Genomic DNA, 72089 nt, shown 5'->3' with positions numbered 1-72089 from the left:
ATAATTAACAAAATGTCAACTAAATACTACTATAATTTGATCGGAGTGTATCATTAACTTTACCCTTATACACGCAATGCATGCATAAGCCAACATTAGACATATGAGATCAAATCACATCGGAAAATATATGTGTCATATATTTTTTGATATAATTTGATCTAATATCTCTAACAACATTCAATATGTTAAGCGAAAATCCTTACTTATATTTTTTAATTATTCAATGTAAAAGCATGAATCCTAATTATACAATCTGATATTGCTTTTTCTTTTTTGTTTTTCCAGGAGAGAATGCAAGGGACGAAATATTTAAATACAAATCAAACACAGATTTGCTTAGTTACTAGTTTAGGACCCGTGCCATGCACGATAAGTCCAAAACAAATTATACATTAATTATATATATAGCTATATAGCAAACCAAATAAGTCCCAAAAAAAATCAGAGATATGCAATGAATGTCGGAGACCTAGATAGCTAGCTAATTAAATTATGAATAATACAAAACGTAAACATAAACCGATTAAATAAAGTAGAATAGTGAACTAAAAGTAAGATCACCAATCGCTTTAATTACAAATGTTTCAATTTATCTAATTTTTTTATAGAGCATTTAAGCAAGATACATTTAGAGTCCACATCTTGTGATTATGTTAGAAATGTCTAGTCCAATTTCATCATTAACTCCCGCAGATATCTCGTCAAAAAATCCATTGTCTGATTCACATTCTTCATCAATCGTCAATCTCTGAATTGAAGCAAATGAACAAATTTAATTGTCAGCTTAAGAATAAATTTAATCGCTATATAGTTTAGTGATAAAGGCATGGTATTACGTTTTTCTTAAAAATAAAAAATAAAAAAATAAAAAAAATTATGCATGATACTACTAATTAAGACTCTTATTTCAAGTAAACTATAAAACAATAAAACAAAACTTGATTTTTTTATTTTTACTTGTAACTTTAGGCTCCTAAAGTACTTCGTATAATCTAGCCAAGTAGTTATGAAAATGCAAAAAGACGAAAACATCGACAATCAAATTGAATACCAAATGTATATCTCTGACAATGCAATAGAAGTTGTAATAAGGTTGAAAATAAGCATTCATTCCTGCAAAGGAGAATGAATACACAAATTACATACAACATATACAAAGTATGAAAAATTGGTTAGCTATGGCTGTATTTTACCACCCTGTTAAACAAATGTATAAAAAACACCATTAGATTCATACAACAATATCTTGTAGTTGTTATTTTCAAGGTAGAAAAAAACATAAAATTATATAAAAATCACCTTTGCGTCTAATAACACCATTTCCAAAGAAGTTGTTTCATTAGGATAAACTTTTGAAGGTACAATCCATAACCTAATTACTCTAGTCTGTATAACTACATGCTCATTGATAAGACTAATATCGTTAATTGAACCCTGATTCTTTGCCATGATAAAGAAGATGTTTGTGGCTCCTAAACAAATTTATTAATAGACTTATTTATATAGTGTATTCAAACTTAACAAAATATAAATAAATAAATAAATAAATAAATTGGGTTAACCAAGTGTAGTAGTATGAAAAATTATTAGAAGAATTTACTTATGAAGCTTATATTATAAGATTGTTATTACTTTGTGAAAATATTGTGCGTGCATGTATAGTAAAGAGATTGTGGTATTAAGATAATGTATGTGTCCCATCTAACAGTAATAATTCACCAAAAAAAAAAAAATAATAATAGTAATGATATTGTGCGTGCATGTAATGGTAAATTCCTATTAATGTGATAATTGTGATACTTGCATCAAATCAAATCAATAATTAATTTGATTTTTTACCTTTAAAGAATAGTGCTATTGTGATAATTATTAATGTGTATATTAACAATTAATTTATTATAATAAATTGATCATAAGGAATCAATTTACTATAATTTAGAATCAAATATATTTATTTTTATAGAATGTTTTCTATTGTGATATTTATATATGTAAAATATTTTAATCAAAATATATTCAAATTTATACTTGATATATATAATTAAAAAAAATTATAGTGAAATATTTTATATAGGAATGAGATAGTTTAATTAAAAAAAGAAGAAAAGAAAAAAAAATAAGGGTTTTGGAGGGAAAATGACAGCACCAAGAAGTGACACGTGTCATTCCTGGTGTCTATTTCAGTTTTATGTTATTGATGTAAGCTTAACTTTAAACCAAAAGAGAAAGCAATGTCTTGTGAGTGTTCTTATAAGTTTAATGAAGTTCCACCCCTAACCCCTACTTTTTTTTCCGCTTACAATTAAACTCTATCTATGATTGTAGAATAATTAAATTAGTTATACTTTTACACTCAGTATATATAGTCTAAATATTTGTGTATCATGCTTGTTGGTGTAGTTAGTTAGGGATTCAGCATGTTTGTGAACTTGAGGTCACAACGTTAAATCCTTTTAGCTGTAATACCTTGGGATAATGATCTCTTACCCTCGCATCTCACTTTCAAGTACATGGCTCCTAAATATTGGACCAAAAATAATCCGTGATGGATGCAATCTAGTTATGGTCATTCTTCTAAATTTTTTATAAAAAGTTTGAATAATATTTGTGTGTTCTTCTTAATTACCTTGTATGTGATTAAGTTTCTTAAATTGTTTGATGAGCAGAAAAAACAATCAAAATCACGATTTATTGATTAATGTTTCCATTTTTCTATGGCAGTTTGAGCATATTTGCCTTTTTTTGAAATTATTTATTTGATTAATTAATATCACAATGTACCCTTATGTGATGATGGTGTTGACCTATTGATGTACTTTTTTAATTTTGAAATAATAATTGCATTTTGAGAATTTTGAACATCACTTCCTGCTCTTTTCACTTATACATTAGAGATTACCGCCACATTCGTTCTCAAGGTGTATTCAACTAATCAAAAGTTTATTAATACTAGAGTGTACCCGTGGAAAATGTATAGGATATATGTTAGTGTTATAAGGGTTATTTTATCATTGTTATAAGGGTCATTTTGTTCTAAAGTCAGTAGCGCAAAAAGTGTGTTGTATATAATTTTTTATGATTATTGAATTTTTAATAAGGTAGTTATTGAATGATTTTACAAAATGTATAATAATAATAATAATAATAATAATAATAATAATAATAATAATAATAATAATAATAATAATGAAAGTTTTTTTTAAAAAGGAAAATACTGGAACTTAGAGTGGCCATACAATTTTTTTTTTATATATATATAATAAAAAATGAAAAAGTGAAGTGTATATAATTTAAAGAATTGGAGTTTTCAAGTGTTGAGCTGAAAAGTTAGGAAAAATTGTGTAATTATTGTTTGGGTCCAATTTATTCCAATTGGGTCAGTCTACAAATGATCTAATTACAAGCTTAAAAGAGGTTCAACTCTCCCAAGCATGCCAAGTCAGTCATAGCAGGCCCGGTCAACGTGGCAAGCCCACTTGGCTTCAAGCCCCATTTAATCTATTTGAGGAAGGTATAAAAGCCTTCACTTCTCTCTCTCTCTCTCTCCATTCATTCACATTAAGCCTCAAGCAATTAATTCTCTAATATAGCTTTCTCTCTCTACAAAACACTGTAGTGACTTCAGCATCGGAGGGGCCTTCCTCGGCAAAACCTCCGAGGCAAGTTTGTTGTGCAGGAAACCCTCGTCCCTGTCATCACTTGGGCCGAGTCCAATCTTCAGCCCATAGGAAAGGTCCAAACGAAGGACCCATTATTTTCACTCGAAATAATTTGGCGTTGTATGTGGGGAAGACATTCAAAAACAGCCAAAAATCAATCTTAGCAACATGAATAAGAGCGCTAAGAAGAACAATCCTTCTTCCTCGAAGAAAGGTCCACCTTCTTCATCTTCATCTTCAGAAGCTGCCTCATCTGAGAAAGCCACGCCGGAGAGATCACCTCACACTTCTTGGCTCCGAGCCAGCCAAATGCTAAGATTCCAATCCTAGCCATCATTCCCAATCTCGCCAAGGGGGACGCCCCAAACAAGTCCTACTACGGAAGAGATGGCAAGAGCCCTTGTAGTCTTCATGGACTTCATGAAGGCTCAAACGGCCCAACAACTCCCACCTCCTGCTCCCTCAGTGCACGCTGACATCATTGAGTAGCTGAGAATCCTGAGAAGGAGGACCGGTCAAGGTGAGAGAGAACAAGTTCCATCCCATAGGGAACTCGAAGAAAATTGGGAGGAAGGTACATGGAGAACTGAACGGGAAAGAAAAAGAAACCCCCAGTTCTTCGAGGAGCCCGAACCCCGAAGTTTCAAAATCAGCAACACCGCTTCCACGCGGCAAGAAACTACTCACCAAAACGTTCACGAACGTATCGGCCCAAGGGAGGTGAGCATCCACAGCCGCCTCGCCTACCCTGACGGAACTCATTTCTACCCCGCACGGTCCCAGCCGAGGACAAAAACCACTTCCACCTCTTACAGGGGTGGAAGCGAGGTCCAAACGGCTGAGACCAAGGGAAAGGAAGTGATGATTCCCTCCAGTTCCCTATTTCAAAAATGGATTCTAGAAGAAAGATTACCGACGGTGAAATTCCTGGCACACATTACATATGATGGTACTTTTGACCCGAAGGACCATATTGCCTCTTACGAAGGGCATATGTACTTGAACCCCAGGTCCGAAGTGACCTGGTGCAAATATTTTCCGACCACTCTAAAAGGTGTTTCACAATCATGGATCACCAAAGGAGTGAAGGAAGGCTCTATAACCGATTGGGATGACCGCTCCAACAAGTTCAAGAGCAAATTCTCCACGGCAAACCGCCGAGAGAAAACGACTGCAGAGCTTATGAGCCTGTAGAAAGGGGAGGATGAAAGCCTCCGAGATTACCTGACTTGTGGCAACGAGTCCTCCGGAATATCTGGATCAAGGGCTGGCCATTTTTGCGCTGCGAAACGGGCTGCAAGCCAAGAAATTCCTGGACTTCATAGTCATGCACACCTCGCAAACCCTGGAGGAAGGCCTCAATGCCTCGGATAAATACATCTGAGCCGAGGAATAGAACAAGACCAAGTCCCAATCTCAAATAAGGACTGGTAAGGCAAAAGGACATCAGTCCGAAGGCCAAGGCCAAAGGAAAGGGAAGGCGAAAAACTCAAAACCATCCTCGGCTACTAAGCCGAAGAAAGAAAAGACCCCATTCGTAGGGAAATACGAATCCTACACTCCTTTCTCCCTTCCACGTGCTAAACTCTACAACATAACGAAGAACGAGGAGAAGTGGAAGAAGCCGAGGCCACTACCATCGTGGCGTCAAAACAAAAATAAAGACATATGGTGTAAGTTCCATAAATCTCCTAGGCATCACACCGAGGATTGTATTCAGCTGAGAGATTAGATCTAGGATATGGTCCGAAATGGGTATTTGAAAAAATATCTCGCAGACCGCCGCGAAGAGAAAAAGTCGAGCAAGACTCTCGGCATCAACTAGACTTCAGCCGGAAGAGGGACAAGTTGCAGGATAAGGAGAAACCTAGCATCCTTGTCATCACCGAGGGGACGAGCTCCCGCAATGCTCGAAAGCGCCACTTGAGGGGTCTGACCCATCAAGTCAATCACGCCTCCATCCGAGGTCCAAAGTCTCTGGTGCCGAACATCACATTCACACCCGAAGACTGCCGAGGGGTGGCATACCCCCATGATGATCAGCTAGTAATCATCACGGGGATCGCAAACCACAACGTCTAACGAACCCTTGTTGACAGTGGTAGCGGAGCAAACATCCTCTTTCAGGATACTTTCGACCAGCTCAAGCTGCAGTCTAAGGACTTAAGTCCGGTACCTTACCCGGTATCCGGATTCAATGGCTCTGCAACATATCCAGATGGGAAGATCACCCTTCCCGTCACCATCGGCAGAGACAGAGTAGCTCGAAACGTGATGGCCAAATTTTTGGTCATGGACGTTCCATCTGTAATCAATGTGATCATGGGGAGACCTATGATTCACCAGATTCAAGGGGTGGTCTCCACATATCATTAGATGATGACATATGTGTCGGAAAAAGGCCACTTCGAAAGAATTCAAGGGAGCCAAGAGGCTGCCTGAAAGTGTAACTACCTCAAGCCATCCAAAGAACGTCGTGAAGACAAGGATGATGAGGAGAAAGAAAGAGAAAAAGGACCGAAGCACCAAGAAGCAAAAAGGCTTAAGTGCTTTGGCCCAAGGGGCCCCCTCCCAAGAAAAATCAAAGGGCTCCTCATTCGAAACAAAAGATTCGGAAGGCCAGCTGAAAACTGGGAAGCCTGCTGAGATTGACAACAGGCCAGATTGTGAAGAGTCCGGTTCCAATGCAATGGAGGTGGACCAGCAGACTGAATTTATTGAGTTGACCAAAGGAGACTCAGAAAAATGTGTCAGCATCGGGCTTGGACTTGACCCGAACATCCGAGTTGAACTTATCCAAGGACAACCGAGATGTGTTCGCGATCTCAGCCGCAGACATGCCTGGGATTGACCCGAACCTCATCCCTCACAAGCTGAATGTCGACCCTACCTATCAACCAGTTAAGAAAAAGAAGCGGAATTATTTCACCAATAAGAACCAAGACATCGCAGGCGAAGTCAAGAAACTTTTGGATGCAGGCTTCATCAAACCCTGCATGTATCTGGAATGGCTGGTTAACGTGGTAACGGTTCAGAAGGCAAATGGCACTTGGAGAATGTGCGTTGACTTCACGGACCTAAATAGGGTTTGTCTGAAGGACTTTTGTCGCTTGTCAAGGATCGATCAGTTAGTCGACTCAACAAGTGGCCATGCTCTGCTTAGTTTCATGGACACATTCTCGGGGTACCATCAGATCTTCATGCACCTCGACGACCGAGCAAAAACGACATTCGTTACGAACATCGGGGTGTACTGAAAAAATTTCATGTACAAGCCCTTTGGGGAAGAACAATCTATGTAAGTGCATCTTCTGAAATTAATGAAAGGCCTCTGAGCCACCATTCTTATCAATTTTGCAAGTTTCTATTTTCTGTCTTTTATGTTTTTTTAAAAGGGTTTCTCTTCGGCACTGTCCAAAGTATAGCCCAACAGTGGCATTGTACTTCGGATTGCCGCTAAACCTACCCAACAGGGAAAAATGATTTCACACCCAAAGTATAGCCATATGAAGGCACGGTACTTTGGATAAATCAGTTCCTTGGGGCAAAGGGACTGTGGACGAATTTAAAGCATAGCTAAACGCTGGAACTATGCTTTAAAGGAGTTATGTCTGAGGCATTGCTAACCTCTGGCACTGCGCTTCAGTTAGCCGTTCCCCCGAAAAATTTTCAAGGATCGAGAGAATACTGCTCTCGGAGTCCTAGACTTCTGAGCAGGCGAACTCATAGATTCTTCAAAAAAAAAAAGGAAGAAAAAGAAAGGAAACTTCGAAAATTATGCTAAGTGGTACGAGGAAAGGCGAAGCAAGACTTCGTCTGTGCAAGTAAAACCAAGCAAGAACCTTAGAAATCTGAAGATTGAAACTTCAAATTTCGTGGGGGCAAGAAGCACTCAACTCAGTGTTACTCTTCCAGCAAGATGGGACCAAACAACTCCAGGCCGAAGCCCAAAAAGCAAGCAGTGAAACTAAGTTAAAGGAGCAAGGCAATTGAAAAGAAAACAATGCATTAGAAGCAACGAATTATGCTCGGATCACCGAGCTACAACAAACCAAGTTTAGAAAGTTTAAGGAAACCAAATACTAATCGGCAGTCGTCCACAAGACGGATAAAAGCAGCTGCCGAACTAAGTACAACTACTCAAAAGTCAAAAATAAAGAGTTTGTACATAAAGGCAATCTGAAGCAAAAAGGTTCAAAAGGCAAAAACAGATGCAGCATATTCTAAAATTAAGAACAAGTTGATCCGCAAGACTCTATAAGCAACTGCTTGAGTTCCCATGCTTCAGCATTCGCAGGATCAGGCTAAGGAGCAGCAGCATCTTGACCACCAAAAGCTTCAGCTCCAGTAGAGGATGAGGCAGGCTGAGCAAGGGCTTTCTTAGATTCCTTCTCTTGAGCTGCTTCTCTCTCTCTCTCTTTCTCTCTCTCTCTTCTTGCAGCCTCCTCCCTCTCTTTGGCCTCAGCCTCATCTTAGGGAGCCAAGAATTCAATCTCGGCCTAGTTGGGGTTCACTATGTGAACATCTGTTGCATCCGAGGCCCAAATCTCTGCTTGGTCCCAATCGATGCTCGGTTCAGCATGAAAGGTGAGTCTCTGAGCTACATTAAAGTCATTCTCATAACCCTCAGCGTACTCAGCCTCAGTGTAGATCCGCACCTTCAACAGTTCTTCATCCTTCTTGAGCACGAACCGGGTTTTGGAGGACTCTTCTTGCTACCCCTTCAGCTCGTTCTGGAGCCGCTAAATTTTAATCTGCAGTTCAACTTGTTTATTTAGCGACTCCTCCCCAGCAATGAAGAGCCTTTGCCAAAAGTCATTGGCCATCATTTGCTGAGTCTCCTTCTTCTGCTGCTGAGTCTCTTAGATCCGAGACTCCAATCTGGGAATCACCTCATCCTCATACCTCCTCAGCTCCTCGGCTCCTTGGTTCATGAGAGGAAGTAACTCATGCTCCAGTTGATCTCTGGCCTCACCCGCAACAACCTTGAGCTCTTTGACCTCCTCTTCCCAAGCTTTGGCCTTGGCTTCGGCAAGATTGGCCCTAGCTCAACATCCTCCTACTTAAATCGCAACTCCTTGTTCATCTCCACCGCCAAAGTGTGGTTCGGAACGGCCTACAGAGGTTAGAAATAGAGCAGCTGAAGCAAACGCGTTAGAGGAAGGACACAAAAAAAAAAACTTAAGTAAAGATTCTTAAGTATCAAAACCTCACCAGTATCAGCAACCTCTAAGTCTCAACAAAGGGATCAGGAACCCTTACAGAAGGCTCGGCTATCCCAGCTGTAGCCCGAAGAGACCAGGTCCAAACCTTCTCAAGCTTGGACTTGTTTGATAGGTCGTCGAAGAAGTCCACAGCCGAAGCTCGGTGCGACAAAAGGATCTCCCTCGTGCTGTCAGGGACATGAAGTAGAGGACCCGACTCAAAACCCATGTCCGCATATTGAAAAGTTTTGAAGGATTGGTTCAGAGAGGTAGAAGGCACTTCCTCAGTTCCCTTCTCAGCCTCAGCACTTTTCTTGGGATCTCCCTCTTCGAGGCCCTTCAGCTGGTCATTTAGAACCTCTGCATTATCCTCGGGCTGATGCAGTAGAAGGGCGTCAACCTCTCGCTGAATGTCCTTGGAAAAGGGCCCTTCTTGAGATGGGGAGGAGTGCAAAACCATCTCTTCAGACGTAACCTCCTAAACGATGACCTGCGGCTCAGGAGGAGGAGTGTTCTGCTGGACCTCCTACTCGACTAGAGTCTCAGGAGCAGAGGAGTTTTCTCTCTAGTCTCTTCCTCGATCCAAGGCTTTTTTGCAAGAACGGGAGCCGCCTGGAACTACCCTGGCCTAATAATGGCCCTCCTCTTTGGTCCAGTCCTCTCTTCGTCCGAAGAAGTGTCCTGAACAGTTTCAGCAGGTTCTCTTTCGTTCCTTTCTTCTTTGTCAGACTCTAGAAGAAGGAACAGGGGGCCAAAGAACCGTATAAGAAAAAAAAAAACAAATAACAAACAAGTCAAGTGTAAAAGCTTACCGAAGTCTTGAGAAGACGCTCGTCTTCGTCTTCACCTTTTTCAACTCCTGGAGCAACTGTTTCAGTTTGCTCGCCAACAAGAGAAAAAGGCCCAGTAGCAGCAGAACTTCTAGCAACAGAAGAAGCACGGGCTGCAGCAGCTTATTCTTCAGCAATCAAAAGAAAGAACGGGTCACGCTTCTCCCACCAATGCTTCTGCTGCTGGTACTCAATTGCACTGACAACTTGGAGCCTCTTTTCGTGCAAGCTGAGAGGCCGATCCTTCGAATCAGTGATTTTAAGTTTATTTGTGATCGGATCTCTCTCCTGGGTGATCCCGAGCACCTTGTAATCGATGCCCGAGTTCTCTTTATACAACACTTAAAAGGGAAAGACGATAGTTAGCCTCGCAAAAGAAAGCAAACATTGAAAAACAAAAATGAAAATGAATAAATGAAGCCCTCGGCCCCAGCCGAGCTCCTTACTGCCTTGATACTTTCGGCTGAGGCCGACGACAGCCAACATCTTCCGTTGAAGATGTAGTGGCAGTAGGGCAACCGGGTGATAGGAACAGTCTTCATTCAGCCAGTGGCCCCGCGCACTGTGGACCGGCCGAAGTGTTCCATTTGCTTCAAGTCCAAGGGCGTAAACTCATCAAGACCGATGCTAGACATGTTAACGTCAGGCTTCGTCAGATATCTCGGCGCACCAAAGTAATTTGGGTGTTCTTGATCTTGGGGCGCCCTTACCCAGATCCATTGACCCCTCCAATCTTTGTGCAAGGTATCATTCGGCCAGACTAAAAGATGGCCCTTCTCATCCTCAATTTGCCACCGGCCAGGCCCATTATGCTTGTTTGCCTAGACATTCGACACCAGCTTGTAGACGCAACGGAAATAATGGACGTTGGGCGTGAATCCGAAGAACAGGTACACCCAAAGGTATGACATCAGCCTTCGAATGCTCACCGGTGTCAGCTGAGACAAGGATATGTTGTAACCGTTCAGTACCTGGGTTACAAAAGAGTGAAGTGGGAACCAAAGCCCGTACTGCAGCTAACGGACATAAACTCCGATATAACCTTGCGAAGGGCGGTGAATTTGTTCATCCGAAGTGGGCATTTGACACCAATACCCATCCTCCTCCATAATCCCATACCAAACTTCAATTTGCTCGGAAAACATGAATTCACCATCATTTCTAACCAACCAATCATACGGGGGGAAACTCATAATGCCCGCGTTCGCAGCCTCTTCCAGTCACTCCCTTTCTTTAGGACCCAAAGCCCTAGATGCCGAAGGTTCGCTTTGGCCAGAAGTAATGGCCGATCCCGAAGCCCTAGGGGGCAAAACGTTATTTGGGATGGCGCTGATGGCAGAGTCGGTAGGAGCGGCGGTAGTTGCAGCCCTAACCTTAGGATTCTGGTAGCTAAGAGGTGGTATCATCGCCAAAGGTCGGTACCGTCGCGGAATCAACTGCAGAATCTCCTCCTCCTCCTCTACATTCGGCTCAGCCTCTACTTTACTTTTTCCACAGTCGCCGGCCATTTCCAATGATGGTTGTGCAAATAAAAGAAAAAAGGGGGTATTCGAAAAAAGCAAGAAAAAAACGAAGAAACTCCGAAGAAAATTAACTTGTTCAGATGCGTAATCTGCCGATCTATAAGTTCGGAGCAACAAATCCTGGTTTCAAGCCTTGGATTGTTGAATACAAGTAAAAAAAGGGAAAAGAGTGTAAAGGCGGTGATTAGCGAGAAACGTTTGGAAATTAGCGAAATTGAAATAAGGAGAGGAGTGGGATAAGTGGTGTATATACCTGCCGACTCAGGAAGTTTGGGAGTTTGCGCCACTAAAGCCCCCACTAACTACACTTCAATGCTCCACCTCTCCGTCTTCTTCTCACCTTAACTCCCACTAAACTATCCACAATCCCCATTAACTCCTTACAACCGTTATTATTTTAAACTCCCAAAATAAATTCAAATGGTAATTAAATCATTTGCTTCCCTAAAATTTGCAAGTTAAAACCCTATTCGTCAAATTTTCAAATCGGGTCTAGGGGGCAAGTTGTTTGGGTCCAGTTTATTCCAATTCGACCAGTCTACAAATGATCCAATTACAAGCCCAAAGGAGGTTCAACTCTCCTAAGCATGCCAACTCAGTCATAGCAGGCCCAGTTAACGTGGAAAGCCTACTTGGCTTTAAGGCCCATTTAATCTATTTGAGTAAGGTATAAAAGTCTTCACTTCTCTCTCTCTCTCTCTCTCTCTCTCTCCATTCATTCACATTAAGGCTCGAGCAATTTATTCTCTTGCATAGCTTTCTCTCTCTAGAAAACACTATACTGACTTCGACATCAGAGGGGCCTTCCTCGGCACAACCCCCGAGGCCAGTTTACGTTTGTTTGTTGTGCAGGAAACCCTCGTCCCAATCATCACTTGGGCCGAGTCCAATCTTCAGCCCACAGGAAAGGTCCTGAAGAAGGATCCATTGTTTTCACCCGAAACAATTATAATATAGATTCCTTGCAATATTGGAGTTTCTAAAAAGAAATTTATTGGATAATTTAATAAAATAGGTAGTTTTGTGTGTGTTGTGTGTGTGTGTGTTTTTTTTTTGGAAATGTTAAGTTAAATGGATATTATGCGTGTTAGGAAAGATAATAAAAATAGGAGTAATGATATATGTAGCCTTAGGGCTATATATAAGCAGTAAATATATTTCCTAAAATGGAATTAACTTGGGAATTTATGACAAAATCACGCGCAGATCGGTGTAATTAATGTTACTTTATCCTTTTTTAGGGCTATGTTTATCATTTTTCTAAAAATAGTAGAAGTGAAAGTTATTTGGAGGTTCATTGAAAAAGAAACTTTAAAATTAGAGAAGTGGAAGTTGCTTAGAGGATAGTCCCAAATAAATGCATATAATTGAAAGATTAGGGTTTTGGGGTGCTATGGTGAATGTTAAAAAAGGAACTGTATACCCGTGTCAGGATATATTATACGCGAAAGAAAACAGCACAAAGTGAAATGTTAGTAGTGTTTCTAAAATAAATATAAAATAAAAAAGGTGAAATGTTAGTAGTTATTGGAGTCCTTGAAAAAATACAAAAAAAAATAATGAGATGAGTAGTTATTGATGCTTTTTTTAAAATTTAAAAAAAAAATTAGTGGGATGGGTACGTAGTTATTAGTGTTAAAAAAAAAAGAATTAAAAAAATGAAATGCATAGAATTTGAGTATTGGGAATTTGAAAAATTGTGGTGAAGGGTTGCAAAATTGACTCGACAATTATATACTCCCTCCGTCCTTTTATTAAAAGCCTATTTGGGGTTTTTTCACAAGAATTAAGAAATTTATACATTCCTTAAAACTAATGATTGGAAGTACAAATATGCATGTGGGGTTAGAGAGAGATAGATAGAAAGAAAAGGTGGTTGGAAATTATTGATGAGAGGGAAGAGAAAGTATTGGGAATTAACGTCAAAAGTACAAAAAAAAAAGGATGAAAAATCAATTATAAAAAATAAATAAAAAAATAAATAAATAAACAAGAGTAAAGTTGTCAAAAAGTACAACCTTCAAATGGAAATAGGCTTTTAATTTTGATTACCCCAAAATGGAATACAGGCTCTTAATAAAAGGATATACCTAAATTTATTTGTTTGTATATTTTCCTAATTAATATTTAAGGCCAAATCAAAAAGCTATTCGGATATGGCTAGCTATGGCACGTGCATCGAGCGCGTTAGCTACCCTATAATACTCCCTCCATTTTTTAAATGCATCACTTGTGATGCGTGGAGTTTTAGGAGAGTAATATAATATTGTGAGTAGACACATAATATATCAATGTAAAAGTAAGATGGAGACCGTGACGAGAAGTTATGTGAGAAAGAGTATATATTTTATTATTTAAGTGGGGACCATAAGAGATAAAGAAATATGATAAAATAATTTAAGTGGGGTTTAAAGTAAGGCCCCGTTCTTTTGGACTGAAATTCGCTACGCTGAATAGAGCTGAAATTTGCTTAATTGAATTGAAATTAACTCACCTGAACTGAAATTTGCGGAAATGAACTGAAACTTGCTGAATTGAACTGAAATATTAACTTCGCTAAACTGAAATAAAATATTAAATTTCATAATAATAATAATAATAATAATAATAATAATAATAATAACGATAATAATAATAATAATAATAATAATAATAATAATAATAATAATAATAGTAATAGTAATAGTAATAGTAATAATAATAATAATAATAATAATAATAATAATAATAATAATATAATAATAATAATAATAATAATAATAATAATAATAAAAGATGTAATAACAATTATTATTATTTATTATTATTAATATTATATTTTTAATTATGATGGTAATAATCTTAACAATAGTGATAATTAATATTTATAATAATAATAATAATAATAATAATAATGAAACAAAAAAAAACACGTAAAAGAAGTTTTTTTTTTTTTTTGGTTGAAAAAGGATGGCTAGCAAGTTTGATATAAGATGATACAACACAAAACAAGTTGGATAGCGAATCGTTCAGAAAGTGCTAATAAAGATAATGATGGCATGGAATTCGATGGTTAGCGAAACAAGCAAGATGTTGAACTCATATTAAATTATCTTCTACTTTAGATATCTACTTCTAGTAGATTTTGATGTAGTAGTACTCATCAATTTGTAACCTACTCCTTAATATAGTATATTTTTTAAATTATATTCCATATTATACGATGCTAATGATTCAATTTGAACAATAAAAACGACTGATAATTAAAATTATTAATGTAAGAATAATATATTACTAATTATTATTATTATTATAATAAAATATATATCTAATACTTAATATAATAATAATTTCAACATAATTAGTTAATTTAATAATGTTAATAATAATAATAATAACAACAACAACTACTATTACTACTACTGCTACTACTACTACTACTACTACTAAATTGAATTGAAACAAACTGAACTGAAATTTATTGATTTGAACAGAAATTTGCATAACTAAATTGAAATTTGCTGAACAAAACTAAAATTTGCTTAACTGAACAAATAAGATCTCCAGAGAAGTCCAAAAGAATAGGGCCTAAGAGAGAGAAATGGCAAAATATAGTATAAAGTTACCAAATATAAAAATAATGCATTTAAAAAAAACACCCATAAAAGAGAAGTGGTGTATTAAAAAAAGTGGAGGTAGTATAAATTAAAACAAGTTAATAAAGAATAAAAATTACAAAGTAGATGAAACTGAATACATAAATTTGTGTAAATAAATCAAATTGGGTGATGGTAGGCAATTGAGTTCGCCTTCTCAACTGCTAGTATTAGTGAGTGAGGGTGATGTAATTATTATTTTGCAACACTGAAATGGACCCTGACCTTCTTTTTTTTCTTTTATACAAAATGACCCTAATGAAAAGTGTATATAAAATTAACTATGGTTAGATATTAAAATAAAAAATTAAAAAAAAAAAAAAAAAAAAAAAAAAAAAAAAAAAAAAAACTAACCTACTTAACCACCACCCCACCACCTCTACCTCCACCGAAACCCTAACCCCACCACCCCACCTTCGTCGCCAAAACCCTAACCCCACAACAAAGGTCTAGGACGTTAGTGGGGGGGGGGAGAAGGAGGGAGGTGTTCGACAGTTTGGGTTTGGGTCTTAGTAGAGGAGAGAAAGAGGGTCGTGGCCTAGGTTGTGGTAGGATTGGAGAAGGAGCGATGGTCGGGTTTGGATTTGGATTTGGGTCCAGGTGGAGTAGAGAGAGGGAGGTCGTGGGTTGTGGTGGGAGGAGCGCAACGGTGGTTAGGGTCAAGTTTGGGTCTGAGCGAAGGAGAGAGAACGGGATGGTCGTGGGTTATGGTGGGAAAAGGAGCGGTTGTCGAGGTTGGGTCAAGGTCTTGGTCTGGTGGACGGTGTCGAGTTGCGGTGAGGTGGTGGTGGCGGCTAAGTGAGGGTGAAGCTGAAGGTGGTGGCGGTGGTTGGGTGAGGTTGAGGTTGAGGTTAAGGTTGGGTGGTATTTTTTTTAATTTGAATTTTCATTTATTTTTAATTTGTTTTCTTTTTTAACCAAAAAACAGTGGTTAATGTCATGGGATATATTTCATAATTAGAGTCATTTTGTTTTATTAGAAAAAAAAAAAAAAAAAAAAGAGGGTTACCATTTCAATGTTGCACTAATAGGGGTCATCATTGAGAATTTCCCTTATTATTATTTAAATTGAACCAAATTAGATCATTACAAAAAATATGAGTAATTTTAGAATCTTGGTAACAACAAAGGAAGTATGGAGCATCATGATCATAACCCTTATACTTCACATATATATAAAGATGAGTTTTTCCCGAGATTTTAGAGCACCACATAGAAAACTATTGATTTTTTTTTCAATGAAAAAAAGGATTTGCAATTTCTTTTAAAAATAAAAAAATTCAATCGCTACATTAGCCAAATATTCGACAAACGAGATTCATAAGAAATGTACAAAATCCTATACTCCTCCGTTTTTTGTTTTAAGTGCCCCACTCCCAAAAGGGACCCTTTTTTATTTAAGTTCCCCATTTTCAAATTTTAAAACCCTATTCACATTATATTTGTATTTTTTCTCTCTATTTCTTTTGACCTCATTATCATTTTATAATATTTCTCCCTCTCACATTATACCTAGACCTGACAAACGGATTGTTCAAGTCGGGTTTGGTTGGGTCGCTTTCGAGTCAGCAAATATTCGGGTTAGGTTCGGGTCGTTTCGGGTCAACGATTTGGGTTGAGTCAAGTTTGAGTTGCGTCAGTTGGGGTCGTGTCAGTTCGGGTTGGGTCAATTCGGGTTGAGTCAATTTTCAAGACTAGTTTTCGGGTCAAGTTTGGATCGGATTATTTCGGGTCGGGTCTGTTCAAGTAAGGTCAAGTTCGGGTCGGATCGCCAAAAATATATTCACTGGGAAAATTCTCTCTTATTTCAATAATAGTAGTAACTTTTATATAATGATTAAAAACTAAAGTAATTTTTTGTAAAAAGAAACACCCAAAAAAAACAACACGTGAGTACCTATCAGGTCACTTTGGGTCGGGTTATTTCGAGTTGGATCACTTTGGTCGGGTTATTTCGGGTCGTGTTGTTTCGGGTCACTTCGAGTCGGGTTAACTTCGAGTTTCGGGTCAATTTCGGGTTGAGTCATTCGGGTCGGATCATTTTGGGAATCGGGTCACGTTCGGGTCAACTCCACTTCGGGTCGTGTTAGTTCGGGGTCGGGTCATACGAGTAGGGTCAGGATTGTCAGGTCTAAATATACCTAGTGGTCCTCCATTCCTATTTCTCTCTCTTACTTTTCCAAATTTTTTATTCATAACCATACCCACTTATAACTTCCTCCGTTTCGTAATAATCGCAATATTAAGGTGTGTACAAAGTTTTTGGAAAAATATAGGGTGGGAATCAAAAGATAATTTTTTTTTAGTTCCTCCGTTTTTATTTACTTGACCTATAGCCCTTTGACACGCAATTTGAGGAAGAGATTAAAGAAGATAAACATAAGCTACATAAATAAATTAATACATAAAACCCCAATTTATTCCTATTATTGGTGATTTTAATTTTTTGTATTAAAAATATCTTTTGTCTTCTTTAATTAACTCCTTAAATTGCGTGTCATGGAACTATAGGTCAAGTAAATTGAAATGGAGGAAGTATAGTATAAAGTATAGTTAACGAGAGAGAGAGAGAAACAATAATAATAATAATAATAATAATAAAAAAAAAAAAAAAAATTAATTGAAGTGGGATTGGTAGGAGAGATACTTGTGAAAGTAGTGTTAGTGAAGAAAGAAAGTAAAATAATAGTGGAACCACACCAAATAAGGAAATGTTGCAATTATTATAAAACAAACATAAAAGCAAAGTGTTATGATTATTACGAAACAGAGGGAGTACGACTCTATTCTTATGCCTAAAACTCCGCGCATAATTCAATGGGGCACTTAAAAAAACGGAGGGGGTATTAAATAAATGGATTACAATTTAATTTAGAATTAAAATATTTAATTGCCTGTTTAAAAAAAGAAATATTCAAATTTCGAATGAAAGTTTAAATTTGTCAAATTATAAAAATAATTGTTTATCAATAAATCTAAGTAAAAAAATAATTTACAACTTTGAATTTATTATACAATGAAATGAGATTGTAAATTAAAATTAATCAAATTATTAAAAAAAAGAAGAAAAAAAAGCTAGCTATAGCTTTAAGAATTCATGAAAATTGATTTTGTAGGTAATTAACTAATGTGATTAAAAAAAAAATCACGATGATCCGTAAATCATAATAATTAAAATTGTGCATCACACGTGTTTAAATATAGAATGAGTAATTTTAGAATATTAGTGAATAAAAATCAAAGGGAGTATGGAGCATTTTGATCACAACTAGGGCTGGCAAAAACTGACCCGACCCGAAAACCCGACCCGAACCCGATCCGAAAAAAGCGGGTTAGGGTTGAGGTTTCCGACCCGAAAACTTAAATGGGTCGACACGAACCCGAACCTGAAATTAAATGGGTTAGCTTAAGGTTGAAAATCTCAACCCGAAAACGACCCACTTAACCCGAAATAAATTTCAGGTCAAAATCAGGTCGGGTCAACCCGAACCCGACCTGATAACCCGAACTAATTTAAGTAAGAAAAAGAAAAAAAACGTAAAAAGCTTATTAAGCCCAGCCCAAATTCACAAAGAGGCTTCCATATATAAATTCAATACCCTAAATGAACTCATTTCCCCTCATTGATCTTCAGCCGTTTTTCCCCTCAATTCTCTCTCTTTAATTTTCTCTCTCCTCAAAAACTCATTGTTGAATTCGACAGAGGTAGTTCCGTTAAGCCCAACTTTACCATTGTCATTTCCTTGACGGCTTGAATCCTTCACTCCTCCACGAATTCCTCTCCTTCATCAAAGGTGATTCGGGGATTTTGCTCCCACCAATCGGAATACGCCACGTGGGCCAATCAGGTCTTGCCAAGTGTCCTCCAGTTGGAACTGTCAGGGTTTGCCACGTGGCACACGCCTATTTGTCCACCCTGGACCTATTATGTAATGACACGTGGAATCCTCCATGCCTAATGGAAAAACCGGCCACCTAGGCCCAACTTCCAAGGGAAGCCCAATCAGCCCTAGGTTAACCTAAACCTAGGATTGGCACATTTCCCAAGGTTATAAATACCTCCATTAATCCTCATCAAAGGGGATTACGCACATTTAACACTCTCACCTAGAGAGACCCAATCACTTTTATTTTCCGCATTAATTACTCCTTAATCAAGTACTAACTTGACCGTCGGAGGCGGATCTCCAATCGTCCGGAGCATCCGTTTGTTTTGCAGGTACAGGCGTCCGGTTCCAGTCTCGGAATTGTAACTCTCCCGCAGGACATCAGAAAACCCCGAAAAATTTTGGCGCCGTCTGTGGGGAGAGTACTTTTGAGATGGCATCCACGTCTGTACCGACTCCTGAAGAGAGGCGTCCCCTAGACGACCCTCAAGTTCAGTCGGACCATGATACTGAGGAAGAATTTGAAGTTGAAGCTCACACAGCTTCAGACGGGACCCTAAGGGCCCGACGCACCCGTCATACCGAAAGGAGGGAACGGGAACATCTTCAAACTGGACTCAGTGATCCAGCCGGCGCACCGCCTGTTCAGCAGCAGCCGGCGATGGGTCTGCTCCCATTACAAGAAACGAACTCATGACCTTCATGAGGGGCTTTAAGGGAGAGATTCAAGAGTTGCTCAACAAGAAGCCACCTGCTCTGGCCAAGGAGCAATCGGCTAAGAAACCTTCCTCTTCAGGGAGGAGGAAGCCTGTTCAAGGGCGAGAGGCGACCCCTCATCCTAATTCTAGGAAGTGGGAGCCGCCTGTCCTTGATTTCACAAAGTACCGTTTTCCTACTCCAGGAAAGAGGAAACCTGTTCGTCATATTCAGGCGGACGGGTCGAATAAAACATACACAGATGCTCGGCTATTGCTAGAGCAGAAAAAGAATGACCGATTGTCAGAGTCGGCCTCTACTTCAGACTTCCAAGACAGTCTACGCAATACCTCGATGAGGCATACTCAGTCGCATCATGAGAGTCAGTCAGGCGGTACTTCCCGTCAGTCCGGCTTTCATAGTGACCAGGCGGTACCAAACTTACCATTTGTACCACAACAACAATATTTTTTGCAGCCACCTCTGTTTGGTGGGCATGCAGCAAAAAAGTCCAACCTATGGACTGGCACCTACGGTTGCTTAGACTTGGGGAACAGCCGTCGGCCTTCTCCAAGGAAATTGTTGAAGCCGCTCAGCCGACCAAAGTGAAAAATGTATTAGTAGGCGCTTATGACGGCACTACTAACCCAGAAGACCATTTGATGGCATTCACCAACCTGATGTACCTTCAAGGGTTGGATGATCCCACTTGGTGCAAGTGTTTTCCAGCGACTCTCAAAGGAATCGCACAACAATGGTTCGGCAACCTGCCGACTGGTTGTGTGAATAACTTCAGGACGCTTGCTTACTTATTCACCTCCAACTTTGCCATGAACATACCTGTGAAGAAGACGACCCTTGATTTAGGAACGATTCATCAGGGCGAGAAGGAGGGGCTTCGTTCTTACATCAGGCGGTTTAACCTGATGAGAATACAGATTCAAGGGTTACCGGATGAGGTAGCCTATACTGACTTTTTCAGAGGCCTCAAAGACGGATCGACATTCAAATTTGATTTGGTCCGAAAGAGGGTGGCGACTCTTCAAGAGGCCTTGGTTGAAGCGGAAGCCTATATACAGGCGACTGATCTTTGTAGTACAGGAAAACAGTCGGACGGGAAAAGGTTCGACAAAAAAGAAGGACGACAGAAACAGTCGTCGAATAAAGATGAGAAGAAGAGAAAAGAGGTCTAGGCGACTGATTCCTCTAAACAGCCGGCCCAAAAGAAGAGGAAAGAATTCAAACCATACTCCCCAAAGTATGCGTTTAACAAGGATAGCCAAGCTATCCTAAAGGAAATCAAGGGACGGATCTCAATTGAGAAGCCGGCCCCCATGAAGGGTTCTGCAAGCAACCGGAACCAAGAAAAATTCTGTGATTATCATGAAGATGTTGGTCATCACACCAACGAATGCATCAGTCTCATGCGGTATCTGGACCGCCTGGCTGAGCAAGGCGATCTTGACTCTTATGTCAAGAAATCTGCGGGGAACACTTCCTCGAAAAAGCAGTCGGCCAAAAAGAGTCAACAGGCCGACAGCTATGATACAGATGATGCATTCGTCTACACCATTACAGGCGGCTTCTCAGGAGGCGGCCCCACTATTAGGGGCAACAAAGACAATATCAGGCGGCTAGACGTAAATTCCGTTCACCAAGAACGGCCCTCCAAATATTCATTTCCTGAGGTTGTCATCACTAAAGAAGATCTAGGAGGGGTAAGGGGGCCGCATGACGACCCTATCGTTATTGAATGTAAAGTGGCCAACCAGAGAGTTGGTCGAATCCTTATAGATACCGGAAGCTCCTCAGATCTTATCAGTAGCAAATGTCTATCAAAACTAAAATATCAGACTGATTGCATACATCCGGCATCCCACCCTTTAGTAGGGTTTGGAGGAGGAGTCGTCCACCCAGTGGGACTAGTGGATTTACCCATCCGCCTGGGTGAAAAAGGGGAAGGACGACACATGGTAGTCCGGTTCATGGTAGTAGAAGAACTCTCGGCCTACAACATGATTCTGGGACGACCAACCCTGAATAATTCCAAGGCTGTTATAATCCCATCTCTTATGTTGCTCAAGTTTGAGAGGGATAATGGAACAGTCGGGTCCCTAAGGGGAGATCAGAGGATGGCCCGAGAGTGCTATCTCTCGGATATCAAGCCCACTGTTATGGCAGCTGGGTCAAGTGGGGGAAAAACAGACCTTGACAATGTCAAGGAGAGTGCGCCTGTTCAAGAAGCAGGCGGAAAGAAGAGAAAGGCAGCCCAGGCGGGGGCCGCAAGAAAAGACAGAAAATAGCAATCATTGGCAGAGGTGCGGTCGGATGAATTCCGCCCTCAGCCGGCTGGTGAGCATACGGACCTGATCTTAGACGACTCACGCCCTGAGCGAATAGTCAAAGTTGGGACGACTGCTCTGGAGTCCTGGGTGACGACTTTCACAAACTATTGAAAGAATACAAGGACATCTTTGCATTCGAAGTCCACGAAATGCCAGGCATTAGTCCTGGCCTGGCGGTACATAAACTGGCTGTGGATCCGAAAAAGAAGCCGGTAAGGCAGAAAAAGCGGAACCATGGCGAAGAAAGAAGTCAGGCGGCAGCCGCCGAAGTTAAAAAATTACTTGATGCAGGGTTCATTCGGCAATGTTACTTCCCAGACTGGGTTGCAAATGTGGTGCTTATTAAAAAGCCGAATGGCACCTGGCGAATGTGTGTAGAATACAAAGACCTAAACAAGGTGTGCCCCAAAGACAGTTATCCTCTGCCTAAAATTGATAACCTGGTCGACTCAACAGCCGGCCATGCTTTGATGAGTTTTATGGACGCCTACTCTGGTTTCCATCAAATTCCTTTTTGGAAGAAAGATCAGGAGAAGACGGCCTTCGTCACTGATCAAGGGTTATACTGTTACACGGTCATGCCGTTTGGTCTTAAGAATGCCCCGGCCACCTTCCAGCGAATGATAAACACTGTGTTCTTTGATCAGATTGGGAGAAACGTCGAGGCATACATTGATGATATGATTGTCAAGTCTAAGTTTCAGATAGATCATCTGTCGGACCTCCGAGAAACTTTCGCCACACTCAGGCGGCACCATGTCATGCTCAATCCCAAGAAATGTGTATTTGGAGTTGAGTCTGGGAAATTTCTCGGATTCCTTATCAATCAGAGAGGAATAGAGGCGAACCCTGAGAAGGTGCAGGCGGTCATCGACATGCAGTCGCCTCGTACCGTCCGAGAGGTTCAGAAGTTAACAGGTTGTCTGGCGGCCTTGGGAAGATTTCTAAGCCGATCAGGCGACAAATGCTTATACTTCTTCCAGGCCATTAAGAAGAAGGCAAGGTTTGAATGGGGGCCGGATGCTGAGGCGGCCTTCCAGAAATTGAAAGTTCACTTGCATTCCTTGCCGAGGCTGGTCAGCCCTTTGCCCAAAGAAGTACTCTACATGTATCTGGCCGTCTCTGATCATGCGTTAAGCGCTGTACTTCTTGCTGAAAGAGACGGCTGTCAGCTACCGGTCTACTTTGTCAGTCATGTACTGAAAAATGCCGAGTTGAGGTATCCCTTAGCGGAAAAATTTGGTCTTGCACTCTTCATGGCTGTTAAAAAATTGAAGCCCTACTTTTTGGCACATGCAGTCGTCGTGTATACAGATCAACCTATCAAGCGGCCACTGACCACCATGGAGTCGTCAGGCCGGATGATCAAATGGGCCATAGAAATACAGAGCCTTGAAGTTACTTTCGAGCCTAGAAAAGCAGTGAAGGGGCAAGCCTTTGCTGACTTTATTGTTGAGATGAATCGTCCGCCTGATTCTCGAGATCCAGACCAAGTCTGGAAGGTATATGTGGACGGAAGCTCTACTTCAAATGGTTGTGGAGCAGGCGTCATATGTCAGTCGCCAGAGGGCGACAGGTACGAGTATGCTCTACGCTTCAGTTTTCAGGCCTCAAACAATGAGGCAGAATATGAAACTTTACTAGCCGGAATCCGCATGTGCAAGGCGGCAGGGGCGCGAAAGATAGACGCCTGTTCCGATTCACAATTGATAGTGAGTCAGTATAATGGCGAATACGAAGCAACCCATCCGGCCATGATCAAGTATTTACAGGCGGTACGACAAGCAGTTGGATCCCTTGAAGATTTTCATCTAACTCAAGTGCCGAGATCAGAAAACAACCAGCGGATGCACTTTCAAAATTAGCATCATCCGCCTCTTGTGATACTCCTCGAACTGTTTTTTGGGAAGTAATGGAGAAGAGAAGCATCGAGGAAGATCCTATTGGAATCCTAGACAGAAGCTCAACCTGGATGGATCCAATCAGGGCATATCTGACAGACGGTACCCTGCCGGATGATCATCACCAGGCGGCTGCGCTGAAAAAACGGGCAGCCAGTTTTGAAATGATAAGGGGAGAACTTCACAAAAGAGGGTACCTTCAACCCTACTTAAAGTGTGTTACTCCAGAAAAAGGACGAGAGATACTAGACGATCTTCACTCTGGTTACTGCGCTTCCCATATAGGCGGTAGGTCGCTTGCTCAACGGACAAGGCGGCAGGGCTACTTTTGGCCTACTTTAGAAGCAGATGCAATGGAGATGGTGAAAAAATGTGACAAGTGCCAAAGGTTTGGCAAACTAATTCACCGTCCGGCTACTGACCTCACTACCATTCATAGCCCACTACCGTTTGCTAAGTGGGGCATGGATATTTTGGGTCCCTATACGCCTGCTACAGGCGGAAGGAGGTACATACTTGTTGCAGTCGACTACTTCACTAAATGGGTGGAGGCGGAGGCTGTAAAGGGAATCAAGACGAAGGATGTAATTTCATTCATCTGGAAAAACGTCATCACTTGGTTCGGGGTTCCCATGTATATGGTTTTTGATAATGGTCCCCAATTTGAGACGCCTGTTCTCAAAAGCTGGTTGGGTGACCAAGGAATTGCACACCACTTTGCATCAGTCGGCCATTCACAAGCAAACGGCCAGGTAGAAGCCTTTAATAAAATCATCTCAGACGGTCTCAAGAAAAAGATTGAACGAGCAGGCGGCCTATGGGCGGATGAATTACCACATGTTCTCTGGGCCATTAGGACGACTAAAAAAGGGGCGACTGGAGAAAATCCATTCCTCCTAACTTATGGTGCGGAAGCTGTTCTTCCAATTGAACACTACGAGCCGACTCTTCGAGTAATGCTATATGACGAAGAGGCAAACTGGGAAGCCATGCGCCTGGCATTAGACTCACTCCCAGAAAGGAGGGGCAATGCTGTCTTGCGCCATGAAATTTACCACCTGAGAATGACTAGATCATACAACAAAAAAGTACACAGGCGTCCACTCAAAGTGGGGGACTTTGTACATAGAAAAATGGAAGTAGTTGGTAGGGCTAATGAGTCTGGCAAATTAACCCCCAACTGGGAAGGACCCTACCGAATCTATGAAGAGGTCAGGGACGGTACCTACCGTCTGGAAACACCAGACGGCCAACCGTTGCCTCGAACCTGGAATGTAGATAATCTTAAGAAATATTTCTTTTGAATGATGTAAATAGTCGAGGGCTACTTAATAAAAGTTTGATGTTTCATTCAATTTTGTACTAAGAGGTACATGCCTACTGACAAACAGTTGGCTACTCTCCATGTTTAATTTTCATTTTTACCTAAGAGGGGCATGCCTACTGACAAACAGTCGGCTACTCTCCATGTTTAATTTTTATTCTTACTTAAGAGGGGCACGCCGCTTGTTCCACACAACCGGCTACTCTCCCATAACACAGTTCACCAAGAACTATCAACGGATCATGGCTAAAATGATCAGACCAGGCGCCAAGCCAACTGATCCAAATATAAGTTCAATTCGACCTGTCCCAACATTATAGCAGGCGTCCGACGGCATCCATCCGGATGAAATTCGTCGTAGAGAGCAGCTCCCTTTTGGGTGGAACATTATTCTATAAAATCATTAAACGGCACCTATACGACTGTCTAACCAAGACAACCACGTAGCCGTTTCCCGGACAAGGATACCTCTCACTTAACTGACTAATCAGGTCAAACAAGTGTTCGCAGTAACCATCCGTGTCAACCAACTGACTGAACTACTTGGGATAAGAACAGTCGGTATCTTATGAGTTAATAGCCAACAAACATTGGCAAATAAAGGGGAACAACCGGTACCCACCGCTTGAAACCTCTACTACTCAGTCACTCGGCGACTAGGTAACAATCATGTTTACTTGGTCACTCCTTAAAAATTTAGTATGAGACTAAAAAGGTGTTCATACAGCGCCTGTTCACACTAGATTAAATGTGGCGGGGAACAGTCGACCTGGACCGACTAGAGTCTCTAGCCTTAAAAAAAAAGGCAGGTAGGAAATCACCTTCCTACTTGGTTGAAGGGGATCCAGTCTTTAAAGTGGCCGACTGATCGCTTAGCCTGGAAACAGACAACCAGTCATCCAGGGGCATAGGTGGCGTGACTAACTACCTCGTACATGTCCGCAACTATCGGCCATGCAAAAAAGTCGGTATAAGTATGCAATTGGATATCAGAGTTTCGATACTTAACAAATTCAAAACGAAACAAATTCGAAGGACTGGCATAAACATTCATACCCCCGGCCCCTTGGTCGGGTAAAAGATACAAAAAGAAGCCGGTCATTAAGACCGGCAAAATATTCAGAACCCCGGCCCCCTGGCCGGGTAAATAGAAACAAACGGCACGCAAGCCGTAAAAAGAAGACATAAAGCTTAAGAAGGGGGCAGATCTTCAATAATAGCAGCTGCCGCCTGGTCAGCACTCTTTTTGCTGGACTCGGCTTCAGCTGCATCCTTCTTCGATGCATCCACCCCAAGCGGCACAAGCGCCACTACCGGCTCCTCCTGCTCCAACGCCTTGTCCTCAGCAGCCGCCAGGATCTCTTGATTATATCTATCAGAACACTGGCGGTACGTTTTTTCCCATGAGGAAAAGTCGGCATTGGGGAAGAGGCGGCCCCAGGTTAGGCGTTGGATCTGAGTAGAGTCTTCCATCATCTCTCGGACCAGCTCCTTCTTTTCTTGCTCGGCCTTTGCCGAGAGCTCCTGAGTAAGACTCTTCTCCTGGGTCACCAGGCGTTCCGTAACGTGTGCCAAGGATTTCTCCAAGGTGTCGTATGAGGACATTTTTTGGCGAAGAGGTCTCAGCTCGGCCTTGAGATTGTTGACGGTCGCCTCCAGCTCATTATTTTTCTTCTAGGCCGCCTCTAACTGAGCCCGGATAGCAGAAGTAGCCTGCGCATGATAATAAAGAATATCAATTGTCAGAACCTCATTTTGGGCAATTTGAAACATTGCCTTATCACAGTCAGAGGCGGCCATAGCTTTTGCAGCCTTTACCTCTTTGTTCTTCCTGTCAAGCGGCTTGCGAAGGCCGTTCACTCGGAGTAGGGCCTAAGTAAAAGGGAACAGGCGTTAGTTTTCAAACAAAAAACAGGCGTCCTGGAATTTAAATAACCAAAAATATGCTAAGTATACCTCAGCAAGGACCCCTGCAATCCCGTCTAGGTCAAGGGTGCCGACACCCCTCACCGCCTCCCTCTCAGCCGGCTTTGATCATAGACTTAGCCACCTCGACCAAGTCTGGCTCCTGAGGGCCAGCTGCATCAAGCATAAACAAACAAGTTAGACCTAGTAAAGAAGGGAGCAAGTCTAAATTCATAAGGACAGCTTCATACTTCTAGGCGGCCCGATTGGAGTTTTAGAAGGAGTGGAAGGCTGTTTCTCAGCCGCCGCATGTTTCCTGGCAGTACCAGGAGAGCTCGCAACAGTCGTCCTCCGGGTCTTGGAGTCCGGCTGTTGGGAAGAAGAGGCTCTTGGAGTGCCCGTCTAAAAAAAAAAAAAAAAAAAAAAAAAAAAAAAAAAAAAAAAAAACACTCGGTCAGTATATGCGTGAATCCAACTCCAAAAAGAGAGTGAAAGGTTCATAGCTCACCAAGGGCGCCCCCTTGTTCGGGGAGTCGGTTGAGGATTGTTGCATGATGGAGGCTCGCAACATGGCCGCCGCAGTCTTGGAGGCGGTAATTTTGCTCATGGCGTCCGCTGCAAGAACAAATAGCAAAGTTAATGAAAAGTCATAACAGTAATTCATGGAAAAACAGAGTATTCGACAGGCCGGCTACCTCTTGAGCACCGACTGCTGAGGCCACAGGCGGCCAAAAAGTACTCGTCATAGATCCATTTGAAGCTCGGGACGCAGTGTAGGGGTACTTGCTCTCGTACCCCTGTAGTAGAGTCGACCCTCGACTCTACTTTAAAGAGTCCTTTGTCCAGGATCTCTTTCTTGGCTTTGGGGGGAACAGGCGGCATGCTGCGGCTGCCTGCAAGAAGAGGCGGATTCCTGTTCCACCTGTTGAAGCGCTTGTTCAGCTCTGTGTCTGAACTTTCAATGATAAGGAAGGTGCTTCGCCAATCCTTCCACTTGTTTGCTTTACCTCTTGTCATGAGGTAGCCTCTGTCGCTCGTAAATTGATACCAGCCGGTACCGCCTGCCTTAGGGGTCCGGCTGAGGTAGTTCATGTGGGCGAAAGCCTTGAAGTTTGGCTCCACCCCGTGCAGTTCGCACCCGGCCACATAGCCGAGTACGTTGACCCAGGAGTTTGGGGCTAACTGCCATAACCCCAACTCATACCCATCCAAGATCTGCTGAACAGCCGGATGTAGTGGGAAGCGCAGCCCAGCCCTGATGGCCGCCTCGTAGCAGCCAAAGCAGGCGCCATCATAACTAGTACCAGCCGGTCAGACGACTGTGTCTTCTGGATCCGGCACGAAAACTAAAAAGTCGGGGCCCATTGTGTGGTTCGCGATAAAGCTCCCCACTCTCTCTTCCATGGTCGTGATCCGGCCCCGTGGGACAGTGCAGTAGTAGGGGGTATTTTGCTCTCGGTAAGAGGCGGATGGCTCCGCCCAATTGTCCCCCTTCTCAACTGCGTGAGAAAGCCTCGCCTCTTGTAGGCGACTGTTTTTCTCTTCTGTGTCCAGAGAAGCATGACCAGAAGAGCTAGACTCGGATTCGTCCTCTGACGAGTCCGAAGAGGACGACTCCTCCCCTCTCCCAGAGGGGCCCGCCTTCTCTCCTTCAAAAGGAGCAGGAGAGAATGTAGACTTGTCAACTGTAAAATTGGAAGGGGTCACTTTGACTCCTCCCTCAGAACTGTCGACTTTCAAGCCGCTTGGTTCACTTCCACATCTGGCGCCTGGTCAGATGTTTCACTAATCGGCACCCTGTGGGAGGAGCCGTCTGAGTTCGAGATCCTAGCAGTCCTTTTTGTTTTGGCCATCATGTTCTGCATAGACACAGGGATAGTCGGACTTTGTATAAAGGGCAAAGATGGGTCCGGAAAAGGGCAGGCGGCACTCCTAGTCCTAGATTCAGCCGTCCCCGATGACCGGCTGATCACTAACCTAGGTCGTGTCGTGTGCTTCCGTGGTGCCATTCCAAAAAAGAATAAAATAAAGAAAAAATTAAGAGTAAGAGAACCGACGGTTACCTGAACGAGTGAAGTTGACGGAGTTTTGGAAATCCTGTGTAGTCGGCTTGTCAAAGCAGGCGGTAGGCAGAAAGAGTCCGAAATGTCAGAGCAAGTTCAGGGGTCCGAATGTTCTCTCTAAAAAGTTCTCAAGTGTGAAAATGACTGAAGTCAACACACCCTTATATAGGCAAAGTGAGAAGGCGAAGAGTCACTTCCAAAATTCAAAATTTGGGCGGGAGAATATCTCGGCCTTTCGCCGAGTGACACCTGTAGCAGGCCGTCGCCTGTCACGGTGCGACACCTCTCACAGGTAACACGTGACCAGTCACGTGCCACCTGTGAGGGGAAAATGATTAGGGGATTTTGCTCCCACCAATCGGAATGCGCCACGTGGGCCAATCAGGTCCTGCCAAGTGTCCTCTAGTTGGAACTGTCAGGGTTTGCCACGTGACACACGCCTATTTGTCCACCCTGGACCTATTATGTCATGACACGTGGCATCCTCCATGCCTAATGGAAAAACCGGCCACCTAGGCCCAACTTTCAAGGGAAGCCCAATCAGCCCTAGGCTAACCTAAACCTAGGATTGGCACGTTTCCTAAGGTTATAAATACCTCCATTAATCCTCATTAAAGGGGATTACGCACATTTAACACTCTCACCTAGAGAGACCCAATCACTTTTATTTTCCGCATTAATTACTCCTTAATCAAGTACTAACTTGATCGTCGGAGGCGGATCTCCAATCGTCCGGAGCATTCGTTTGTTTTGCAGGTACAGGCGTCCGGTTCCAGTCTCGGAATTGTAACTCTCCCGCAGGACATCAGAAAACCCCGAAACAAAAGGTATCTTGCTTCTTAATTTATTTTCTGTTTTTTTTTTCGTGTTTTTTATATGCTAGTTTTGTTTATTTTCTAATTCTTCTGTTGTTAATTTTATATTTACTTGCTTCCGTTTATTTTAGTTTTTTACATGCTAATTTTCGAGTGTTATTACTAAATTCTGATGTTAAATGTTGTTGATTATGTTATTATACGGTTGTTTTTGCTAATTTTTTATTGTTAATGCTAATTTTTATTGTTAAATGTTGTCTATGTTATGGTGATTCTTGCTAATATTTGTTGTTTACTTTTGTTTATCATGAGCATGCATGTTTTAATTTAGATCTTACTAGTTAGATCTAGATAATATAGTCTGATTTAGAATTGCATGTTTTAATTATGTTAGTGTTGTTTTTCTTTATAGGTTTGGCAGCAAGAAGTAGCCCACCCATGTTCAATTCGAAATGTTGTGGATCAATTTTGAAGCTTGAGGTGGTGAACAAGGATGACAGCCATGACAAATTGACAGTCCCAACATCGCCCGATCTTAATACAAATGAAAATCTTATTGCATCTTCTATTATTTTTTGAAAACTGTAATTTGTGTTATTAAAACTTTATCTTTGGTTTGTAATTAGTGAATTACAATTTTTATTGGTTTATTATCGTTAAGTAGGATTGTTACTTTGTTAGACTAAGCTATTTAATTTTGGTTTGAATAAAAATGCTTAACCTGAACAACTTGTATTTGAAATGAAAAAAAAGTTATTCAGGTCAATTTTGGGTTAACCCAAACCTGAATATATCAGGTTTGGGTCGGGTTAATTTCAGGTCAAAGAAACCTGATTTTAACCCAAATAAAAAATCAGGTCAAATAAGGTCAATTTCGGGTTGACCCGAACCTGAAAATATCAGGTTCAGGTTAGGGTTTTCAACCCGAAAAATTAAATGGATCAGGTTTGGGTTGGGGGTAGCTGACCCGAAATTTAGGTGACCCGAACACGAACCCGACCCGGCCTGATCCATTTTCCAGCCCTAATCACAACCCATATACTTCATATGATGTTAAGACAAATACAATATTAAATAAACTAAGTATTTTTTTAAGGTAAGATATACGACCCTACTGAACCGGCACCTCCTATATGTTAAGTCACTCCAGCTCCACAGGTCACGCTTGAGAGTGGAGGGGAGGTAAGGGGATCCCCCTACTCCCAAGCAAATGTAGTTGGTGGGGCTAGAACTCGTAACCTCAAAAGTTACAAGGTGAGTTCTTCATCAACTCCACTAAGCTTTTCTTGGTAGTATTAACCTAACTACTCTCTCCGTAATTTATTATTTGTTCCATTTCTTTTGGACACGTGTGTCGATGCAAATTTTTGATCAATAATGTCTTTAATTATCAATAACTATAAATCCTAATAATTGAAAATTAATAATCTATTTATTGATGCAAATTTTTGATCAATAATGTCTTTAATTATCAATAAGTATAATACCTAATAATTGAAAATTAATAATCTATTTATTGAGACGGTTTTAACAAGTACGTACAAGACTATATTTTTTTTTCTTATGTATAAACGAAAAATATTAGTCAAAGTAAGCGAAATGATTAAATGTGTAGACCTGGCAAACAGGTTGTTCGAGTCATGTCATTTCAGGTCGGGTCGGGTCGCTTTCGGGTCAGCAAATATTCAGGTTGGGTTTGTGTCATGTCAGGTCAATTCAGGTAATAATTCGGGTTGAGTTCGAGTCAAGTCAAGTTTGAGTCGCGTTAGTTCGGGTCGTGTCAGTTCGGGTTGGGTCAATTTAAGTCGAGTCAATTTTCAAGACTAGATTTCGGGTCGGGTTATTTCGGATCGGCTCAGTTCGAGTAAAGTCAAGTTCGGGTCGGATTGCCAAAAATAAATTCACTTATAAAAATTGTGGGAAAATTCTCTCTTATTTCAATAATAGTAGTAACTTTTATATAATAATTAGAAACTAAAGTAAACCTATACTATTATTTTAAAACAAGGAAATTTAGAGTGTCCACGTGTCCTTTTTTAATTTTTCATATATATTTTTTTATTTTCTTAAAAATAATAATTAAAGCTTAAGTAAAAAATCTTTGATAAAGACCAAAAAAAAAAAAAAAAAATCAATCTTTTATAAACACCAAAAAAAATTAAAAAAAAAACTTTGATGTTTATCTTTCTATTTGTTCGGTTTTTCCCCAAACAATGTTTTATTCACTTCTCAGTTTTCAGTTAATTTATACATGAAGTGTTACATTAGTTTTTTATTTAATTTTTTTCATGAAGGGTTGCATTAGGTTTTTTTTTTTTTAATCAAATTTTCATTTTTGTTAACTGTTCAAATCAAAATGCATTTTACTTTCTTTTCTAATTAAATTTCAGTTCTCTCAAAAAAAAAAATTAAATTTTAATTATGAATGTAATCACGCTTCCCTTCTTTCTACCTCATTAATTTTATTCATCCCCAATTTTTAATAACTAAAGCACTAATTCATTACTCTAATATTAATTACTTTCTTTTTTACAAACTAAATTAGCAAAAAAAAAGTACAATGCATTTCATGATTTTGTATATAGTTTTTAACTTATTTTCAATTTGCTTATTCATTCTAGGTTTATGTCAACTTGTGAAGTTTTTGGTTTCAATTGATATTATTTGTTGAATTATTTTCGCAATCATCAAGGTATGTTTCTTTTTTTTCTTTTTTTTTTTTTTTTGAATAATTTAAGTCATAATTATGTGTCAAAAGCAATATTAAATTGTATGTGTGATCATTTTGCTGTTTTTTTTCTACAATTTTAAGTTTGCATCTTTCCGTTCCACTCAATCTAAGTATATATACTGTTAATCGATTTTTAATGCACTTATTTTTTGGGCATTCTACCAGCAGTAAATTTCATTAAACAAAGTAGATCTTTGTTTTTTCCTCATTTCGTCTCAGTCAAATAGTTTAGTCGCTAATTAAATTCTAATCCAAGATCTTCCAAAATTTTAATTTCCTGTTTTGCTTCATGTAATTGGCATATAATTTTTTTGAATTGACAGATATTTTGAAAAATACGAATGGCAGTAGGCATGACTAGCTTTCAATGTTGTTCAAGAGTTGCAATCTAAATTTTTTGCTAAGAAAGTTCGAATTTAAGGGATTATTTTTCATATATATGTTCGTTATTAAAAAATTTCCCCCTATTTTCACTTTTAAAGGCATACATAACTTGATCAATTCTCTCATTAAAAAAATCACAAATTTAAATACTAGTTTCTTTGAAAAAAACACCAAAAATACAACACGTGAGTACCTATCGGGTCACTTCGGGTCGGGTTATTTTGAGTTGAGTCAAATTGGGTCGGGTTATTTCGGATCGTGTCGTTTCGGGTCACTTCGAGTTCGATCAACTTTGGGTTTCGAGTCAATTTTGGGTTGGGTCATTTTGGAAATCGGGTCAACTTCACTTCGGGTCTTGTTCATGTCGGGTCGGCTTAGTTCAGGTTCGGGTCATTTTCGAGTCAATGATTCGGGTTGCGAGTCAGATCATTCAAGTTGGGTCAGGATTACCAGGTCTACAAATAAATAGTGCAAAATGTAGAAATTGAGCAAGTAATAAAACACGGATGGAGTATTACAGAATTTTCCATCCGTGTTTTTTAAAAGCTAGAGTTAGGATTTTCCACTCTTCATATGTCATCATTGACTTAATTTTTTTATCAATATATAATACATAAATATGATCATATAATATGTTATTGGATTTGTCATAATGTCTACTTTTGTAAATTAATTTTTTCATAATTTTTACTAACCTTTAATTAAAGATATTAATGCTTAAAATTGTATCTCGACAAATAAGCAAATCCAAAAAAAAAAAAGGAGTAATTTTTTATTGTTACTTTTGTTAATGGTTGAAGAGTGAATTTGCTATCTGCGTCAGATAAAACGAAATCACGTGAATATTGTGGCGGGAGACTCTAGCGTCATGTCCAACCACTCCAACTAACTACTCTTTTTTAATTGCGGACCGTTACTTAAGAAGTTTAAATGCATTGTCTTTTATTTATTTATTTATTTATTTATTTATACAGAAGTTTAATTGCATTGTCAGCCAGCCATGTTAGTTAGAGTGAATATAGGCGTATAGGGCCTATGTATTTTGTATGCATGTAGGAGGACAATCGGAGATTCGGTGGTACATTTTCTTTCTATTAATAGTACAGTGGTACATTTTTGGGTATTATTATAGTATTATGTATTATTATGCATGTAGTGGTACATTTTATCGTCATATTTTCTACCACCGATTTTTCTCAGATTCCCATTATTTACAAAAATGTCATCCTATTTGCAAGTGAAATATATAGGGCCTATGCGCCAATACTTATTCTGTTAGTTAGGAGTGGGACTTTTGAGCGCTACTAGGCGCATAGCTGCTATTTGTTTATGATGTATATAGGAGAGCTAGCTGGTAAATTCATTTGATTTTTGTGATTTTTTATTGGTACAGTGGTATTTTTAACGTACTATTATATTTACAATGGTATTTTTAATGTACTAATAATGTACATGTATTTTATACTATTAGAGTATAAGTTATTTTAGTAGTACTATTTATAGTCATTATAGGTCAAAGTGGTACTATATTTGTACCACTAGGAAAAAAAAAAAAAAAAGCCATCACTATTTTGTATTATAGCTGCTATTTACTTGCCATGTAAATAGCAGCTATGCGCCAATATTTAACCGGACTTAGGAGGGATTCTGGCCTTTTGGGTACATACCGTGCTATATGAGCATCAAATAGCATGGGGGTATTTTTGTCATTTTAAAAAAAATTAAATTTCAATGGTATAGTTTGTGTAGAATTAAAAACATATACTAGGTATATTATGATTAAAGTCATAATGATATCATCAGATAACACATCATTGAAGTTAACCTCCTCACTATTTTATATTTGTTCCACTTTTCTTTTACGGTCGTATTTTATTACTTGCTCATTTTTATTTATTTTTTGAAAACATTTAACAATAGTTTACTTTTATCCTACCCACTAATAGTCCCCGCATATTATATTTTAATATTTTTCATATTCTCTCTCCTATCCACTTTTGCTATTTCAGATTTTTCTTATTCTTTAACCAACCCAATTAATATTTTCTATAATTACTCCTACAACTCTATGTTAAGAGAAATAAAGCAAGTAATAAAATAAGGAGGGAGTATCATGTTAAAAAAAAAAAAAATAAATAAAATAAAATAAAATAAAATAAAATAAACTCTATTTATACTACTAGAAAAATGTAAATTTCATTGGTACTAATTTGATATGTGAATGTACCATTAAGATTTCAATGTTACTATGGATGGTTCTAGTAAACAAAATATATTGTTGAATTTTTAAAGTTTCATACAAAATGACTAATATACCCATCATACATACTGGGTATGTACTAAGATTTCCTTGTTAGTTACTCCCTCCATCCATTTATTTTTGCCACATAGCTATTATTTGGGTCAAATTTTGAACACCTTGAATATAAGTTACCATTAATCTATAAGATATAATATAATCATCATGTGAGATTTTGTTAGATTTGTCTCATTTTATATTTTTATTAATATCATGTTTTTATAATTTTTACGTGTATGAAAATGAAGATATATACGTTTGAAAACGCGTCTTGGAAACCATGAAAAGTCAAGTGGAGCAAAAAAAAAAAAAAAAGAGCAGTATGAGATTGCAGGTAGTCGTGTAGAATCAAATTTAAATACTTATATACTAGCTGATTCTTTAAGGAGTTGTTTAGTTGGATCTTTTAAAATAGGTTGGAATAGAGTTAAAATCCATTGCATCTATTTTATTATTTAGTTAGGTTTTTAATCGTATGGGAAATCTTTATTATATTTTCTCCATTCTTTTTATAATGCAACACTTTGACTTTTACACTATTTATATACACCACTTTGACTAGCTTTTCTAATTCATAGTTAAGGAAAAATATCGTCATGTGAAAGCTTGTTAGATTCAACTCGTCGATTGGTTTATAGTTTATTAATATAATTTTTTTTTTAATTTTTCCACATTGGTAATAAAAGATATTAATGATTGAAATAACGCATTGACAATCGTGTAATAAGAAGTAGTGCATTTAAAAGATAACAAAGGATGTATAAGCCAGGGGGGAAGCTTATATTACAATATTAAAAATATTTTAGCCCATTATCTTCTATTACAATTAAGAAAATTTTGATATCAAATACTCCTTGATTTTATAAATTTTCAATCAGTGATTTTAAAATCAATCCCCCAATCAATTAAATAAAAAATTTCCTTAATAACAACAAGATTATATTTTTCACTTATCAATTTTCTCATCTACAAATCACTAATTACCTAATTAATTCCTAAAAATTAAATATTCCTAAAAATTTAATTGTTTCGCTCATTTGATGTATAAAAATACCCATCTTCTATTCTTTTACTTGCAATATATCGTGTATTCTTTTATACTCTCTTTTGTATAACCATATGCTACATTTATTAAATAATGAATTGATTGAACATTATTATTGGTTATACTGATTGAATAGCTATTAACTATATATCTACTCCGTTATAATTAAATCTTACTCTACTTGATAATAATTGTCATAAAATTGATTGGTTTACTTTTATCCATTGTTTTCGTTCGAACATTACAGCATATTGGACCATCTTTGTTCTTAACTCGTTAGATTTTGATATCTAAATTATGTCTATGATGTAAATTTTTTTAAGAAATGGGTAACGCACACATCACTGCATCTAAAGCTAGTAGAGTTCTAGTCTTCTAGATCAACCCCATCATGTCCTCATCTTCTAAATCTCATACCCATCTGACCCCTTAAGATTCACATTCTATTTCATTAAGAAAATGTAAAAACCATTCTAGCATATAAACCAAACAACTTCTAACTATTATGGGATTTAGAATCCATAAATACCTCCTTAGCTAATCCCTAATAGGCTAATATGAGATTTCAAATCAATCCATTCTAGTTTAAGAACCAAACAAACCCTAGTATTTGGAGTTACGTATCAATTGACACTGAAACACTTAAACAAAAGGTATAAACTAACATAAATTAGGAATACTCTGAAATTGGAGATCAATGTAAAATTCTTCTCTTCTCTCCCAAATTATTATAAGTTGTAGTGCCAAGTGTAAAATTCAATCAACTCGAGTTCAGGTTCATCTCGAGATCTTAACAAGCCAAGCCTTAACCTATCCTTAACTATACTCGGCTCGTTTCTCATGAACATGCTCAAATTTCTTTTATATTAATAAATGTTCTTTTTATAATACAACATAAAATTATTTATTAAAAATTGGGTCTTGGGGGTTATTGTCATACATGGGGGCTTTATTTGAGGGAATTCCATTTATCAATTAAAAAGACTTGATAAAAATAAGTTAATTTATAGCATATCAAGAGTTTATTAATCGAGCTTCCGAGCGATTTCTATATAAAGCTTTTGAGTTTAAACCAAGCTCAATTGCTTAGGTTCGGTGAGCTTCGAGTTCAAGTTGAGCGAGCATCAAGTTCGACCTAAGCTTAATTTTCTAAAGCTGGAGGAGCTTCGAGCTATCGATTTTTTAAGTCGAACTCAAAATATGTAAAATCTACCTTTTAAAGAATAAATTGATCCCCGAAAATATTAATTAATGAATTTTCCAACATACAAATCGAGACACGTAAGCGAAGACGTATCTCGGGCACGGAAACCCAATAAATCTTGCCATCATGATTTACTTGTTTTTGTCAATTTTAACCTCAGATTAAATGACCTCCCAAAACCTTAATTGAAAATTTATCCTCGACACCTAAATCAATAAGATTTCGGATATGTAAACCGAGACATTAATTATAACAGTAGGATTATTAGGTTAGTTGATCCTAATGATTAACTGAGCTAATTAGTTAGTCATTAAGTATATATAATGTTTTTTTAGTAAAATTTAGGGTGCTTGATAAATTTTGAAATTAACAAGGGCATTTGGTAAATAATTTAAAACTTGGGGTATTTTTTGAAAATATTGTTTTTAAATAAATATATATTAGAAAGATAAGAAATAATTTTTTGGTCAAATTTAATCCACAATTAGTTCAAAAAAAGTTATTTTAATTTTAAATGTAGTGATAAATTGATAAAACAAAATTGAGAATTACTTTGAGTGTCACGGGAGCTAGCCTAATTATATATGAATATAGTAAATCACTCAACCTAATCCTATATTTGTAATATTTATTTGTTTACAATGGCAGTGGTGCGTAATACAAATTTACAAATTAATTTTATTAATAGTGATTATGATATTAGACATAAATAATATAATCTTCAAAAAAACACATTTAATCTTAATCCTAAATAATTAACACAAGATCGGCAAGATGTAGCTATTAGCTGTGGTAGTACCTGATAGCTATATGTGTAGCTGTTAGTTGTCAACAAGCTATTAGTGGTAAAAATAAATTATTAAGTATGTGTGCTTGGTAAGATAGCTGTTGACTAGTTGTTAGCTGTAAAATTCTGAAAAACATAGAAGAAAAAATTTAACAGCTACCTTCAATCTTCAAAAGCTAATAATGTTAACTTTTCATAAAAGGTTCTTTAACAACTAAAATCTACTCCCACCACTATATTGTCAAACACTCATGTTTTTAACTTCTATTAAGTAAATTGAATAAGTCAAATAATTAAAAGGTACCTAAAAGCTACTTAAAAGCTAGTGCCGAACATGCCCTACATCATATTAGATTTGTAAAAATAGTTCTGATTAAAGCAAATCAAAGGAAATAAGTTCGTTTAAATCATATCAGTTCAAATTAGATGGGATTAGATCAAATTAACAAATCCTGAAAATGTGAACCCAAATTAAACAAATTAAAAATAAAATAATAATTAACTACGCTCTCCACGTTATGACATTAATGCATTAATTAATATAGTTATTATAGTAAAGGAAAAGAGGATAACCAAATCCCAAACTTGTCGGACAACCAAATCCCATTCTTGTCTGAAGTACGTCTCTGTCCACCCGCACCCTTAATATTAAATTTAATAAAATCCCATACTCCCTCCTTTTATAAAAGTAAGTTACGTTTGCTTTATTTTACGCGATTGAAAATATGATAGTGGAAAATAATAATTAGATATCAATATATATCAAATACTAAGAAATTAGTTCAATATTGAAAATAAAAATACACAAACTATTGGGTGCGGACGGCCGCACCCAATAGGCCATTCTCCATTTTCCGTTGTTTCACTTTTCTTCTGTTTGAAAATCAGAAAAGTGAACCTTTCTCTCTCCTCTTTCTTCTTTCTTCCACCAATTTGCGATTTACTTGTAGGCGATTTGTGATTTGCGATTTGAGAATTTGTGATCTGATTTGCGATTTCGCACCACCAATTGCTGCGATTTGCGATTTGTGGTTGGAGGTAGTGCCGCAATTGGGTGATTTTGGGGAGGTGCAGGAAGAATGTCATTACCTTCAACCAAATTGAAGTCGAACATTGAGTTCTGCCCCCATGAGTTCTGGACATGGAAGATCCGGCCACCGTAGGTTCTGGGTCACGACGATCGGCAATACTGGACATGGAAGATCGGGACGCAAGCGATGGCGGTGGCTGGATAATTGTAGTGATAAGGTGCGGCTGTTTTGTGGTGGAGGTGGTGGCGATGTGGGTTGATTTATTGTTGTTTGTTGTTGCGGTGGAGGTGGTGGCGATGTGGGATGTTTTGCGGTGGAGGTGATGCTCGGTAATTACAGATTTGCAGTGAAAAGGTGTGGGTTGCGTGAATGGAGTTGCATGAGTGGAGTTTTTCTTTGGGGGCAACAGGGGAGTTGCGTGAGTAGAAAGGAGAAAATGGAGTAAAATAAAACTAATGATGCATATAAGCAAAAAAAAAAAAATTAACATATTAGCTAATAAATGTCTGATATCAATTAATATTAGGGACATATTAGACATTAATAAAAACGTATCAGCCAATAAAGGGAACCTATCAGCCAACAAAAAATACTTATCAACCAACAAGAGAAATATATCAATCAACAAAAGGTACTTATCAGCCAGCAGACGTAACATATCAGCCAACAAATAAAGCATATAAGCCAACAAAAGGATGAAATCAGCAAACAAAAGCAACGGGTAAGCCAACAAAATAAACATATCACCAACAAAATGAAACATATAAGCCAACAATTAAAATATATACATATCAGCCAACTAAATAAATATATAAGCCAAATGATGTTTGATATCAGCTAACAAAAGAAACCTATCAATAAGAACAAAAATATCAGCCAACACAAAAACCATATCAGCAAACAAATGAAACATATCAGCCAACAACTAAAATGTATCGGCCAAGCCTGCCGCACTAAATTTGCGTGAGGACGTCCGCACCTAATACCTTCTCATAAAAATATTGCATTGGAAATAGCTAAATTGTTATGTTAATAAAAGTAGTTGCATTGGGAGTATGTTAGATTTGTCATATTATTGTATAGATTTTTCATATATTGTTATTATTATATATATTGTAATAGATTTGTCATATATTGTTATTAATATAGTTATAATAAGATAAATTGTTATGTTAATAAAACTAGCTGCATTGGAAGCGGGCTTGTATGAGAGTAAATGTGTAAATAAATTTTACAATAATATTGAAAATAATTGAAACTGTTATAAGGGAACAACTAAAAGGGCAAATGTAATTTTTTATTAGAAAAATGAGGGAGTACTATTTGTATTTGTACTTCTTCAGATTATTTTATTTACTTGCAACTCATCTCACTATTAGACATACGATTTATAGTAAGGTGTCAAAATCACACATAACCCGACCCGATTTGATTCGAAACCGACCCAAAAAATATTCGATTTGTGTAAACACATTAAATTAACATGACTCAACTTTAAAATTAACCTGACCCGACCTTACTAAATCCGATCCGAATATCCAAATTGACACCTTTAATATATAGCAGAGATTATATAAGATAAATAGACAAATTAATTAAAATAATGTACTTCTGTTTCTTTTATTTAATTGTAGATTTTATATAATTAACACTCATGTACGTATAGTCGTATTGGTCATCTCAAATTTTTTTCTTAAATTACAGGCTGAAATGGTGAGTTAGACCGAGTTGCAAGTAACTCTCAAATATTATAAAAGTTGCAAATTAAATAGACTATTTATTAATAAAATTGATCTGAAACCTAATCATTTCCAGACAAAAAAGATCATAGAAATATTCATGAATCACGATCAAATTAAAGAGGCACGTCATATATAAAACCAAATGACGCAATTTTTTAATTTTTTTTAATCTTATTTTATTCTTCCTACTCTAGCATATACGCAGAACAATTGGTATGGATGGATTAGGAGCTACTAATTCTATAACCCTTCTATAAAAGTTTATAGTTCCAACACTGTTCAAATCTAATATATATATATATAAAGTAGTCATTTTTTAAGAGCATTCGGCGCGCCACATAAGCAAAGACATTATTTCGACCAATTAAAAATCAAATTTCTATTTTATTATAGAATTAAAAAATTCGTTTGCCACCTAAGTAAAAGTGACAAATGAGATTTAAGATTTTTGCCACGTAAGTAAAAACAACGAATATTGATTTATTAGGATTTAATTTATTTAAAAAACTAAAAGTTATCTTTTAAACTAATCATCTTTAGATATAGGATTTATATACCTACTATTATAAGATAAATTTTGATAGTGTTTATGATAAGAAATAAAAATTATTCCTTAATTATAATTAAATTAAAATTTGTGATATTTACCATTATAAATTGATGTATCATATCACACCAAAAAAATTTCGTATCAATACAAAACCAAACCAAGCAAATTTTGTGTCATTAATTTGTGTCAGTTTTATTAGGTCATCAATGACTGGGTAATTCTTAGCCTAATTTTTAAAACCCATGTTTAAATGTATATTTGTGATTATTGATTAAATTGTGTTTATTTGGGATACTTAATGATTATATGTTTATGTTTTGTTTACTGAATTTTGTTTTTACATGCATATCTAATTTAATCAGAGAATTAAATTCGAGCAAAAATCTTTGGAATATCAAAGTACGAGTTTCTCTCTTGATAATCTTATTGGATGAGAAGGTATTATATCTTTATAAATCGTTTACATTTATTAAATCTTTTAATGAACCTTTTAGTTTTTATCAATTAATTTTATGATTAAAACAAATTTTTTGTGATTTAGGTAGCTTAATTAAGTCATAAAATTAACTTAATTTTTTAATTTTAATTACAGGGTGATTACGTTCCCTCAATTAAAGTCAACTTTGTTCTACAATTTTTTTCAAAATTGATTATTATAATTATATTTTTATTTTTGATTTTGTTCTACGAATAATGATTTAGGATTTAAATTATTTTAAAAATAAAAAATTATTATCTTTTCACATTAAAGATTTTATGCTAATATGTAATCAATGAAATATCATATTTAAATTTTTTTTTAAAGATATCATACTATTGTCATATAACCAACAACAACGAATAAAATACAAAACAACAATAAATTAAGTGGCATTATAAATTACATCAAAAAAAAATATGCTTTGACAATATCATTTTAATTAAATTATTATTTATTTTTTTTTTGTCTGAAATTATTAAATTGTAAATAAATCAAACAATTATAAAAACAAAAACAAAAACTTAGAGTATATAGAAAAATATCTTTTCTTGAGATATATGTATGACAATTTATGCATCGCACGGTATTATTTTAACCAATTAAAAATTAGATTTGTATTTATTTTAGAAATAAAAAATTCACTTGCCACATAAGCAAAAGTGACGAATGAAATTTAAAAATTTTGCCACGTAGGTAAAAACGACGAATAATGATTTATTATTTAAATTATTTTAAAACTAAAAATTATCTTTTTCAAAAGATGATCTTTTGATATTAGGATTTAAATTAAAAAAAAACTATAAATTATACAATTATTATATACAAACACTTTAAAATTAAATATTTGAAAAAGGAAAATATATGTTCATTTTGTTTTTAAGAAAACGTTCAATCAATTTTTTTCTTAAAATTTTTTTAAAAGAAATATAAATTATTATAATTAATTAATATTCTTCAATTTTTTTCAAAAAAATCAATATTCTTCAAAAAAATAAATAGCAATAATGTTCAGTCTTTATCAATATTCTTAAAAAAAAAACAATAATGTTCAATTTTTATCTTATCTAGCAACCCATTTCATGATTAGATAAAATTTTTATAAGAGATTTATTTGCTACTCCACAAATATATAAGATAGGATGATATTAAAGATTTGTATACGTCCTCTCAAAAATATAATTTTGATTTTTTTTTTTCAATTGTAAATAGACAATATATATATACTATACAAAAAACACAAACATGTGAATATTATTTATCTACACTTTTTCATGGTGTGAATTTTTTTCAGGTCTAACTCGTTGATTAACAAAAAATATTGAAAATAATGTAAGTATATCAAGGCTTTCGGATGGTAAACAAAATAAATTGATTGTTATTCATTATTTTATAAGATGTATGTTTTGTTTTATTTTACCTAATCTAATTATGTTACTTATCGTATTAAATTTTGTTAAACAACTTAATTGTAACTTAATATTAATTATTCTGTATTTGAAGGGATTATGTCCATGCGCCAATTGAAAGAAATTATTGGAAAAGTAAGGGTCTGTTCTCTTCAGCTTATGCTCAGTTCAGTTATGTTCGGTTCCTAATTTTCCTCTCTCATAAAATATTCAGTTCAGTTCAGCTTCAATCAGTTCAGTTCACCTCAGCTCAGTTCAGTAAATCAGAACATACCCTAAGTCAACTATAATGTTACAATAGTAGGGAAAAAAAAATAAAGATTGTAAGAGATGTCTCTGATAATTTTTATTTTTTGTTATTATAGTTTGTGGTAGAATATCTATATTATTATTGTAAAAATCATTGTAATAGTGTATACATATAACTCTATTATTAAGACATATGATAATGAAATTTCATTATAAAGATTTAATTTTATTCAATTAGATTAATTTTAATAATGCAACACTCATGGTAGTATATATATATATATATATATATATATATATATATATATATATATATATATATATATATATATATATATATATATTTCATTTAACTATTTAAAAATTTATAAAGTCATATCTTTTACTATTACTCCCACCGTCTTTATTTTAACCCTATAGTTTTGGGTTTACTTTATTAATTTTTCATTGTATAAAGTTGATACGGAGTAAAAGAATAATGGTGGTCTAAGTAATTATTTGTGAAAGAAAAATAGTAATTCTATAACTATATATGTATATTTGAACAACGTGTTTTCGTTATACAAACGAATCATAGGTTAAAAAAATACGAACAGGATTATGATTTTATTCTAATATCTATCATACTTATAATTTTCATATAACTAATATTAGTAAATTAAGGTCGCATTATAAGTTGCATAAAAATAAAACAAATTATCCGTTTTCTAACAAGCAAAATAATAAAAAAATTATAGGGTTTAATTAAGAAAAAAATCTCTTTAATGAGATTTATGTATAAAAAACCGTGCATCGCACGGGCTTCCATCTAGTAAACACTATTTATAAGCTACTGTTCAAATGAATAGTACAATGATGCTATTGCCCATTTGCCCCTGCCTTTAGTGAAATGATGGTATTTGCCCAAAAAAAACTTTTATTTTGCCCCTCCCAGTTTCCCTCTAAACCTTTTTGTTAGACTGTTAATATTTTGTAAATATTTTTGTAAGATAGAATATTTTTGAATTTTGAATATGTTAGATAATTATGGAGTATGTATAGTCAAATCCCCATAATTGTAGCCTTCCAAGATTCTAGGATATTATTTCCTAGTTTAGTGGCTAGAATCTTGGTATTATCTTGTACATACAGCATAATCACGCATCAAGCAAATCAAGAATTCTGACTTTTAAAAAAAAAAAAAAATCATATTTTTTTTTTGTTATAAAGAGGAATACAACGCTGTATATATAGCCATACAGAGGGATAACAACTAACATAAATTAAGCTAACAAGAAGTATATCACTTCCCTATTATTTGGCTAGATAAAAGGAAACAAACTAGGATAAGCTTTGACTTAGTATAACAAAATACAAAGATAATGACTAATAACAAATACTGATGCTAAGCTTATCACTTAACCTTCCCGAAGGGAAAGTCCAATCTTGAAATACAATTATTCCTGAACACGCCCCGTAAGATGGACGGTCTGTAGACGAGGCCAATCTTAGAGCACAAGGTAGTGAGTGGGTTTCTCAAAAAGAGTTTGGAGAAATAAGTCTATGCTTGACAACATTTGATAGATAAACTACGGGTTGTCGAAAATGATTTTGTTTCTCTGTAAGGGGTGTGAAGAAAAAAAAATTGATAGTTGGCTATCCTTAGTAGAGAGACTACATGGTGCCGAATTATGGATTTGTTTCTTCTAAGGGGTTTGGAGAAAAAATGATAGTTGGCTATCCGTGGTAGAGAGAATACTTGGTGCCGAAAGGGTTTGAGCGGATGTTTGATTTGGGTTTGAAACTATTCAAGAGAAAAGTTGAATATGGTCACCATCATTTGTCGGTGTCAACAAAGGGTTTTGTAGCCATGGTAGTAGCGGAAGCGGAAAAAAAGTTTTGTTTTTTTTATAAATAAAAAAATTGTGCCAAACGTGGCTTTTCTTCATCTCCATGGGGATGTAGTATAGGAGAAGTTCACTCACATACTCCAAAAAAAAAAAAAAATCACATGCCATCATATATATGATGGATTAATCATGTATACCAACAAAAAAAAAGAAAGTTGCACAGCGGAATTTTAGGATAAAATTTATGTATCCCGTCGGTGAGTTTAATTTTCCAACCCATCGGCAGGGGATAATTTTTTTTTTGAACGGTCCCAAAATTTAATCTGCTCTTGATACCATATTATAGCCTTCCAAAATTTTAGGATATTAGTTCCTAGTTTAGTGGCTAGAATCTTGGTATTATCTTGTATATACAGCATATTCACGCATTAAGCAAATCAAGAATTCAGACTCTTTCATGGTATCAGGCTAGTTTCTTTCCTCCAAACTACCTTCCTCTCTTTTCGCACCTTTCTGATATTCCATGGTAGACATCACCAAGCTTCATCCCGCAACCACTGTGGCCAATATCAAGACCTGTGTTCCAGTCGTCCTCGATTACGATGGCACACAATTCAACAATTGGTCCACATTATTTTAACTCCATTGTCAGGCATACTTGGTCATTGATCATTTAATACCTCCCTCTTCTTCCTCTACTGCTCCTTCCTCGGCAGCCACACCTACTGACTCAACCTTGTGGCAGCGTTTGGACGACATAGTTCGTCACTGGATATATGGTACGATATCCAACGACCTTCTTAACACTATTATCAATCCCGATGATAAGGCTGTTGATGTTTGGAATCGTTTGGTGAATTTCTTTCAGTTAAACAAGTCTGCCAGAGCACTACATTTGGATGCTCAATTCACCAACACCGGATTGGAGCAATTTTTTGGTGTAAAACCTTATTGTACTCGTCTGAAAGTACTGGCTGACAGCCAACGTAATGTCGGCGACACGGTGTCGAACAATCGAATGGCTCTTCAACTTCTCAAGGGTTTCTCTAATGAGTATAAGCAATTCCGTTCTTCTGTGCAACACCTTCATCCTCTACCTTCGTTTGACACGCTGCGTTCGATGTTGGAACTTGAGGAACAAAGCAATGATGATGGGTCTTCTGTGCTTCGTTTCGGGTCTGAGATGGCTCTTGCTGAAAATGGTGGACATTACAGTGGGAATAATAACAACCACAGCAAAGGTGTGAAACATTTTCGCAACAACAAAAATTCTAGAAACTGCAACAACAACAACAACAACAACAACAATCGTAACAACACCAACAGTTCACGGCAGCCTGCTCATTCTAATAATCAGAATAGTGCTTAGCAACATGGGTCAAACACAGCTTATCCGGGTCAGTGGTTCTACCCACCGTGGACTCCTTGGGGGCCTCAACCATAGGCTACTCCTCCTTGTCCTTACCCAACAGAAGGCTGGCAGTACTGTCCTCCCACACAACGACAACAACCTTCTCAACAGGGTATTCTTGGTGCTTATCCTCATCAAGCATATTACACGGGTTAGTCTTCTATGTCTACTCCTACTGATATTGATCAAGCCATGTGTTTGGGGTAAAAAACCCCTATGCCACGTGGCCCCATAACAAGCTGACATGTGGCAGCCCTTGAAAGGCCCAATGGGATCCAATCGGGTGCTGACACATGGCATTGTAACCCTAATAGGGGAGTAGATCTTCATTTGCTATAAATAGAGGAAACTCCTCATTTATTGCACATTAACAAACATACACAAACACTCATAAATATAAAACACCAAAAAACCGAGTAATACTAATTGCAGAATCTCTCTGAATCAGAGAGAAAAACCCATTTACTTTCCGCACTTTTATACATCCGGAAACGTTCTAACTTGATCGCCAGAGGCGGAATTCCACCCAACCGGAGTTTCGTGGTTTTGCAGGTACAGACGGTCGGCGCGCATTCCCAGAATTGTAACTCTCCCGAGGGACTCCAAAAACCCTGAAACATTTGGTGCCGTCTGTGGGGAGAGTACTTCTGAGATGGCATCCGGACCAGGATAATGGTGCCGAGCCTGAGGTCCATACGGACCAGGATAGTGGTGACGACTATGAGTTCGACACCTATGTGGCCCCAGACGGGTCATCTCGTACAAGACGCACCCGTTCCAAAGAAACAAGGGAACGGGGTGAAGACAAAGCTGGTCCCAGCAACCCAGCCGGTAAGCCTGCTAGGCAACCCCAGGCGGCGGAGGGCACAACCCCCGTCACCAGAGACGAGCTCATGAAATTCATGACGAGTTTCAAGGGGGAAATCAAGGACATAATCAAGAATTCAACTGGCTCAAACAAGGGTCAGTCGGCAAAGAAGCCTTCTCCCTCCGGGAAGAAGCACCTCAAAGACCGGGTGCCTACCTCCTCACCCTAAACCAAAGGGGACGGATGGGCCCCTGATCGACCTCTCCAAACTTCGTTTCCCTGAATCAGGACAAAGGAAGGCCATTCGGAAAGTTCAGCAGCATGGGTAAAAAAAGACTTACTCCGACGCCCGTATGTTCATCTAGGAGAAGAGAAGTCAACAAATGTCTGTGTTGGTCTCAACATCGAGTTACCCACACAGTTTTCGTAATACTTCAATGAAGTATTTGGAGACAAACCAAGGGAGTCAGTCACGCGGCATGTCTGCACGTATTGGCCCTCAGATCATCCAGCCGGCTCCGTATGTGCCCCAACAGCCATACATGCCGTATGGATCACCATACATGCAGCCGACCCTCTTCGAGAGTCCGGCGGCACAGCAGGTCCAGCCTATGGACTGGCAGCTCCGGCCGCTAAACCTTGGGGAACAACCGTCGGCGTTCTCCAGGAGATAACCGAGGCAGCTCAGCCTGCCAAGGTTAAGAATGTGTTGGTCGGTACCTACGACGGTACCACCAACCCGGAAGACCACCTAATGGCTTACACCAACCTCATGTACCTACAGGGGTTGGAGGATGCCGCCTGGTGCCGATGCTTCCTGGCAACATTGAAGGGCATAACCCAACGATGGTTCGGCAACCTACCAGCCGGGTGCATCAACAATTTTAAGATGCTTGCATACATGTTTGCGTCCAACTTCTCCATGAACATCCCTGCTAAAAAGACAAGTCTCGACTTAGAGGCTATTCAGTAGGGAGACAAAGAGGGACTACGCTCCTACGTCAGGCGATTTAATTTGATGAGAATTCAGATTCAGGGGCTGTCTGACGAAGTTGCACACACAGACTTCTTCAAGGGTCTGAAGGATGTGTCGACCTTTAAGTTCGACCTGGTCCGCAAGAGGGTTTCCATCCTCCAAGAGGCGCTGATGGAAGCCGAAGCCTATATACAGGCGATGGAGCTTTGTGCCATCAAGCACTCGTCGGAACCTAGGAGGTCCGACAGGAAAGAAAGCCGGTCTGCTCAGTCGGCCACAAAAGAAGAGAGCAAGAAAAGAAAAGAAGTCTGGGCGGCGGATCGCTTTGGTCAGCCGTCCCAGAAGAAGCTGAGAAAGTTGGAACCGTACGTCCCCAAGTACGAGTTCAACAAGGACTGCTCCTCCATCCTCATGGAGATCAAAGACCGGTTAACAATTGAAAAACCGGCTACAATGAAGAGTTCCATCAAGAACTAGGACAAGAGCAAGTACTATCAGTTCCATGAGGATGTCGGCCATGACACCAATGGTTGCTACAGCCTCAGGCGGCTATTGGACCTTCTAGCTGAATAGGGGCTTTGAAGTCCTACCTGGTGAAGTCCAAGGGTAACCCCAAAACTAACAATGGACAACCGTCGAAGAAGCCGGCTGTGAGCTCTGACACTGATGAAGAGCATATCTTCACCATAGCAGGCGGCTTCGCGAGCGGTGGTCCTACCATCCGGGGTACCAAGGATAACATCCGGAAGCTGGCCAACTCAGAGGATGAGGGCCAGGCGTCGAAAGACACCTTCCCCGAGGTCTTCATCTCTGAGAAGGATTGGGGTATGGTCAGGCGGCCTCATGATGACCCAATTGTCATCGAATGAAAGGTTGCCAACCAACGAGTGGGCCGGATCCTCATCGATACTGGGAGCTCGTCTGACCTGATCAGCTATCAGTGCTTGGCAAAGCTCAAGTACAAGCGTAGCTGTATGCACAAGGCTCCTCACCCCCTAGTTGGCTTTGGGGGAGGAGTGGTGCATCTGGTAGGTAGGATTAACCTACCCATCCGGCTAGGAGAGAAGGGGGAAGGACGACACATGGTCGTCAAGTTTTTGGTGGTCGAGGAATTAATCGCATACAACCTTATTTTGGGTCGTCCTACCCTCAATGAATCCAAGGCAGTCATCATCCCATCCCTCATGCTGATCAAGTTTGAGAGGGATGATGGGTCAGTGGGTTCCCTAAACGGGGATCAGAAGACGGCTAGGGAGTGCTACCTCTCTTACGTCAAGCCGATTACTATAACAGCCGGCCAAAACGAGGAACCCATTGACCTTGATGACTTTAAGGAAGCCGCGCCTGCTCCCATAGCAGCCGACAAAAAGAGAAAGGCGGACCACCTAGTGACCGTAAAAAAAGAGAAGCAATAGCAATCACTGATTGGGGAACGATCAGAGGATCTCCGTTCCCAGCCGGCTGGTGATAGTATTGATATTATTCTAGACGACAGCTATTTGGAAAGAACTGTAAAAGTGGGGACGGTTGCTTTTGCAAAGTTGGGTGAAGACGTGCACCAACTGCTGAAAGAATTCAAAGACATCTTTGCCTTTGAAGTGGAAGAGATGCCAGACGTCAGCCCGGATCTTGCTGTCCACAAACTTGCCATGGATCTAAACTAGAAGCCGTTTAGGCCAAAGAAAAGGAACCATGGTGAGAAGAGATCTCAGGCGGCAACCGCCGAGGTCAAGAAGCTACTAGATGCCGGGTTCATTCGGCAATGCTACTACCCGGATTGGGTAGGTCCTTGTCAAAAAGCCGAATGGGACCTGGCGGATGTGTGTTGATTACACAGATCTGAACAAGGCATGTCCGAAGGATAGCTATCCACTTCTAAAGATCGACAGTCTAGTCGACTCTATAGCCGGTCATGCCTTGATGAGCTTCATGGATGCCTACTCAGGCTTCCATCAGATACCCTTGTGGAAAAAAGATCAAGAAAAGACGGCATTCGTCACTGATCAAGGGTTGTTCTGTTATACGGTGATGCCGTTTGGGCTGAAGAATGCGCCTGCTACCTTTCAACGGATGATTAATACGGTCTTCATTAATCAAATTGGAAGGAATGTAGAGGCGTACATTGATGACATGATAGTCAAATCCAAGCTCCAGACGGATCACCTTGCTGATCTCCGAGAAACCTTCACCACCCTCAGGCGGCATAAGGTCATGCTTAATCCCAAAAAGTGTGTCTTTGGTGTTGAGTCTGGGAAGTTTCTCGGATTCTTAATTGATCAAAGGGGAATAGAGGCCAATCCGGAAAAAGTGCAGGCGGTGATTGACACGAAGTCACCCGGCACTGTCAGAGAAGTCCAAAAGTTCACCGGTTATCTGGCAGCATTGGGGAGATTCCTTAGCCGGTCAGGTGACAAGTGCCTCTACTTCTTCCAGGCAATCAAGAAGAAGACTAGATTTGAATGAGGGGGAGAATGCCGAGGCGGCATTCCAGAAATTGAAGGAGCACCTCCACTCTTTGCCACGGCTGGTCAGCCCTTTAGCAGGAAAGGTTCTCTACATGTACTTGGCCGTCTCAGATCATGCCCTCAGTGCCGTTCTCCTAGCTGAGAGAGACGACATTCAGCTCCCGGTCTATTTCATTAGCCATGTTCTCCGGAATGCTGAGCTGCGATACCCCCTGGTTGAAAATTTTGGCCTCACTCTGTTCATGGCATTGAAGAAGTTAAAGCCATACTTCTTGGAACATCCGGTGGTGGTCTACACAGACCAACCACTAAAGCGGCCAATGACAACCTTGGAGTCATCCGGCAAAATGCTCAAGTGGGCTATTGAATTACAAAGTCTGGAAATTTCTTTCGAGCTTAGAAAGACAGTGAAGGGTCAGGCGTTCGCCAACTTCATTGTTGAATGACAAGACCGGCACAGCCGGAAAATGTTGATCAGGTTTGGAAGTTATATGTAGACGGGAGCTCTACTATGAACGGCTGTTGTGCAGGCGTAATTTGTAAATCTACGAAAGGGGACAAATATGAATACGCACTACGGTTGAAGTTCCAGGCCTCTAATAACGAGGCGGAGTACGAGGCCCTGATAGCCAGTATACGCATGTGTAAGGCGGCAGGGGCAAGAAAAATTGACGCCTGCTCAGATTCTCAACTGATTGTTAGCCAATACCATGGTGACTATGAGGCCACCCATCCGGCGATGTTCAAGTATCTGCAGGCGGTCAAAGATGAGGCCGGGACCCTTGACCAATTCCATCTAAGTTAGGTGCCCAGGTCAGAAAACAATCAGGTGGATGCCTTGTCCAAACTGGCATCATCCGCTACTTGTGATACGCTTTGGTTAGTTTTTTGGGAAGTCATGGACAAAAGAAGCATTGAACATGATCCCATTGGAGTTCTTGATCGAAGCTCTGCCTGGATGGACCCCATCCGGGATTATATGGTAGACGACACCTTGTCGGGTGCCCCTTCAGAAGCGGCAGCATTGAAAAAGCGAGCTTTAAGCTTCGAGATCTACAAGGGGGAGCTCTTCAGAAAGGGTTACCTCCAGCCGTTGCTGAAGTGTGTTACCCCTGAAAGGGGCAAAGAGGTTCTAGAGGATTTGCACTCGGGTATTTGTGCATCACACATAGGCGGTAGAACTCTAGCAAAAAGGGCCAGGCGGTAAGGCTATTTTTGGCCTACGCTTGAGACAAACGTCATGGAAATGGTGAAAAAGTGTGACAAGTGCCAAAGATTTGGCCAGCTCATACACCGTCCGGCTACAGACCTGACGGCTATCTACAGCCCAATTCCATTTGCAAAATGGGGCATGGACATCTTAGGTCCATATACGCCTGCCACAGGCGGGCGGAGGTACATCCTTGTGGCTGTAGATTACTTCACCAAATGGGTTGAGGCAGAGGTGGTCCCTTCCGAATGGGATAAGAGAATTCCTACTGTCAAGGGAATTAAGACAAAGGATGTCATCTCCTTCATTTGGATAAACATCATCACCTAGTTTGGGGTTCCTATGTCTATGGTCTTTGACAATGACCCTCAGTTTGAAATACCTACCCTCAAGAGATGGTTGGGAGATCAAGGGATCTCACATTGCTTTGCATCCGTTGGCCGCCCCCAAAAAAACGGCCAAGTTGAAGCCTTCAACAAGCTCATCTCAGACGACATTAAGAAGAAAATTGAAATTGCTGGTGGTCTATGGGCAGATGAATTGCCTCATGTCCTATGGGCCATCGGAACAACTAAAAAAGGGGAAACCGGTGAAACCTCGTTTCTCATGACATACCGCACTGAAGCCGTCCTGGCAATCGAACTTTATGAGCCAACACTCCGAGTCATGCTCTATGATGAAGAGGCTAATTGGGAGGCCATGCGTCTTACATTGGACTCACTATCGGAGCGCAAGGGCAATGCCGCCTTGCGTCATGAGATATACCGTCTCAGAATGACGAGGGCCTACAACAAAAGAGTACACAAACGACCCCTCAAAGTGGGGGACTTTGTGCTACGGAAGATGGAGGCAACTGGTAGGGCAACTGAGCAAGGGAAGCTAACCCCTAATTGGGAGGGTCCCTACCGGATTTTTGAAGAAGTTAGAGGCGGCACCTACTGCTTGGAAACACCAGACGGCAGGCGGCTAGCCAAAACCTTGAATGTAGACAACTTGAAAAAGTACTACTTTTAAGGACTTGTAAATATTTTGTAAATAGAGTATATTAATGAAAGAGTACTTTATTTTAAATTATCTTTTGTAAAAGTCCCATCTATGCAATGCATACCGGGCAACTACCAAGTCCCACCTGTGCAATGCACAACCGGGCACCCGTTTGCTCTAATTGAGTAGAAGGCTAAGTACCGAACTTAGTTATTCAAAAGGCCAATGGCCAACATATTTTAAACCACCTGCTCCAACATGAGCAGGCGTCCGGCGACGCCCATTTGGGTGAATTCGTCGAAGAGAACATCTCCCCTCCGGGTGGTACATTGTTCTACGGGTGATAAACTCAAACGGTTTTAACCAATTAGGTTAAAGATAACCCATGGCCGTTCGAATGACCTATCGAAATCAAGATACACCCGGTTATTGTCCCAAGGTAATACAGGAGGTGAAATAAATCTTGATCTGCAGCCGACTTTTGTCAAAAAGCACTACAGCCGGCTCCAACTTCCATAAACAAGGTCAAAACCTTGTTGAAATCAGGATACACCCGGTTATTGCCCCAAGGCAATACAGGCGGTGAATTAAATCTTGGTCTGCAGCCGACTTTTGCATAAAAGCACTACAGCCGGCTACAATTTCCATAATTAAGGTCAAAACCTTGTCGCTTAATCCCCAATTGTTTAAAATGCATACGTCCGGCCACAGGCCACCTGCATACCAACCAACGACATTGTCGGATACCCAAGGAGTAATCCGTAGCCGATTAAACGAGTATCCTAGGTTGTGTTTAGCCGGCACAGCCGACAGATACAACTTGAAAATAATTCTGTTTTGTAAACGGTTAAGGACCGCTTGTTTATTCATCTGGATGCTTATATGGACGGTTTCTTGCTTAGAGTTGGATTAACTATAAGCAAACAACCATCCAAGGGCAGACAGAGCCTGGGCATCCGGCATACCTTATGTACTTATTCAAATTACAACAAAGATTTCATTCAAGGCAAAATTGCAAAAAATTGAAGCAAAATATCAAAGCAAAACCAACACAGTCGGCATATATATATATATAAATAGTAGCAAATGTCAGCCAGACCCTTGTCTGGGGAAAAAAGATACAAAAGTACATGGCACGTAGACCGGATGAAAGCAGGGGTTAAAAATAATAAGCTACTGCTGCTGTTATTGTTGTTGCTGTTTTGACGGCTGGTCCTGACCGGCAAGAGGGGCTTCTTGAGTTTCTTGGGTTTGGGCTTCTCCAGCCCTACCCGGCGTAGTCTCCTCCGCTTTCTCCTCTTCGATGCCAGCCCATTCCTCGAAGGGCGCCGGCTTCTCAGTTCCGAGAACTTGAGCGTCAAATACCTCGGTAGCGTATCTGTACCTCAAGTCAAAGTAAGCATAGTTGGTGTCGGGGTGGATCATGGACCATGCCATCTTCATGCGCGTTTCGCAGTCGCGCTCGTTCTCGGTAACCAGCCGGTTCTGCTCAGCCGACAGCTGGTCCAGGTGCTCCTTCTTGGTCTTGACCAGCTCATCCTTCAGCCGGGTGACCTCAGCCTTTAGCCCGGTGTTCTCCATGTCAGCCTCCCCCAAGGCCTTGACGTCAGCCTTGAGTTGGTTAACTTGGAGTTGCCAGTCGACAGCATTTTTGTTGGCTGTATCAGCAGCAGCCGTTAGCTCTTGGATGAGTTCCTCCTGTTTCATCTCCCGAGCTTTAGTTTGCATTTCAAGCATAAGGGAGTTATATTGACAGACATCTATTAATTCGGTTGCCTGTCTCTAGGCATTTCTTACCTCCTCTTGCTTCTTCCGCAAGGGGGCTTTCATCTTGTCAACCTTCAACATCAGCTGCAAAACCAGCCAGAAAAAAGTTAGCTTCTCAGTTATACCACAACCGGCAATTAGCAAAATTGCACAAAAGTACCCAATCCGGTATATTAGCAAAATTGCACAAAATTACCCCATCCGGTATATCAGCAAAATTGCCCAAAAGTACCCCAACCGGTATATTACCTCAGCCAGCATTGAGTTGATGCGGTCAATGTTGACCTGGTTGATACCCAGTACCGCCTCCTTCTCGGACCGGGTGAGGGTCCTCAGCATTCTCTTGGCATAATTTTGCAGATTCGGCCAACGAGAAGAGGCATTTGCATCATGAGATATAATTGTTAAGTGCTGGGCATAAGCAGCGCCTATATTCAGTCGGCTGCCTGAAGAATCCCCTGACTGAGAAGCTTAGGACTTGACTCGAACAGGCCCAAGCGGCCAGGGGGGCTCAAAAGTGAGATCTGTACCTTGGTTTTCAGGCTGAGGGGTGACACCACCCCCAACCGCATTTAAGCTGGGTACAACAGCAAGCACCCGGCTAAAGGGAACCTCAGGTTCCCTAGCTTCGGCCTCAGCCGGCCCTGAGCCTAAGCCCAGATCACGCAGACTTTTGCTTACGGACGTAGGCCTCTCAGGAGCCGGCTGTCTTCCGGCAGAGGTAGTGGCAGGGGAAGGCGGAACCCTCCGCCTTTGTGAAGATGGTTGGCAGGCTCCTTTTCCGGTCTCTTCAGCATTTTCCTTAGAGATCGAGGGACGTTTTGGCTCCCCGACTGCAAAACAAGGCAAAGCAACCGGTTAGTACTAAGATGGGTTGCAAGGCATACAAACGGTAAAAAGGTCAACCGGTGCTTACCCCATCGCCTTTGGCCGCCAATTGGGCCTTCTTTTTCTCAAGCTGCTCCTTCCTAATTTCAGCGGCTGACTTAGCCAGCGTTTTTTCGGGATGAGTCATCTCGAGTCCTTTCTCTGCAAATATTAAAAAAAAATGTTAGAGATCATTCAAACACCATATAGGCTGTATAATATGCCGGTTAAGCAATAAACCTAAGTTTGCTCCAAAAGGTGCTAAGACCACAGGCGGAAAGGAACGCCTCGTCTTTGAACCAGTCCGGATGAGGGACCCAGAACTTGGGAACAATAACTAGTGTCCCATCATCCAGTGGCATAGTATTCTTCTTAAAAAGGCCCGACTACATTATCTGATCCCACGACCTCCCCGGTATCTTGGGGAGGGCACATTTCTTTCCCAACAAAACCGGGTTCCTATTGTACCGGCGTAGCCGGTGGTTCATAGCCGAAGAAGGGGAGGAGACCATATAGAATTTTCTCTTCCAGTTGGTCTATTTAGATGGCTTCTCCAAAGTCATCATGTACTCCGGATGCGTGGTCAATGTGTACCACGCATTCCAGCCGCCTAGGGCACGACTAAGATAGTGCATGTGCGCAAACGCCTCCCAGCTAGGCGTCACGTCCTGCATTTTGTAGGCGGCTATGTACCCCAAAATGTTCACCCAAGAGTTGGGTGTGAGCTGCCATACGCCAAGGTCGTAACCCCAGGAATGGCCTTGATTGTGTTGTGGAGGGGGAACCGGAGGCTGGCTTTGAATGCCGCCTCGTAGTAGCCGAAGTAATTGTCGGCGTGATCTAAGTAGTAATCCCAGACGACGGCAGCATCCGCTGGTGGCATGATTAGCTCCCATTTGGCACCTATCGGACGCTTCTGATCTCCAAAAAAGCCGGGAGGGTTACATTTAAGGTCACAACATCCCGGGCGCTCATGTGCGCCTCTGTTGGATTATTTGCTGAAGGCCAGTTATATGCCTCCTCATCCTCTTAAGGGGCATCCGACTCCATTGTAGACTCAGTTGAGTCGGATTGCTGGACGATTTCCTCATCGCCTTAGCTCCCGGACTCTTCAAGAATCTCATCTCCGGGCGTGCTAGGTACGCCCGGTTGGTCAAAAGGAGCATCATGAACCGGAGTTCCGGCTAAATCATCTGATTGGTACTCGGGGTCAACAACCGTTTTCCTTTTCCGAGCCATTCTGTCCTGCACATGAACATAGACGGTCGGATTCGTAGAAGAGTAAGGGTGGTCCAAACACCCCCGGATGACATCCCCAGTCCTAGACTCAGCCGTATCCGGTGAACGGTTGACAACTACCCTAGGTCGTGTCGTTTGTGTGTTGGGAGAGTCCATTATTCTCTAACAACCTATACAACCGGGAAAAACTCAAAAGTTGCAAGGGGCAGAGACGGTACCTTGAAGTAGTAAGAAAGCTTGCTAGTAGACGAATCTGTGAGTTGTTGCTTGCAGATACCCCAAGCGGTACCTCTTTGAAAAGCAACTGAAGTTTGTAGAAGACTTGATCATTTTCCCAAAATGTGGCTTGAAGATGCCACAGGCGGAAGAGTCCGGTTGTGTATATTTCAAAAGCTGAAACACAAAACAAACAGTCAGACGTGTTCACAGAAAATCACTCAAAGATACCACAGGCAGAAGAGTCTGGCTGTGATTGTTTTGAAAGTTATAAAGAAAGTAGATGGTCAGGCGTTTTATAAGAAAATTGTTAAAGATACCCCAGACGGTATCTATAGAATGCAGTTTTTGAAGATTGCTTAAAGATACCCCAGACGGTATCTATAGAATGCAGTCTCTGAAGATTGCTCAAAGATACCCCAGACGGTATCTATAGAATGCAATTTTTGAATTTTGCTCAAAGATACCCCAGACGGTATCTATAGAATGCATTTTTTGAAGATTGCCCAAATATACCCCAGACGGTATAAGACCGGCTGAGGGTCTTATGAATGCAAATTAAGAAAGAAATTGCTTGAAGATGCCCCAGGCGGTATAAAGACCGGCTGTGGGTCTATAGAAAGCGAATTATGAAGAAAATTGCTCGAAGATACCCCAGATGGTATAAGACCGGTTGTGGGTCTATTGGATGCAGTTTTTGAAGAAGATTGCTAAAAAATGCCCCAGGCGGCATAAGACCGGCTGTGGGCCTAAGGAGTGCAATTTTTGAAGTCAATTGTTTGAAGATGCCCCAGACGGTATATGACCGGCTGTGTATCTATTGAATACAATTTATAAAAGAAAATTGCTTAAAAGTGCCCCAGACGGTGTAAGACCGGCAGTGGTTCTATTGAAATCAAGAAGAGGAAATTGATTAAGTCAGACGGTACCTTAGAGAGGATCAAAGAAGCACTCAACCGGTATCCGGACGTGTCTGAATCAAAGTAGCTGGTTGAACGCAAGAACAACCGGTGTCAGAGCTTTTTTCTCTCATGGAAATTTTTGTAAAATTTGCAAAGTATGGAATGAGAGGAGGAAGCCTCCCATTTATAGGAGGGGGGCAGAAGGCGAACCGTCACCTTCCCCCTCCAATTCAAATTCGAAATTCGAATTCCAAAAATAACCCATTTACTTTCCGCACTTTTATACATCCTGAAACGTTCTAACTTGATCATCGAAGGCGGAACTCCACCCAACCGGAGTTTCGTGGTTTTGCAGGTACAGACGGTCGGGGCACATTCCCAGAATTGTAACTCTCCCGAGGGACTCCAAAAACCCCGAAACACCATGCATACTCTCACTTTGCAACCACCGGACAACAATTTTTATATGGACACCGAAGCTACGTCACACATGATCTATTTACAAGGTGATCTCTCTTCTTATTTTCAATTGAGCAAAAATAAAAATAATGCAATTGTTGTTGGCAATGGTAGTATGATTCGAATTTGTAGATATGGTCACACTTCCCTACCCTATACTTCAACTCCATTATCTCTTAATAATGTTCTTCATGCTCCACATATCATTAAAAATCTTGTTTCTGTTCGAAAATTTACTTCCGATAACTCTATTTCTGCTGAATTTGATCCTTTTGGGTTTTGTGTGAAGGACCTGCAAACGGGGACACCAATAATGAGGTGTGAGAGTTCGGGAAATCTTTATCCACTCACAAACTTTCGAGCCATTTCATCTTCACTGCCTTCAGCTTTTGTCGCAGTCTCCCCTAGTACTTGGCACTCTCGCCTAGGCCACCCGGAAGATGCTATTTTTTCTTCTTTACGTAGCTATAATTTAATTGAATGTAATAAGGATCGTAAAACTGTTTGTCACTCTTGTCCTCTTGAGAAATTAATGAAATTTTCTTTCTATGATTCTCTTTCTACCACAACTTTGCCTTTTGATATTGTTCATAGTGATTTATGGACTTCTCCTGTTGCAAGTCATGCCGGTCATCGATATTATGTTCTCTTTCTTGATAACTATAGCAATTTCTTATGGACTTTTCCAATCTCTCGAAAGTCACAAGTCTACTCTCTATTCTTGTCATTTAGCTCATATGTCAAGACCCAATTTGAACGTAATATTAAATCATTTCAATGTGATAATGGCCGTGAATTTAATAATGGACCATTCCATCAATTTTGTGAACAATATGGCATGTCTTTTTGTTTCTCTTGTCCGGACACTACTCCTCAAAACGTTAAACCATAACGAAAATCAAATCAATTAATAACATCACCCGAACTCTTCTGGCTCATGCTTCCCTCCCACCATCTTTTTGGCACCATGCCATAGACATGGCCACTTATCTTTTAAATATCTTGCCTTCCAAATTATTTGGATACAAATCTCCCACACAAATTTTGTATCAAAAGACTCCTACTTATTCTCATCTTAGAGCTTTTGGATGTCTTTGTTTTCCCTTCTTTTCATCATCAAACATTCATAAGCTACATTCTCGATCAACTCCATGTGTTTTCCTCGGTTACCCATCTAATCACCGTGGTTATAAGTGTCATGATCCTTCCACCCATAAATTATTGTGGCTAGACATGTTTGGTCTGATGAATATACCTTCCCATTCTCTAAAATTCACTCACCATCCCCTTCTACCTATGATTTTTTGGATCAGGGATTTTCACCCTTATTTCTCCAATATTTGCATTACAATGCTACGAACTCACATGCTGCTCCAACTTCATCTCCTCATGTTTCAGCCCCTTCCTCAAATGAGCTCATCACACCACCTTTGGCCCAGCCCATTGATGGGCCTTCTAGCCCACTTTTGGGCACACTTCATTACACTCCACATACTTCATCACCTCCTTTATCCGATACTCCTCACATATGGTGTTCCTCGTCCACATCACCTCCTCAAAATGCTCTGTCCTCACCTTCCCGTATGACTACTCGTAGTCAACACGACATATTTAAACCAAATCCCAAATATCATGATCATGCATTAAGTGCTACTACTCTTACTATCTCACCTCTTTCGAGAAACCCAAAGTGTGCACTAGATGATGCAAATTGGAAACATGCTATGCAGGATGAATATAATGCTCTTATTGAAAATAAGACTTGGGATTTAGTCCCGCGACCTTCTAATGTGAACATTATTTGATCTTTGTGGATTTTTAGACATAAAAAGAAATCTGACGGCACTTTTGAGAGGCATAAAGCCCGTCTTGTAGGTGATGGGAAATCTCAGCGGGATGGTATTGACTGTGATGAAACTTTTAGTTCGGTTGTTAAACCGGCAACTATTAGGGTGGTTCTTAGTATTGCATTGTCTAAATCTTGGCAAATTCATCAGTTAGATGTTAAAAATGCTTTCTTGCATGGTAATTTGAATGAGACTGTCTACATGTACCAACCATTTGGTTTTAAGGACCCTTCTCATCCTGATCATGTTTGTTTGCTCCGGAAATCTCTTTATAGTTTGAAGCAGGCACCTCGAGCTTGGTATCAACGATTTGCAGATTTTGTCTCATCCATTGGCTTTGTTAACAGCAAATGTGACAACTCTCTTTTCATTTACCGCCATGATTCTGACATTGCTTACATTTTATTGTATGTGGATGATATTATTTTGACTGCCTCTTCATATACTCTTTGGCGAGCTATTATGTCCTGTCTTAGCTCAGAATTTGTTATGAAGGATCTTGGTCCTTTAAGCTATTTTTTAGGTGTTTCTGTTTCCAGGGACACAAATGGTCTTTTTCTATCACAAAGAAAGTATGCCGAAGAAATTTTAGATCGAGCGGGCATGTCAAATTGCAAACCATGTACTACTCTTGCTGATACAAAAGGCAAACTCGGGTTGACTAACGGACCTTCTTATGATGACCCTTTTAAATATCATCAACTGGCAGGTGTTCTTCAATACTTGACTTTCACACGATCTGATATTTCTTATGCTGTCCAACAGGTTTGTTTATTCATGCATGATCCGAAAGTCAAGCACATGGACGCTTTAAAGCGTGTTCTACGATATGTACGAGGTACGATTGATCTTGGTATCTATATCACCTATTAGTTCACTCTTGTCATACATGGATGCCGATTCGGGTGGTTGATCGGATACTCGTCGATCTACTTCTGGGTACTGTGTCTTTCTTGGGGACAACTTGGTTTCATGGTCATCGAAACGACAACCCACATTATCTAAGTCTAATGCTGAAGCTGAGTATAGGGGTGTTGCAAATGTTGTCTTCGAATCTTGTTGGATTCGAAATTTGTTACTTGAGTTACTATGTCCCATTACAAAAGCAACTCTGGTATATTGTGATAATGTCAGTGCCATATATCTTTCCGAAAATCTTGTACAACATCAGCGCACAAAACACATTGAAATGGATATTCATTTTGTTCGTGAAAAGGTTCAACGTGGGGAGGTTCGAGTACTTCATGTTCCGTCACGTTATAAAATAGCTGACATTTTTACAAAGGGTCTACCATGCATTATCTTTGATGATTTCAGGGACAGTCTCAGCGTTCGTAGACCTCCCGTTTTGATTACGGGGGTGTGTTAGACTGTTAATATTTTGTAAATATTTTTGTAAAATAGAATAATTTTAAATATGTTAGATAATTAGTGAACTGCTATTCGACGCTCCCAATTTACATGGTGACGCTCCCATTTAAATGTGAAATTACCGTTTTGCCCTTGTGTTAATTTAACCTATATAAGGCTCCACCACTTTGTCACATAGTATACCGAGCAGTTTAATATTATTCCCGAGGTCTTTGAGCCGAGCAACTTGCCTTTAAAAAATCCCGAGGTCCGAAATTCCCGAGCCCACCTCCAAAAGTATTAATTTTTTGTTAAAAAAAATAAATTATCAAGGTTTAGCGATGGGTTTTGGACGATGAACGACGACGACGATCGTACGCCGGAGGCATCTTCGGAAGAATCGGTAAGTCGGAATTTTTTTTTTTTTTTTGGAAAAGGGACTTCCGCCTGAAATTTCCGGATCTTCCGGAAATTTTGGGCGGAAGTCCCTTTTTCAAATATTTTTATTTTTTTGTTATTGATTAATATTATTAATTTTATTATTATGATTATTATTTTTTTTGTTTTGCTTATTATTATTATTATTATTATTATTTTTGTTATGATTATTATTATTATTATTATTATTTTTATGATTATGGTTATGATTATGATTATGATTATTATTATTATTATTATTATTATTATTTTTATTATTATTATTTAGTATTGTTATGATTATTGTTGTTGTTGTTGTTGTTATTATTGTACTTATTGTTATTATTATTCGGTTTTTTTTTGTTAGTATTAGTTTATGTAATTGTTATTAATATTGTTATTATTGTTATTGTTAGTTATTTTTGTAAGTATTAGTTTATGTTAATGAGTTAATGTTAGTCAATGTTAGTGTTAGTTTATGTTAGTTAATATTGTCATATTAGTTAATGTTAGTGTTAGTTGATGTTAGTTAATATTAGTTAATGTTATATTATTATTATTATTATTATTGTTGTTGTTGTTGTTGTTGTTGTTGTTGTTGTTGTTGTTGTTGTTGTTGTTGTTTAAAAAATATTGGTGTTGTTATTATTATAAGTAAAATACTAATATTGGCGTGTTTTTTGTGTTTTCTTGTATTTTTAAAGGATTCGGAGTTTGAAGAAGGCGGTGACGGTGTGAATTACAGTGCGAATTTTATCACAGATACGTTTTTTCGAACGTTTGATGATGCAGTTCAATGGGCGGATGCTGTTGCCATAAATCTGGGATTTATTTTGGACAAATTGTCTTTCAACAAAACCAGGGATGGTAGGCCGTATCGGTATTTGAGATGTGACCGGGGACGTAGGAGAGAGCCGAGAGATCTTGGGAACGCAATTCGGAAGGACACTAAAACCAAAGCCAATGGTTGTCCTTTCTACATCAAGATATATTACGAGTTCGTCACCGACAGTTGGAAGATCCGGGCAAAAAATGATGCAACTGGGACCCTTAACCATCCAATGATTGTGTATCAGGAGGGGCATCGGAAAATTAGTGGGTTGAGCCCGGATGCGAAGAAGGTTGTGCATGACATGACGAAGTCTAAGGTGGCACCGCGTAACATCATGGCGACAATTGCCGAGCAATTTCCTGATGATCATCCAAACATCAGACACATCTACAACTGCCGGAATGACTTGAGAACGGAGATGTCTGATGGAAGAGGAGTAGTTCAGCAATTTCTACATTTGGCGAGACAGAGTCAATATCTGTACTGGGTCATGTCTGATGATGTAGGTGTTTTACAGCACGCCTTTATGGTGCACCCAGTCACGGTAGACATACTACGGACGTACCCATATGTGATCGGTATGGATTCCACTTACAAGACCAACCGATACGGGATGTCGTTCTTTGAGATAGTAGGCGTGACACCGACAAATCAGAATTTCCTCGTTGGTTATGTGTTCATGCGTAACGAGTGCACGGCAAGCTATCGATGGGTTCTGCAGAGACAGAGAGACTTGATTGGGTATGATAGGGAACCGTCAGTTTTTTTAACAGAATGTGAGCTTGGGCTATGTGCGGCATTGAGAGAAGTGTTTCCAAGGACCCCGCACTTACTTTGTTGATGGCACATTAACAAATATCTGGAGGCTCGGGTCACTGATATGTTCAAAAACAAGAAGATCGGTGCGAGTTTCAAAAATGGGAAATGGAAACGTATCATGGATGCTGCAACCGAGGAGGATTATAATGCTGCTATACAAACAATGAAAGATTGGTGGGCAAGTTATCCTGCGGTGATACAATATGTAGAGAGAACGTGGCTTTGTCATAAAACCAAGTTTGTGACATTTTGGACAAACCAAATCTGCGTTTTGGCAACACCAGCACTTGCAGAGTTGAGAGCCAACATTCGGCCGTGAAGATGTGGTTTGAATCTTCGACAGGTTCGTTGTTTGGACTATGCTGTAGTTATTGATTATTATGAATATTATTATTATTTTTATTATGATAATTATTATTATTGTTATGATTTTTGTTATTATTATTAGCGTTATTATTATTATTATTATTATTATTATTATTATTATTATTATTATTATTATTATTATTATTATTATTATTATTATTATTATTATTATTATTATCACTCCCGACGGTTTTTTTGTAATGTGCAGGTTCTTTGGATACCGTATGGGCCCGAGTTCATTGCCACATTGGTAATCAGATCATCGCCATTCGTAATGGTTTGGAGGCGTCTAGGTCGAAGATTGGTCAGAAGTACCGACAATTGCCACTATCACGTATTAACGGCAAGGCGTCTCAGCATTGTTTGAAGGTTCTCGACGACGAGACGAAACAGATGAGGGAGCTGAGTTATCAGGTGTATGAGCGATGTGGATGTGCAATGCGTGTGACCCACGGTATGCCGTGTGCTTGCCAGATACATGATTCTCTAGCTGCCGCGACAGGCTTGTATACCAGGAAAATTCACCCATTCTAGAAGACCTTGGTTATCGGTGATGGTGATGATGTACCGGTGTTTGGTAATGACTCGATCGAGGACGCCACACATTTTCGTTCGCTGGTGGACGAGGTAATCGGTAGTGATCCTGTGTTCTTCGAAATGTATCTCGCATCATTGAGGAGGAGTTGCATTCGGATCATTCAAACCTTGGAGATCCTGCTGTAAACCTCAACGTTCGGGGTCGACGAAGGAGTAATGATGCAAGACGTGATCCTTGTTATTTCGAACATGTCAACCGTTGAAACACTCAACGTGGTCCGCAGCAAACAGGTACGATTGGCTATTTTTATTTTCACGTATTTCAACATTTACTGTACTAATAGCTGAACTCTAATTTCGTGCAAAATATCCATGTGACATCAGCCAAAGCCGGTATCGACACTTGCTTCCAGGACCGACATTGCCTTACATCACAGGATGGAAGGATGTCATTGGCGATGGTAACTACGGCTTTCGTTGTGTGGCCGACTTCTTCTTCGGTGACCAGGGGCAATGGTATGACGCTCGAGAAACAATAGCTAACGAGGTCCTCGGTTATCTAGTCCTGTACAAAAGGATATACGGGCTTGGAAGGCTTGGGATGAACGTGGAGCGTATTCGATGGGACGGTGGGGCGGTTGATTCCCGTCATTGGATGGTTGCAATTCAAGATTTATTTCCTATTGCTACTTGGTTCAACACAATGGTTATTATTCTTGGTGTAGGCCAAGTACCAACCTGCTACTACCCATGCCTCACGATCTTGCCGTTGCGGGCACGAAGGACAGTCACGGCACTTGCCCGAGAGTTTGTGATTGCTACAATGGGGGGCTCACATTTTATCCGTATTGATCTTGCACCAGATTCACCACTTCCCTCGATTGCAGGTTGGTTGACCGAGCACCACGAGCCAAGTGTTGACGGTTGGGATTAACGTTATGCAGTTAGCGGAACATGTGGGATGCGTTAATTAGATAGCAAACTCATTTATGTACATTCATTTATGGTGAACAGTTGTAGATATGTAATATGTAAATCATTTTTGTTATTAACATTTTTGTTATTAACTCATTAACATGAACATAAACATAAACTCTTTAACATAATAATAATAATAATAATAATAATAATAATAATAATAATAATATTTTTTGTTATTAACTAATTAACATAAACTAATAATAATAATAACAATAATATTAACAACAACAACAACAATAATCATAAATATAATAATAATAATCATAGTAATCATAATCATAATCATAAAAGTCATAATAATAAAAATAATAAAAATCAATGAACTAACGAAGTGCGTACAAGTACTTTAAAACAATCAATGTTTGCTAATATAAAACTAAAAGACAAGTACTTCACAACCCCATCATCGCCTTCCAGTCAGCTATCAGCTACTCAGTCATTGCCCTCGTTTCACGCGTCATGCTGGGATACTCATGCAGTGATCTTCGGTGGATCTCCAAGGACAGACCCATCCACTACAAGTAATAGAACAACATATTAGTTATAGAAATTAAAATTTGTTTAAGTAATATTTACAGTATAATAAAAGACAACTAACATAGTTCGTGTAAGTCCTCTCGGGAAGTCTGCTACTCCCATCTGATGACCCACCAAGAGAAAGACGAGGATGAGAAAATCGGTACAGCCACTTCATGTAACTAGGAGCGACCGTAGCACCTCCACCACCGAGTCTGGTGAGGGAACCTAAAACAATACTGAAAGACGAGCCAAGGACAAACTGAGTCCACATCATAGATGTCATCTCGGTCGGAAAGTCAACCCGATACATCTTCAGGTTCGTCGGTCTCTTGGCCTTCTCAGGCCTGATAATGGTTCGCGGAATCTCCTGCACGAATCCAAGCTGTCGGACCACTCGATCAGGCATGTATGACTCAATGATGCTACGATACTGGATGCAGCCAATGAATAGAGTGGCTGGCACGCGTCGAGCGGGATCAACTCCGTACGGTAGCTAGTTAACCTCATTATCGGTCAGCTGATCCAATCGAGCACGAAAAGCGAGCAGGCGCTCCATGCTCTTGTTCGGGAACCCCGATCCCACATCCCAAGCACATGCACGAGGAATACTAAGCACCCTCGTCAAGGTACCCTGCTGAGGCCGGAAGCACAGAAAGTACTCGTAGATCCACGCCTGCAGAAGCGTGAGACAACTAGCGATTGAATCGGCATCTTTTCTTGATGTCGTACCCTTTTGGAGATACAAATATGCCAGAGCAGCTGAACCCCAAGAGTAGTCACTAATCTGCAGCTCCTCAACAACAAGCTCGTTGAGGAAGGAAAGATGAGTGCGGTTACCACTCTTGTCCAAAAACAGACATCTACCCAGTACTAACCACATGTAGCCAATGTAATGGACACTGAAGGGCCTCTGCTCCTCCAAGGTCGAGTCCATAATCCTCTCGGTCAGCACCCCACTACCCTGCCAAATGGTCTTCGGACCACACTTCTCGTTCAGCTCTTCCGCAGTCATGTCCAGGGTAACTTGGCACGCGTCCCGTATGACGTCCGTGCTAGGAGTAGTGGAAACCATGGAACCATCAACACAAAGCCCAAGAATATGGTACACAACGTGCAGCATGATCGTGATCTCCCCAAATGGCATATGAAAGGTGTTCGTATCTCGCTGCCATCTCTCAACAAATGCAGAAATCAATGGCCAGTTAAAACGCCTAAACATGATCCCTGGTAAGTGAGACAGACCACTACCGTCAATCAGCTCCTGATGCTCCTGTGCAAGACGACCTCGCCAGGTAACCAATGCAGAACACAACTGTGTCCTGCTCAAACAGCGCAAAACATTGCGTGTGTGATTTCGTAGTGACCCACACTTGAAACCCACCAAGACTCGCCCCCATAATAAATGCAATTGACAAGCAAAACATAATTAAAAGCATAATAAAGGATAAAAGATTATACCTTTGACGCGTGCTTCGCTCACCGAGGAGCTCTTACTTCAACCCCGAAAATACAAGGCCTCCGACGGGATCGTACCCTTGAACCTGACCCGAGCGTCCTAAGCCTCGAAGGTTAGTCGAGGCCCAGACAAATAAAACTAAGAGTTTTACGAATTAGAGGTTTACTCAAATCAAGAGTTGCCTTTTCAATTCTACTCAAGTGTGTTCTTTCCCAAATACCCAAGCTTTGGTATTTATAGGGAAATGAACCCTTGATCTTCATTTCCCAACTAATGTGGGAGAATGAATAATTTTGATAATTAATTTAATTCCAAAATAAATTAATAATCAAATCAATCACAATGCAACAAGTGTCAAGGGGAGAGAGAGAGTTAGGTGAGGACTAAGAAAAGGTGGGGGGACCATTGCCTTGCTCCCCAAGGCTTTGCCCAAGCCTTGGTCCCCAACCCTCACAAAACTGCCACAATGCATTTGAGTGAGCTGGCTGCTTGCTTTGCTAGCACGCACAACACGCATCACCCAGCCCTCCCAGCACTTGCGTGCTGTTAGCGAGCCACGCCTTGTGCTGGGCGTTGGGCGCTGTTGCCAAGCCATCGCACACACACACGCACAGGCAAGCTAGCTAGTGCGTGGTGCTGCTGCCTACCCTTTCTTACACATACTCGCATAGCCAGCATGCGTGCTGCTAGCGAGCCACGCATGCTGGCCCCTTGCCTCGCTAGCCACATGCACAAGCATGCGAAGCTTGGTGCTGTGATGCTGCGATGGCTTGCACGCATGCGCACTGAGTGAGGCTAGTGCTGCTGCTGCGATGCCCTACACGCACACGCACATACGCACTGGCCTAGCCATGCGATAGTACGTATGCTTGTGCTAGAGCTTGCGATGGTGCGCGGCACACACACACACGCACATACGCAAGTGCCCACCACTGCGATGGGCTGTGCTTGGCGCGTGTGGCCTACGATGGCGCCTAGGCATCCAAGCACGCATGTTGTGGTGTTGTGCCATGCGAAGGCACGCACACACGCACATGGTACTGCGATGGGCAACCTAGTGCGCCTAGCATGTATGGCGCACCTAGCACACCATGGTGCGCCTAGGCTTGCGATGGGCTAGCCTAGCCTAGCACTTCACATGGCTAGGACAATGTGATGCTACGACTATGCTCGTACTTGTGGCTTGTGATTTTGCGACGCTCGGTCTCGACGCCCTAGGCTCGATATCCGACGTCTATATTTGTAAAACTCCGTCGACTCATTAAATCCTTCCGATTAATTCGTCGCCTCGGATCGTATGTTCGATTGGGTTCGACCTGAAGGGTTTAGTTAAGATTAAGCTGTAATATTAATTATACCTTAATATTACTGATCGGAAGCGTCCTCCACCGAGGCATTCCGATCACTTGATCTTATTGAAGAATTAGCTATAAAATAATTCTAATCCCTTTATCAGAATAATACACTTGTTGAAAGGACACCATTCCTTTCAATCTCCCACTTGTCCTTCCAGACAAGTGTGCATATAGTGTATAGCCCATTTCCTATGCCGCTTAATGTCTCTTCGTGAACTATAAGGTAAGATTCATCGTCATCCTTATTACGTTCAGAAGTGTTTTTCGATCTCCGAGTTCGACTTTCAATAAGCAGATGATTTCTAAAATCCATCTGAGCACAGCCATGCATTTTCACAGTCTCACTCTTCGAGCGGCCTTGTAAACAACAAAGACATGTTCCCTATTGTTAACAGGGGGACATTCCTAGTCTTGCATTGTAAGTTTCTCTTACTAAGAGGACCTAATATCCTGAGTGTTCCTGTTATGATCCCCAGTTACAGCAGACGTTAGGCAACATCAAAGAGACTAGTTCTCAAACAAGAAAACTTCACAATACTCATGGTCGAGGAAACGAGTTCCGATAGCTATAATGAGAAATGTACTTATGATAATTTAGAATATCTTAAATTACTCTCATAGGTCGATCCAGTGCAGTTCCAAAATGGAACCAATACAAATGATTTATGACCCTTATGTCCTTACAGCACAAGAAACGGTGCTGTAAATCATACTACACATTAAACTCTGATGGTCATCAATCGTCCATCAGTTAGATGACCTCGATTAGGGATAATTTTCGATTTAAATATTCAATGTTCACTTAACAGGTGTTTCTTTATCCAAGACATGGTCTTGATATCCTGTTTTGAATATTTCCATAAATTGAATGGACTTATTATTTAATTCTAAACCACAATTAAATAGTAATGGAGTGAATGATAATTTTGCACAAAAATTAATTACTCCATAAAGTGTCTTACATTAAAACAACCTGTTTAATTAAAACACATGTACAGGGAATTTCAAAGCCAGTCTCCGATGTGCTTGATTCCCATTGCCTCAACGTGCTTGTTGTGTTTTACTTGAGGCAAAGGTTTAGTCAAAGGATCGGCCACATTATCATCCGTGCTGATCTTGCAAATTCTGATTTCACCTTCGGATTTCCATTCCCTTATCATGTGAAATCGCCTTTGGACATGTTTGACCTTCTGGTTCTCTTCTGGCTCTCTGGCCTGAGCGATAGCTCCATTGTTGTCATAGTAGAGATCTATTGGACCCTTGATGGAGGGTACTACACCAAGTTTACTGATGAACTTGCGAATCCAAATAGCCTCCTTAGCAGCTTCTGAAGCAGCCAAGTATTTGGCTTCATTTGTAGAGTCTGCAGTGGTGCTCTACTTAGCACTCTTCCAGCTAAACGCTCCTCCATTCAGACAGAATATGTACCCTGACTGTGACTTGAAGTCGTCTCTGTCAGTCTGGAAGCTAGCGTCGGTGTAACCTTCAACAACCAGGTCTTTATGGCCACCATAAACCAGGAATTTATCCTTGTTCCTTTACAGGCACTTCAGGATATTCTTGGCCGCAGTCCAATGCGCCTCTCCTGGGTTTGATTGGTATCGGCTCGTAGCACTCAAGGCATACGATACATCTGGCCTGGTACATATCATGGTATACATGATCGACCCAATTAGCGAAGCATATGGAATCTGATCCATTCTCTCTCGCTCAACAGGTGTTTATGGACACTGTTTCTTGCTGAGAGTTACGCCATGGGACATGGGTAGATGCCCTCTTTTGGCATTCTACATGTTGAATCGTGCCAGTACTTTATCAATGTAAGTACTCTGGCTCAATCCAATCATCCTCTTAGATCTATCCCTGTAGATCTTGATGCCCAATATGTACTGTGCCTCGCCTAAGTCCTTAATTGAAAAGCACTTTCCCAACCAGCCCTTTACGGACTAAAGTAAATTTGTGCTGTTTCCAATGAGCAGTATGTCATCTACATATAGGACTAGGAATGCGATGTCACTCCCACTGACCTTCTTGTATACACAAGATTCATCTGGATTCTTGATAAAACCAAACTTGCTTATAACTTCATCAAATCGCAGATTCCAACTCCTGCTGGCTTGCTTTAGTCCATAAATGGACTTCTTAAGCTTGCTAACCTTTCCAGCGTTGCTCGGATCGACAAAACCTTCTGGCTGTGTCATATACACAGTTTCTTCCAAAATCCCATTTAGGAAGGCGGTTTTGACATCCATCTGCCATATTTCATAATCGTAATATGCAGCAATCGCTAGAATAATCCGGACAGACTTTAGCATTGCAACCGGTGAAAAGGTAATCATAGTCAATCGCGAGGATTTGTCTATAACCTTTTGCCACCAGTCTAGCGTTGTATATAGGTACATTTCCATCCTTGTCTGTCTTCAATTTGAAGATCCATTTGCAACCAATGGGTGTGTAATCCTCGGGCAAATTCACCAAGTCCCAGACTTGATTTTCAGACATGGAGTCCATCTCGAATTTCATGGCCTCTCGCCATTTAGCAGAGTTGGGGCTCGTCATAGCTTGCTTGTATGTCGCTGGCTCATCTCCATCCATAACTAGGATGTCTTGATCATCGGTTAAGACAATACCAAGGTATCTGTCTGGTAGAGATCTTTGTCGTTGCGACCTACGAAGGGTAATAGGTTGAGCATTTACATTGTCTGTTTGATTCTGACCAATTTTCTCAGCTGCTTCCAAAGCACTTAGATTGTCAGTTTTATCAGGTTGACATTGTTG

At 39.8% G+C, this 72089-nt stretch overlaps 2 protein-coding genes and 1 long non-coding RNA gene across 3 annotated transcripts; 2 read left to right on the top strand and 1 right to left on the bottom strand.

Moving 5' to 3' along the window:
• The first annotated feature begins 18060 nt into the window (after positions 1–18060).
• LOC110734707 lies at positions 18061–30476 on the top strand. Its single transcript, XR_002513883.1, has 2 exons — positions 18061–18648; positions 30203–30476. It is a non-coding gene; the product is annotated as an uncharacterized LOC110734707 (long non-coding RNA).
• A 14112-nt stretch (positions 30477–44588) lies between these two features.
• LOC110734713 (putative uncharacterized protein DDB_G0277255) lies at positions 44589–46897 on the top strand. Its single transcript, XM_021914852.1, has 2 exons — positions 44589–44594; positions 46181–46897. Exons 1-2 carry the CDS (start codon positions 44589–44591, stop codon positions 46895–46897), a joined length of 723 nt encoding a protein of 240 aa, XP_021770544.1.
• Positions 46898–66993: 20096 nt separating this feature from the next.
• Positions 66994–67719, bottom strand: LOC110734712 (protein MAINTENANCE OF MERISTEMS-like). Its single transcript, XM_021914850.1, has one exon. The coding sequence runs from the start codon at positions 67717–67719 to the stop codon at positions 66994–66996; it is 726 nt and encodes a 241-aa protein (XP_021770542.1).
• Between the last annotated feature and the right edge of the window lie 4370 nt (positions 67720–72089).

The sequence above is a fragment of the Chenopodium quinoa genome, unplaced genomic scaffold (assembly GCF_001683475.1).
Source record: "Chenopodium quinoa cultivar QQ74 unplaced genomic scaffold, ASM168347v1, whole genome shotgun sequence".
NCBI classification, from domain to species: domain Eukaryota; kingdom Viridiplantae; phylum Streptophyta; class Magnoliopsida; order Caryophyllales; family Amaranthaceae; genus Chenopodium; species Chenopodium quinoa.
Note: the sequence above shows the minus strand (reverse complement) of the source record. Positions and strands in the feature narration are given on the sequence as shown.

Coding starts and splice junctions, on each gene's coding strand:
- LOC110734712 (XM_021914850.1), bottom strand. CDS start 67,719: ATGTTTAGGCGTTTTAACTGGCCATTGATTTCTGCATTTGTTGAGAGA.